This window comes from Lolium perenne, chromosome 7 (assembly GCF_019359855.2).
Source record: "Lolium perenne isolate Kyuss_39 chromosome 7, Kyuss_2.0, whole genome shotgun sequence".
NCBI lineage: Eukaryota > Viridiplantae > Streptophyta > Magnoliopsida > Poales > Poaceae > Lolium > Lolium perenne.
In genome coordinates this window covers 283,479,645-283,551,733 of record NC_067250.2, presented here as the reverse complement: position 1 = coordinate 283,551,733, position 72,089 = coordinate 283,479,645, and the positions used below count along the sequence as shown (strand labels likewise).

The 72,089-nt window shown below is 46.4% G+C and overlaps 3 protein-coding genes across 3 annotated transcripts; all 3 read right to left on the bottom strand.

The window, feature by feature from the left end:
• Positions 1-33,751: 33,751 nt before the first annotated feature.
• LOC127317515 (uncharacterized) lies at positions 33,752-37,370 on the bottom strand. The gene is made up of 3 exons (XM_051348072.2): positions 37,140-37,370; positions 36,794-37,054; positions 33,752-33,954 (listed from the first exon to the last, which is right to left on the bottom strand). The coding sequence occupies exons 1-3, from the start codon at positions 37,172-37,174 to the stop codon at positions 33,936-33,938; spliced, it is 315 nt and encodes a 104-aa protein (XP_051204032.1). The 5' UTR covers positions 37,175-37,370; the 3' UTR covers positions 33,752-33,935.
• Positions 37,371-60,559: 23,189 nt separating this feature from the next.
• LOC139833953 (alkane hydroxylase MAH1-like) lies at positions 60,560-62,863 on the bottom strand. Its single transcript, XM_071824334.1, has 2 exons — positions 62,383-62,863; positions 60,560-60,621 (listed from the first exon to the last, which is right to left on the bottom strand). Exons 1-2 carry the CDS (start codon positions 62,861-62,863, stop codon positions 60,560-60,562), a joined length of 543 nt encoding a protein of 180 aa, XP_071680435.1.
• Positions 62,864-63,894: 1,031 nt separating this feature from the next.
• LOC127317516 (noroxomaritidine synthase 1-like) lies at positions 63,895-65,423 on the bottom strand. The gene has a single exon (XM_051348073.1). It carries the CDS (start codon positions 65,421-65,423, stop codon positions 63,906-63,908), a length of 1,518 nt encoding a protein of 505 aa, XP_051204033.1. The 3' UTR covers positions 63,895-63,905.
• Between the last annotated feature and the right edge of the window lie 6,666 nt (positions 65,424-72,089).

Genomic DNA, 72,089 nt, shown 5'->3' with positions numbered 1-72,089 from the left:
CCGAATAAAAATATAGTTTCAAGAGAAGGAACCTGATAATTTGTCGATGAAGAAGGGGATGCCTTGGGCATCCCCAAGCTTAGACACTTGAGTCTTCTTGAAATATGCAGGGGTGAACCACCGGGGCATCCCCAAGCTTAGAGCTTTCACTCTCCTTGATCATAGTATATCATCCTCCTCTCTTGACCCTTGAAAACTTCCTTCACACCAAACTTCTCATAAACTTCATTAGAGGGGTTAGTACATAATCAAAAACTCACATGTTCAGAGGTGACACAATCATTCTTAACACTTCTGGACATTGCTCAAAGCTACTGGAAGGTAATGGAACAAAGAAATCCACCCAACACAGCGAAAGAAGCAATGCGAAATAAAAGGCAGAATCTGTCAAAACAGAACAGTCCGTAAAGACGAATTTTTAATAAATACTTCCGTTGCTCAGATCAGAAAACTCAAAACTAATGAAAGTTGCGTACATATCTGAGGAACACGCACGTAAATTGGCATATTTTTCTGATTTTTCTACAGAGAAAACAGCCCAGATTCGTGACAGATAGAAATCTGTTTCTGTGCAGAAATCCAAATCTAGTATGAACCTTCGATTAGAGGCTTCACTTGGCACAACAAAACACAAAACTAAGATAAGGAGAGGTTGCTACAGTAGTAAACAACTTCCAAGACACAAATATAAAACAAAGTACTGTAGCAAAATAACACATGGGTTATCTCCCAAGAAGTTCTTTTCTTTATAGCCATTAAGATGGGCTCAGCAGTTTTAATGATGTACTCGCAAGAAATAGTATTTGAAGCAAAAGAGAGCATTAAGAGGCAAATTCAAAACAACTTTAAGTCTAACATGCTTCCTATGCAAATGAATCTTGTAAATAAACAAGTTCATGAAGAGCAGAGTAACAAGCATAGGAAGATAAAACAAGTGTAGCTTCAGAAATTTCAGCACATAGAGAGGCATTTTAGTAACATGAAAATTTCTACAACCATATTTTCCTCTCTCATAATAACTTTCAGTAGCAACATGAGCAAACTCAACAATATAACTATCACATAAAGCATTCTTATCATGAGTCTCATGCATAAAATTATTACTACCCACATAAGCATAATCAATTTTATTAGTTATAGCGGGAGCAAATTCAACGAAGTAGCTATCATTATTATTCTCATCAAGTGTAGGAGGCATAGTATAATCACAACAAAATTTACTCTCCATAGTAGGTTGTACCAAAAGATCACTATTATTATAATCATCATAAATAGGAGGCAAAGTATCATCAAAGAAAATTTTCTCCTCAATGCTTGGGGGACTAAAAAGATCATGAAAACCAGCTTCCCCAAGCTTAGAACTTTCTATATTATTATCAACAATGGTGTTTAAAGCGTTCATACTAATATTACTACCAGCATGCAAATAAGATTCCATAGGTTTTTTAATTTTCGCATCAAACAATCCATGTTTTAAATCAGGAAATAGCATAAGAAGCTCATTCTTGTCCATTATGCCAAACTAGTGTAAACAAGAAATAAAAAGATGCAATTGCAGGATCTAAAGGAAATAGCTTTGAGTACTTACAACGGCGAAAATAGCTTAGTAGCCGAGATCCGGAGTGTGAGTACCTTTTACCTTTCCTCCCCGGCAACGGCGCCAGAAAATAGCTTGATGTCTACGCCCCCTCCTTTTCCTGTAGACAGTGTTGGGCCTCCAAGAGCAGAGGTTTGTAGAACAGCAGCAAGTTTTCCCTTAAGTGGATCACCCAAGGTTTATCGAACTCAGGGAGGAAGAGGTCAAAGATATCCCTCTCATGCAACCCTGCAACCACAAAGCAAGAAGTCTCTTGTGTCCCCAACACACCTAATAGGTGCACTAGTTCGGCGAAGAGATAGTGAAATACAGGTGGTATAAATATATATGAGCAGTGGCAACGGCACCAGAAAAGTGCTTTGCCCAGGACAGTAAACAAGCAGTAGTAACGCAGCAGTAGTAACACAGTAAAACAGTAAACAAGCAGCGATAGCGATGTTTAGGAACAAGGCCTAGGGATTACACTTTCACTAGTGGACACTCTCAATATTGATCGCATAATAAATAACTCTTTCTCATATGTGCTACATACACTCTTTTGTTGGATGATGAACACATTGCGTAGGATTACACGAACCCCCAATGCCGGAGTTAACAAGCTCCACAATTCAATGTTCATATTTAAATAACCTTAGAGCATAATAGATCATTGCAAAATAAACCAAGAACTAACATAGTGCACACACTGTCCACATTACACTATGAAGGAGGAATAGATCACATCAATACTATCATAATGATAATTAACTCCACAATCTACAAGAGATCATGATCATAGCCTATGACAAGAACCACATGGTGCATACACTAGTCACCTTTACACCATGCAGGAGGAATAGACTACTTTAATAACATCACATGAGTAGCACACAACTAGTAGCGATACAAAGCTCATCATATGGATCTCAATCATGTAAAGAAGCTCATGAGATCATTGTATTGAAGTACATAGGAGAGAGATTAACCACATAGCTACCGGTACAGCCCTGAGCCTCGATGGAGAACTACTCCCTCCTCATGGGAGCAGCAGCGGTGATGAAGGTGGCGGTGGAGATGGCAGCGGTGTCGATGGAGAAGCCTTCCGGGGGCACTTCCCCGTCCCGGCGGCGTGCCGGAACAGAGACTCCTGTCCCCCAGATCTTGGCTTCGCGATGGCGGCGGCTCTGGAAGGTTTCTGTGGGTTTCGTCGAACGTATCAGGGTTTTCGCGACGGAGGCTTTAAATAGGCGAAGAGGCAGCCTCGGAGGGGGCCTGGGGCCACCACACCATAGGGCGGCGCGGACCCCCCTCTGGCCGCGCCAGGGTGTCATTTGGTGGGCCTGTGGCCCCCCTCTGGCCTCTCTCGGGTGTTCTGGATGCTTCCGGGAAAAATAGGAACCTGGGCGTTGATTTCGTCCAATTCCGAGAATATTTCGTTACTAGGATTTCTGAAACCAAAAACAGCAGAAAACAGGAACTGGCACTTCGGCATCTTGTTAATAGGTTAGTTCCAGAAAATGCACGAATATGACATAACGTGTGCATAAAACATGTAGATATCATCAATAATGTGGCATGGAACATAAGAAATTATCGATACGTCGGAGACGTATCACTAGCCTTCAATTGTACTGAGTATGAGCTCTACTTGTGCATCCAACCACTAAAAACCAAAGTGCCAATTGAGTCCACCATACATACCTATATATGGTATTTCACTGCTACTCCAAAGTGAATTGCTTGTGTGCTACCTTTAAACCTTCAAAATTACCGCATGTTTTGTGTTTTGTTTTAGCTCATGAGGAAGTATTAAGTGCTTTATTGTAATTTCATGACTTCATACCACGAGTAGCATGCATAATGTGATGGTCCATAATATTGCAAAAAGAGCAAGGCGCTGGGTGCCCATCCCAAACAAAATATAAAATGAACAAGTAAACAAACACCGCTCCGCATATTACCGCATGTTTTGTGTTTTGTTTTAGCTCATGAGGAAGTATTAAGTGCTTTATTGTAATTTCATGACTTCATACCGCGACTAGCATGCATAATGTGCTAGTCCATAATATTGCAAAAAGAGCAAGGCGCTGGGTGCCCATCCCAAACAAAATATAAAATGAACAAATAAACAAACACTGCTCCGCATATTATGTACTGGAGAGATCCTAAATAATGGTGTGCATTGGAGAACTACATGAGAGCCGCTCTTGAGGTCACTATATGAAGGGATGATAAATCATTTAATGCCAGTCGTTGACATAGATATGCATACCTCTCAAAACATATATTTTCAACACTCCTATTGCATTTGAAATGAAAATCTCTAGCACATGAGCAATCTTAGCTGTCATTCTTAGTGTAACATGCTTGTCCCGGAATAAGATTAATTGTGGTATAACTGTGACGCTTGAATCTTTCGATATTTTTACTTCCAGTCTTCTCTTGAACTTCAGAGGTGTCCCAGCATTTATGTTTTGCTCCACAAATAGGGAAAGCGAGATACCACTTTATCATATCATATTATGAACATTGTAATCCTGCGGATACTTATGTTTCATGTTGCTTATTATTGTGTTGGTATCTTTTCATGACTTGCATAACTATTGAGTAGCCTTAGTTGCATGCTTCTTATTATGAATTGCCTAAGTATTTGATCATGTAATGAGAATATATACATCATATGAAGAAATAGATTCGTGAAAGTTTCTTTTATCGCACTCAGTTGTCACTGAATTGCTTGAGGACAAGCAATAAGCTAAGCTTGGGGGGAGTTGATATGTCCAAAATGTATGTACTTTCCCGAACACTTTTCCTGTTGTTTGCCCTCTAATTTGTGTGTTTTAAATACAACTAACACAGACTAACGCTGTTTTCAGCAGAATTGCTTTGGTGTCTCGTTTTTATGCAGAAATCAAACTTTCAGGAAAATTTCCGGAAAATATCGCAAAATCCATATTTCACCAGAAGACTCACGGAGCCAGAATACGAGACGGAGGGGGGCACGAGGGCCCCACACCAGCCTTAGGGGCGGGCTAGGCTTGGTCGCGCCTAGGGGTGGTCTGGCCGCCTGGACCACCAACTCGACCTCTCCTTCGCACTATATAAAGCCCCTGACCTAAAAACCGAGGGGGGTTCGACGTTTTTCCAGAAAGAGTTCCGCTGCTCCGCCGCCACCAGAAACCCCAGTTTGGGACTAGAAAATCCGTTCTGGCACCCTGTCGGGACAGGGATTTGGAGGAGATCGTCGCCATCGCCATCGCCATCACCGACGCCTCTCCATTAACCATCCATGATTCCTCCATCCATGTGTGAGTAATTCCCCGTTGGCATGGGATGGTAGGGATTGGATGAGATTGGTTATGTAATACCTATAAGATTGTTATGGGCATAGTGACTAGTATCCGTTGTTAGTATTTTTGATATTGTTGCAACTTGCTATGCTTAATGCTTGTCACTTTGGGCCCGAGTGCCATGATCTCAGATCAGAACATGTTATTGAATCATTATAATAATTATTGTTTTGATCATATCTGCATGTTGTATACACATATTGTTGTCCGGAACCCGAGGCCCCAAAGTGACAATAATTGGGATAACCAGAGGAGATGGCTATGATGTGAGGATCACGTGTGTTCACGGAGTGTTAATGCTTTGCTCCGGTACTCTATTAAAAAGAGTACCTTAATTACCAGTAGTTTCCCTTGAGGTCCCGCTGCAACGGGCTGGTATGACAAAAGATGTCGTGCAAGTTTCTCATTGCGAGCACGCACGACTCAATAGGAACACACTCCTATTTTTATATTATACTAGGATGTTTATATCATTATTACTTGCAATGATTATGTCTTGCTATTACATGGACTCTCTCATTCATGCAGCGTCCGTTCATCCATCCATGTCCCTACATTATTTTAATCCTACTTTCTACTACAACCATTGCTACTGCTATTTTCATTTTATTACTGATGTTACTTCACTACTATCACTGCTATAAAACAGCTACTACTGATAAACTGTTGCGAGCAAGTCTATTTCCAGGTGCAGGTGAATTGACAACTCATCTGTTAAAGCTTATAAATATTCTTTGGCTCCCCTTGTGTCGAATCAATAAATTTGAGTTTTACTTCCCTCGAAGACTGTTGCGATCCCCTATACTTGTGGGTCATCACACACACGGCTGATACAATTGTACTAGTCACGTGTGTCTGGGGTCGCACGCTGTGGATAATTTCTAACCACCAGTATGGCTGGAGTCCACTTAGTGCTCGTGTGTGCAGTTCTTCCCTACGCTGTTAGTGAAGGTATACTAGTCACAAGTCTTTTTTGGCGCGCTGTTAATAATAGCAGTCACGTGCTTAAATTTAGGCCCCTTCCTAGTAACTATTATCCTATAGACTTTTCCCTACTAGTGCAAATGCCGTAACAATTGTTCATGTATTATGTTGTTGCCATTGATGGTACTCATATCACAACAAAAGTGACATGAAGCCACTCTCTTGCTTACAGAGGGAGAAAGCGCTACACCAGCTAAAATATTCTTGTCGTTGTGGACTTCGAAATGAAGTTCACATATGTGCTTGATGGGTGGGAAGGATCGGCCTATGATGCTACCATTCTGTCTAACACCTTGGAGAGAGCTGATGGCCTGAAGGTCCCTGAGGGTAAGTTCTACCTTGATGATGCCGACTATGCTTGTCGCCCTAGTTTTCTCCCACCCTTTAGATCTACAAGGTACCACCTCCATGAGTTCTCTGCAAGTTCTACCGCAAGAATGCCAAGGAACTATTCAATCTTAGACACTCTAGCCTCAGGGTCACCGTTGAGAGGGCAATTGCAGCTCTGAAGAACAGATTTAAGATCCTTGACCAAAAGCCTTTCCACACCTTCTCCACCAAAGTTAAGCTAGTGCTAGCTTGTTGCATTCTCCATAACTAGAACTTAGGCTAAGGTGTTTATTCTTTCTTCCCGGACGAGAATGAGGTCCAGCCTGACGAGGTTGATGTTAGCCATGATGTTGCTGCCACCGATAACGCGACCTAGAAGAACACGAGGCATGATCGAGTGGGCGGACACTATGTGGTCTGACAGAGGCCATAACAGGATATGAAGAAGAAGAGAATAGTTGCCATCATGTGTGTTGTGACATGAACTACTTCCAGTTATGTGTCATGAACTATTTGTGCTCTCTGAACTACCATTCGTGATTAGCTAGGGCTTAATTTGTTGTGTTTAACTGCTATTTGGAAGTAGTAAGAACTGAAAGACGTTATAATAGTACTTCTTGTTAGTTTCATTCACTCTTATAGTCACTAGTAGAAAAAGGGGCAATAGGCCCGGTCCATTTGGGCCTTCAGACCCGGTTCCCGAACCGGGACCAATTAGGCGGGACTAAAGGGGGTACCCTTTAGTCCCGGTTCAAAGATCAATCGGGCCTAAAGGCCTCGACACGTGGTGCGGCCAGGGAGCTCGCGGTGGAAGGCCTTTGGTCCTGGTTCGTGGTATGAACCGGGCCTAGGTTTCTCTGCCGCGGCACAGATTTAGGCTGTACCAGCGTTTCTCTGCCGCGGCAGAGAAACAGGGCGTTTCTCTGCTGCGGCAGAGTTTCAGCAATGCATATATATCATTCAAGAAACCACAAAAAATCGTCATGAATATATATAGACATCGTCAACAGTACATGACATAGTCAACACAGTACACGTAATGCATGCATATTTACAATACAACATCTCCTCGACGAATATCCTCCGCCGTCACGATCTTCCGATAGTGCTCTCCACCTGGGGTAAGGACCTCGGTAATAAAGAATCCCGTGATTTCCTCTTGAATTGCTTTTATTTGATCCGCTGTTATGAGAGTGTCCCGCAGGCGTGTCATCTATATTTAAAAAAGGAGATCAATATATGAATGGAACTCAATACAATAGATGGTACTAATTAAGATTAATTGTGAAAATTTGTTATCGTACACGAGTGTGGTGTATTTGGGCATCCCCACCCTTGGGACAGACCATGTCACGCATGAAGGTGCAGACGTAGTATCCACATAAGTTATTCCCTTGTTCCTGCCTCATACACTTTACGAAAAAATAGTTCGATCAAACTAATAATCAAGCATCGTATTGAAAGTAAATATCATATATAAAGTTTCACGGACATAGCTATATATATAGTACTACTTACAGGGTAATCTTCAAATGTAAGCTCCGGTTTCCATTTACCCGGAACAGTGTTGATGAACCGTTTCCAAGCCCTGCCCGGCAAAAAATAATGAGTAAATGAGTAATTGATTAGTTGATGATATCTTCGAATTAGAGCAGATGAAGATGCCAATACGAAATTGATTGAAACTACCTCTGGAGGATGGCAGCCATGTCCGCCCATTCCACATATTCTTTACGTTTCGAGTCCATGACTTTTACGACTCCAAGGTGAAGATCAATGATTAGGAGAATAAAGTGGAAACTGCACAAGCATAGCTCAATGATTACGAGAATAAAGTGGAAGGTGCACAAGCATAATGTATGTTATATATAACACTCACTTGAAGTTGTAGGGAAAGAATATATCCTCTTTGTCTGCTTGCTTCTCTAAAAACATTACGATGTTGTCCTCTGTGTCCTTGGCGAAGTCTCGAACCGTAACTTCATGAACTGTGTTTGGGTCTATGAACCCCAGCGGTAGGAGCTTGCCTCTTTTGTATTCCAGCTTCTTCATTCTGCATAATTAAATGTATAGCGTACACAAAGAATATAATGAGGATAATTGTTAGTGCAAATGAATGAGCTACAAACTTAATTACACAAATAAATCACTTACAGCGGTAGCAACCGATGACAGCTTTGTCGAGGGCGTCTTGATTGAATAACTGAAACAGTTCTTCTAACTCAAGGTTTATCTCGTCTTTCCCGGAAGTAATGCTCATCTCTAAGATACACCGTGAGGTAGGCATCACCTCTTCGACAGGCTTTCAGTACCGGTCATGCAACCTTCGCATCCGAGTCCCTAGACGCGCGAGCTCGCCAAAGTTTGACGAGATCAGATCCGTATCTATACTTGTTTACCACTTGAGCCGTTGGATAGTAATCTTCGTACTCAACCGATGCTCCCCGAGCTCTAGCCGCCCGTTCGATCATCGATGCCGTCTCTGGATCATGATAGGGCTCCACGATGAAGTGGGGTACGGCCTGAATGTCCTGCTGTCCAAGCTGGGCGACTTTTTTTGCTTCTTTGCTCGCTCTAGAGGACTGTCCAAGAGAGCGGTCATAATCAGCTCTCAGCTAAGGTCTCTTCATTCTCGTCTCGGCATAGTGCTTCACTGTCTGCGGTGGAATAAACATCTTCTTCGGTGCAAGAAACGCCTTTTGCTCTTGATCTGCTTCATGTGGTAACAACTCTGGAGTCTGTGCCCTCATTGGAGTTGATGATCTCTTCGGAGCTGTAGGAGGTGCCGCGGACCGCTTCCTCTTTTGCTTAGGTGGAGGCGGCGGAGTCTCCTGACGAGGAGGAGGAGGCGGCGGAGTATTTTCACGCGGAGGAGACTGGTCATGGATAGGGGAATCATCATCGCGAGAGGAGAATCATCACGCGGAGGAGGCGCACGGGTGGCGGAGGAGGCGGAGGTGGCCTGCTTGTTGGCTTCTCACCTGGAAACACAATGTTCTCCTTCCGCCATTGCACGGTGGTTCTACGGGCTTCTCCCAGTTCTTTGATTTCCCCATCTTCACCTGCAGGGTGCTCAAGCACCAACCCCTCATACTCTCTCAACACTTCATCCACCATCACAACAGCAAAGTCGTCTTGGACCGGACGGCAATGGTAAGACCTTGTAGGTAAGAGGATGCTGACCGCCGCCTTGAAGGATAGGTTGAAAACTTTAACATGCAGCTCACAAGGACGGCTCTCAGTGAGATCATCCACGGGGGGGTAGCGAGGAGGCTCGACCACCTGGTCATCATCATCATCATTATCCACCTGCTGAGAGGAAGCCACGCTGCTTTTCCGGTGTGGTTGAGATTGCAGCGGGCGAGGGCATTGAGCAGTGCAGGATCTACAGCCTGCCCCCGAGCCATCTGAGATGTAAGTACTTGGGTTACCATGGTTAATTGGGCTTTCATGGTGCTCATACCCTCCTCTAAGTTAGCCAGGCGGTCTGTTTCCCTTGCCTTCCTCCTCTCATGGATTTTATCAGGAAATCTCTTCCTTTCCGCAGGAAAGCCATACTTCCACGGAACGGAGCCTTCTGTGCCTCGTGTTCGTCCGCCATGTTCTTTGTTCCCAAGGGCGCGTGTCAGCTCATCGTTCTCTCTTTCGGGCTGGAACAACCCCGCCTCCACGTCACTATGTGCTTGTTCCAGGGCATCAATGGGAACCTTCAGATGAGCTTTCTTATAGATGCACTTCCCTGTTTCTGGATCCAACGTTCCCCCAATCCCGTAGAACCACTCCTTGCACCGTTCGATCCAACCGTGTGTCCCTAATCTGATCCCTTTACTGGTTAGTTCCGCCTCAGCTGCCTGCCACTTAGGACGGTTAGCCCTGTATCCACCTGGACCCAGAATTTGGTGATATAGCTTCAACGCAGCATTTGCCTTATTTATTTCCGACCTTCTCTTAAATTCTTCTGACTCCGTGCTGTACTTCACGAATTCGTCCCAGTGATTTTTTACCTTCTCACTGTCCGGAGTCTTCTTTAACTTGATAAGGCGGCGCAATCTTTTCTTGTGGCTCTTGAATAGTTCGGCCATCTTCTTCTTGCCAAACTCGCGGAGGGCCTGCTCCATCTTGGCCTTTTCAGCGTCACCCCCCTCTTCGGGTACTATGTTGAAATGTGACATGAGCTTGTTCATAATGCTGTTTTTGGCTACATCATCGATATAAAGACCTTGAGCTTCTTCCTCTGCAGACAGCACTAGTCCCTTCGGCTTGTGCCATTCTCGAACGGTGATCGGGACGTGGTCCCTAACAAGCACTCTGCATTGAGCTATAAATGCCTTTGCACCTTTCTCTGGAGCAATCGGTTTACCATCCTTTTCGATGTGGGTGATATCGTGCCTAACACCGTCATCCAACTTTTTGGCCGGGCCTCGCTTCCTCGACTTTACAGAAGAAGTGCTCGATCCGGAGGGCTAAAAAAGAAATAGTTCATAGTCAGTACAATTTAATTAGTTAATGCATCTAGTCGATCAACAGCGGCTTAATTAATTTATATACCTCGGTGATAACTACAGTTCGGGAGCCATTATGATGATCTTGTTCCTCACCGGCGCCACTAGGATCTTCTTCCTCAATATTCTCCGCTCCCTCACCGGAGTCATTCAAATAAGTTGCGGTGACATCGTCACCGCCATCATCTGGAATAACGTCGTCGTCGCGATCATCCAGAGTACCGTTTGCTATGAGTTCCTCCATGAAATTTTCTTGAATTTCATCTCTGTCCATGCTTTCTACAACGACCTGCAAGCTATACATAGGAACCATCATATGATCAAATTAAGGATAATGCAGAAAACTGAAAATGGAGTTACATATGTAGTTCTTAACTAAGGATCGATAATATAGTGCTGAAAGCAGATCTCGCAGCTTACATGCATACATAGATCGGGTTCATGTTTATTTAACCCTAATACATATCAATCACTACTACAACCACTCAACCGCGCAGACCGGGTCCTAGAGGGCGCCGACCGGTCCCGAGCCGCGCCGGGTGTACCCCCAAAGCCACGGAACAACAACGGGAGCATAGCTAACATGAGATCCCCGCATAACGCTCCATCCGGTCCTATACATGTTGTCTAACGCGTACATGTAACGGCGAACGTGCTGGTCCTCCGCTTCAATGCGCTGAGCTACCTCCTCCGGCGGGGCCGGCTCCCTCTGAAACGACTGTGGCCCATAAGACCTCCACCAAAGAATATCCGGGTCGACAACGGGACCCGGATTCCGCACCAAGGTGCACGACCCGGAAGCTAAGACCTCCCAGTGCCACCCCGGTGGAGCCCAGTCCCGGACCTCCCCCATCTGCTCCATCTCCTCTAGAAGAGTCAGACCACGGCGCGGCGGCTGTCGCGGCATCGTAGCTACGAAAACAAATCATATATATATGTACCAACGTTAACATAATTTAAAAAATAACTTCACTACTTTTATGTTAGTCGGCGCCGGCACTACCATTTGGGGGGCGCCGGCACTACATACTCTATTTTGGGGGCGCCGGCAGGGGCGTCGGCACTACTGTATTTGGGGGGCGCCATCGCGAGCGTAGCGGTTACCGGCGCGGCGGCACTACATACTCTATTTTGGGGGCGCCGGCAGGGGCGTCGGCACTACCGTATTTGGGGGGCGCCATCGCGAGCGTAGCGGTTACCGGCGCGCCGGCACTACATACTCTATTTTGGGGGCGCCGGCAGGGGCGTCGGCACTACCGTATTTGGGGGGCGCCATCGCGAGCGTAGCGGTTACCGGCGCGGCGGCCCTCATAACTATTTTTGTAACAGTAACACTAACTAAATTTCTAACTATTTTAACTGAATTTTACTAACTTTTTTTCTAAATTTCTAACTATTTTAACTAAATTTCTAACTATTGTTTTAACTAAATTTCTAACTATTTTACTAACTAATTTTACTAACTTTTTTTCTAACTATTGTTTTAACTAATTTTCTAACTAATTTTACTAACTTTTTTTCTAACTAAATTTCTAACTAATTGTACTAACTTTTTTTCTAACTATTGTTTCTATATAATTAACCTAAAAAATTAACTAATCTAACAAATAAAAAAAAAAGAGAAGACGGCGGCGCTTACCGCGGTGGAGGTGGGCGTGGCCGGCAGCTGGCAGGTGGCGGGGGCGCGGCGGACGGCGAGGAGGCGGCCGCGGGCGGTGGGCGGGCACGGCGACGCGGTGGCGGACGGCGCGGCGGCGACGCGGTGGCGGGCGGGCGCGCGCTGGCTCGGCGGCGCGCGGTCGGCGGGCGCGGTGGCGGAGGCGGTGGCGCCCGGCAGCGGCGGAGACGGCGGCGGAGGCGGTGGCGCGAGGCGACGGCGACGGCGCGCGGGAGGGCGGCGGCGATGACGAAGAGGCGGCCGGCGGCGATTTCGGCAGCCTGGCGGCACAACTGCTTCGTCTCCGCGGGATTGATCTCTGCGGAGACGAAGTGTTTTCTTTTATACTGCCCGCCCCCCTTTGGACCCGGTTCGTGTTACAAACCGGGACCAAAGGCCCCCTTTGGACCCGGTTTGTAATACAAACCGGGACAAAAGGCCAATTTTTCTGCTTTTTCTCTGCCCGCGCAAAAAAAGGCCTTTTAGTCCCGGTTTGTAATACAAACCGGTCCAAAGGCCACTTTTTTTAAAAAATTTCATTCCCGCCTTATTTCAAATGAAAAAAAGCCACCGCACTGCCACACGTGTCCACCGCCGCCACCGCCATGCATGTACAGGCCACCGTCGCCACCGCCGTGTACTGGCCACCGTCGCCACCGCCGTGTACTGGCCACCGTCGCCACCGCCACCGCCTGGCCACCACCGTCACCGCCATGTACGGGCCACCGCCGTGTACTGCCCACCACCGCCACCGCCATGTACTGGCCACCACCGCCACCGCCACACGTGTCCCTTCCCCGTGCCACGTGTCGCCGCCGCTTCCACGTGCCTCGCCCGCCGCCACCGCCGTGCGGCGTGTAGATCCCGCTTCCACGTGCCACGCCCGCCGCTTCCCCGCGCCACCGTCGCCGCCGCTTCCACGTGCCACGCCCCGCCGCTTCCCCGCGCCACCTGTCGCCAAACTTGCCGCGTCGCTGTGCTATAAAGCGCCGCGTGCGCGCGGAACCACACGTCGCCGTCGCCTCCGTTCATTCGTCGCCGGGATGCTGCCGCGCCGTCGCGGCTCGTCCGGCTTCCGTGGCGTCCGAGCGCGTCCGAACGGTAGGTTCTACGCCGAGATGCACGCCGGTGGCTTCCGGCTCACCCTCGGCACGTACAACACCCCGGAGCTGGCGGCGCGCGCTTACGACGCGGCCGCATGGCGATTTCGGCGGCCACGGTGCGACATGAACTTCCCAGATGTCGAATCGCTAGAGGAGGCGGAGTTCCTCGCGCCGACGCCGTGCCTCGTCGACGACGAGGACCGTCGCCGCCACCGCCAGGTGCAGCGCCGGATCGCAATCGCCGAGCACGACGAGGAGTTGATGCGCCAGTGGAGGGCGCAGTTCCCCAACGACGTCGACAACACCACCGCGTTCTTCGCTGACCTCCGGGCACAACGCAGGTCCAACAGGCGCCACCATCGGGCCATCGCCGTGTTCGAGCTCGATAACCCGAATACAACTTGGGCCGACAACGACCCTCGGTGGGACGACATTTGGACCGAGACAACCTCCGACGACGAGTAGATCGACTAGACTAGTTGTTTATCTATTTTATTGTATTTTCAATAAAGTCGTTGTGGCGTACGCCGATGATGAGAAAAGTTTCCCGCCAGATTACATGTGGAATTAAAGTACAGAACTCAACTGAAAATTAATTAAGATACATGGCCAGATAGTACTCGTGCCTAGCCCTATAGTACTCGTGCCTAGCTCAACTGAAAATTAATTAAGATACATGGCCAGATTCGACTGTTCGAGTCATTCAGTCATACTCGTGCCTAGCCCTATAGTACTCGCCACTGTAGTCGTCGTAGTCGCCGTCATCATCGTCGCTGGCATCGGGGTCGCGGTAGTCAAACCTCGGCGGGAGAGCACGCGTGGGCTGGGACTGAGGGTAGCGCAGGCGGGGGCCACGGTGGGCCATGACGCCCTGGAGAGTCCGGTCGCGCCACCACAGCCGACGGCCGGCCTCGTTGAAGTTCGAAGGAGGCGGGCCGCCCTCCTCGTGCCTGGCGAGCGCCCTCTCAAGCCGATTGATGAAGAAGCTTTCCCAAGTCGGGCTGTAGTCGGGATGCCACTGGGGATTCCTCCGCTGCTCTGGCGTGAGCTCGAAGTAGTAGTGGTTCGTGATGGCCATCTCGCGCGCCACACCTAGAGGGACAGGAGGGACCGGTACCCTCCGACGCTCGGCAACCAGCCGGTAGGGACGCGGTAGCCCGGCGGGCAGGGGTAGTTCGACGCGCAAGCGCCTCCGCCTCCCGGGAGGGTTAGAGATACGATGGAAGCCATGTGACCTGGTGATGAGGTTTGCAAATATGAGTCTAGATGTGATATGTAAATGGAGGCCAAGCCAACATATATATAGTGAAAAAATGGCGGGAGGACGGAGGCGGGAAGCAGTGGAAAGCGCGGGAAGAAAAATAGGCGGGAACGCAGTGGCGCCAAAAACTGTCGGTGGGATAAGGACGTGTGGGTAACCTTTAGTCCCGGCTGGTGGGTACAACCGGGACTAAAGATCCTTTTTTGTGTCATCTAACAAAACTATCGGTGGGATAAGGACGTGTGGGTAACCTTTAGTCCCGGCTGGTGGGTACAACCGGGACTAAAGATGTCGGCAGGATAAGAACGCATGGGTGGACGCACTGCTCGATGAGATAAAGCATGTAGCGCACGACGCCCTGTCAAAGGAACAAGACAAAGTAGAAGAGGTGCCGTGCCTATAAAAGGAGCATCGATACGCCTTGCCAAGCAGATCAACAAGCCAAGCAGAGTTTCATTCCCATGGATGAAGGGAAGGGTTGGGAAATCTCCCGTGGCGCAGCTTCTCGAAGATGTCGTTGGTGCACACGCCCTACGACATCTTCAGAAGCTGCTCCTCGGAATTTTTACCTGCAAGCCCCTAAACGACTACATCTCATCTAACAGTGTTGGGGAAAGGGTTGGGAAATCACCCGTGGCGCAGCTTTCTCGAAGATGTCGTTGGTGCACACGCCCTACGGCATCTTCGTAAATCGCGCCTTGGAATTTTTTCCTGCAAGCCCCTGAACGACTACATCTCATCTAACAGTGTTGGGGAAAGGGTTGGGAAATCTCCCGTGGCGCATCTCCACTTTTAATATCTTACATACAGTTACATGATTACACAAAAATAAATGGGAAATTGATTGCCATGTTGAGATACTCATTTGTGCCATGAACATTCTTCAATTAACTTGATGATGGAGTATCTTCATCATTTAATTAATCTTCTTCGGCCGTAACCATGGAGCATCTTCATCATTTAACTTGATGCTTGGATCAATGTTCACTCTGAAGGGTGGAATTTCATCAAACTGATTATAATCTTCTGACATGTCTGTCTTGTCCTCCACTCCCACGATGTTTCTTTTTCCAGAAAGAACTATGTGGCGCTTTGGCTCATCGTTTGATGTATTTGTTTCCTTATGTTTCCTTTTTCTTGGTTTGGTAGACATATCCTTCACATAGAAAACCTGGGCTACATCCTTGGCTAGGACGAATGGTTCGTCTCTATACCCAAGATTGTTGAGATCCACTGTTGTCATTCCATACAACTTGTCTACACGAACCCCGCCTCTGTTTTGTTGACCCATTTGCACCTAAACAAAGGGACCTTAAAAGAAGGTCCATAGTCAAGTTCCCATATATCCTCTATGTAACCATAATATGTGTCATTTGGGCCTTCATTCATTATTGCATCAAACCGGACACCACTGTTTTGGTTGGTGCTCTTTTATCTTGGGCGATCGTGTAAAATGTATTCCCATTTATCTCGTACCCTTGGAAAGTCACTACGATCGAAGATGGTGTCTGGGCCGACAAGTACAACTGATCTTCAATATCTTTGTTATTCAGGAGATGTTTTTGCAACCAACCGCCGAAAGTCGACATGTGTTCACGTCTAATCCAATCGTTCGACCGCCCTGTGTTCTGGGAGCGTAGAAAGTTCTTGTGGTCACCGATATACGGAGCCACCAAGGTGGAACTTTGTAGAACTGTGTAGTGTGCTTGAGTCAAAGAAATCCCATCCCTACATATCATTGATTTCCTTCCTAGCGTGCCTTTTCCACTTAGTCTCCCTTCATGCCGCGATTCAGGAACACCAATCGGCTTCAGGTCAGGAATAAAGTCAACACAGAATTCAATGACCTCCTCTGTTCCATAGCCCTTGGAGATGCTTCCTTACGGCCTAGCACGGTTATGAACATATTTCTTCAAGACTCCCATGAACCTCTCGAAGGGGAACATATTGTGTAGAAACACAGGACCGAGAATGGAAATCTCATCGACTGTGTGAACGAGGAGATGTGTCATAATATTGAAGAAGGATGGTGGGAACACCAGCTCAAAACTAACGAGACATTGGACCACATCATTCTCGCAACCTCGGTAGAATTTCTGGATTTATTACCTTCGAGAAATTGCATTGAGGAATGCACATAGCTTCACAATGGGCAGTCGAACATTTTCCGGTAGAAGCCCCCTCAATGCAATCGGAAGCAACCGTGTCATTATCACGTGATGCTCATGAGACTTCAGGTTCGGAATGTTTTCTTCTCCATATTTATTATTCCCTTTATATTGGAGGAGAAGCCGGACGGGACCTTGATACCGCTAAGACATTCAAAAAATATTTCCTTCTCTCGCTTTTGTAAGAGCGTAGCTGGATAAATGACGTCCTTTAACTCTCTCATGCAGCTTTTTGGGGTCTTTCCAACGTTGCTGGTCCTCCCGTGCTTCGGTGTATCTTTTGTCTTCCCGTACACACCCGTAAAGCCTAGCAGGTTCACGCAAAGATTCTTCGTCACGTGCATCACATCGATTGAAGAGCGGACCTCTAAGACTTCCCAATAGGGTAGATCCCAAAATATAGATTTCTTCTTCCACATGGGCGCGTGTTCGGCATCGTCATTCGGAGCAGACCGTCCGCCAGACCCTTTCCAAATATTACATCTAGATCCTTGACCATACCAAATATATCAACACCATCACGATTGGGAGGCTTCCTCCGGTGATCAGCCTCACCGTTGTAATGCTTGCCTTTCTTTCTTACGGGATGGGTAATCCTAAGAAATCGACGATGCCCTGTACACGACCTTCCGACCTTTTTCCAAATAATCACCTTCGAGCTCATGTAAACAGTGTGTGCATGCATTGTATCCCTTGTTTGACTCGTCCCGAAATGTTACCAAGAGCAGGCCAGTCATTGATGGTTACGAAAAGAATCTCTCATAGGTCAAATTCCTCCTGCTTGGGCTCGTCCCACACACGTACACTGCTAGGGACCACAGCTGTAGAAGTTCTTGGACTAATGGCTTCAGTGTACACATCAATGTCGTTCCCGGGTTGCTTCGGGCCTTGTATGAGCACCGGCATCATAATGAACTTCCGCTTCATGCACAACCAAGGAGGAAGGTTATATATACAAAGAGTCACAAAGCCAGTGCTATGGCTGCAGCTCGCTCTCCAAAAGGATTCATGCCATCTCGTACTTAGACCAAACCGTAAGTTCCTTGCATCCTGTGCAAAGTTTGGGAACTCTCTATCGATTTTTCTCCATTGGGAGGCATCAGCAGTGGTGCCTCAACATCACGTCTTTCTTACGGTCTTCTTTGTGCCATCGCAACAACCTAGCATGCTCTTTATTTACGAACAAGCGTTTCAGCCGTGGTATTATAGGAGCATACCACATAACCTTGGCAGGAACCCTCTTCCCGGAGCGCTCGCCCTCAACATCACCAGGGTCATCTCGCCTGATCTTATACCGCAATGCAAGGCACACCGGACATGCATCCAAATTCTCGTACTCATCGCGGTAGAGGATGCGGTCATTAATGCATGCATGTATCTTTTGCACATCTAATCCTAGAGGGCAGACAATCTTCTTCGCTTCGTACGCATGGCGGGCAATTCGTTACCCCTTGGAAGCTTCCTCTTAATTATTGTCAAGAACTTTCCAAATCCCGAGTCGGTGATACCGTTCTTCTCGCCTTCCATTGCAACAATTCCAGTGGGCTGCCTAGCTTTTTATGGCCATCTTCGCAAGTTGGGTATAACAATTTGTTGTGATCTTCTATCATCTTGTCGAAGGCCAACCTTTCCTTTTCAGTTTCACATTCTCTCCTTGCATCAGCAATGGCCCGGCCAAGATCATCATCAAGCAGTGCTCATCTGGTGCCTCCTGATCTTGTACTTCATTGTCTTCATTGCCTTCTGCAGTATCATCGTATTCAGGGAAATTGGGATAACCGTCATCATCCTCTTCCTCTTCGTCATTGTCTTCCATCATAACCCCTCTTTCTCCGTGCTTGGTCCAACAATAGTAACTGGGCATGAAACCGGATCGCAGAAGGTGGCTGTGAATGAGACTCGAGTGAGCGTAATTTACGGTATTCTTGCAGTCCACACATGGACAATACATGAAGCCACCATGTTTGTTTGCCTCCGCCACGGTCATAAAATTATCCAGGCCCGCAGTTGAACTCGTCAAACCGTCGGTCAATGTACATCCATTGCCGATTCATCCGCATGATATAATTAAGCTGATCAAAACCATTACAGAACATCACGATGTATATATACACATGCATTTTATCAATTGCAGATGAAAAGGATAAAGTTGTTAACCTCGATGAAGAAGAAAAAAGCAAGTTAAGTGTGGCTTGATTTGTGTAAACTCAAGTGGCAAATCCTCTTAAGCATTTCATCGAACACCTCTTGTGCATGTGAAGAAGAGAGGAAAGCAATACACCCCTCTTGTGAAGATAGTGAAAAAATGGCCAAGTGTGGCTCACACTTGGGCAGGGGCAAGGTTATATAGCCAGAGGCGGGGCCTTTGGACCCGGTTTTTATTACAAACCGGGACTAAAGGGTTCCCCACGACTGACACGGCCTGCGGCGCCCTGCGGTGGACCCTTTAGTCCCGGTTTGTATTACAAACCGGGTCCAAAGGCCACTACAGGACAGGCGCCAGCGGGTGGGGTCGTCCTGGGCAGAAACGAACCGGGACCAATGCCCCCATTGGATCCGGTTTGGTTCAGCACTGGGACATTTGCTTGGGACCAAAGGCCTCTTCTCCACTAGTGAGTACCTCTTAGTTTGAACTGATGAGGGGTAATGTCACCACTTGAGAGAAGTGGTAACTAGAACTATATCCCATAGATTACCAATCAGCCAAACTGGGTAGTTGACAAGCACTTGCAGCTTATTTGGCAACCAAAACAAGGCGGAAACTGGCTCAAAAAATTTGTTAGTAACCAAAAAGACTGCTATTCAGCTATATGGACTTGGCCTAGTTAAAAATGACTTTGGAGAAAAGATCTTGCATGATGCAGGAAAGTGTTGCGTCCAACCAATCAGGCCCTTAGATCACCCCGCTCTAGATCCTTTTACATGGGTACATATAGAATTATAGATATAGATGAGCTCATCCGAGGGGACGGATTCTCTCCTCGATGACCATGCCAGGTCTAGCCAGTGGCTTCTGCAGAATGTGCATCCGGGGGCGTAACAAGTTCTGCTCACTGCCCAATAGCTGACTCCGTTTCGGCGCCCACCAACATAGTTTCCGCTGGAGGCTGTTGCTATGCCCCTGACCGCCCTGGAGAGTGTGAAGGCGTGAGCATCTCCTCTGCCTTCGGCTGCATTTTCAACGATAGATGCATCTTAGGAAGTTGGCCCCTCCCGTCAAGCGGCGTAGATGAACGTAAATTCTAAAACCAGCCTAGGTCAATGCCTGCAGCTGCAAGCCCACTTTGGTCGGCATGCTGATGACTGCGGTCGGCCATACAGTTCCCTTCTTCAAGCTTGGGAAAGCTTCCATAGCAACACAACCCGCACCTCAGATTCCATTCGTCGGGGTATATACTATTCTATGGGCGTGGCTGAAACAGGGATGGCTCTTTTCCCAGTGACTACTATTCCCTCATACTTTGATATTTCCAATTTTCCTTTCATCGATTTCCCTATTTTGTGCACAAACACCTATTATTATGTACCAAAACTCCAAAATATATGGTGTTGTCAATTTGTGTCTGAATGGAACCGTGTAGCTTCATGGTCATTCGACTGTGGGTGGAATAGTATATAGTATATATATTGCATTTGCACACTGAAAATTGTTGCACTATTTATTGTAGAATTAATTGCACTGATATTTTGAAATGATCATCTATCTAGGATTGTGCAGTCAATTAAACTACCTAAGTAAATTTATAACTAGAAAAATGTGGCTGAGTTTGATTGCTCTAGCCAAATGAGAAGATGAATGGCACATTCTCCAAATGAAGGGAAAATTAGGGCGCCTTTGGTTACGTGAGCTGGGTATTTTCATCACTGCGCCAGTGAGAATATATTCACATCTTGTTCCAGACGGGCCACGATGCAAATTTGGCATGTTGTTTGGTTGCTTAGTTTCTGGCCCAGCAAAAACGTGAGGCTCAGTTTATTTGGTTTCATCCGAGCCTAGCTTTAGCCTCACCACTTGTCCACATGGTGATCTTACCTTTCACCTCCTCACTTATCACAAAGCCTCACGCCGATGTCACGAAGCCTGATACCACGCCGGTGCGCGGAAATACCACCATACCACTCTCACCGACGGTGGCCAAGGCGGGTTTACGCTACCTAGCTAGGCGCAAGACTGGGCTGAATATGATAGACCGAAGCTTTCGGTGTAGCACAACAATAACGCCGCCACCACTGGCTACACCTACACGATTACCGCCATGGATTACTGCCTATCACATACCATAACCGTCACCACCATGGCACCACCGGTCACGCCCATCACATGCATCACCACGTCGGTTCACACCCGTCAGACGCATTACCACGTCGCCAACGACGTCGCCGAACACCACCATGACACCACTGGTCACGCCGGTCACACACATCACCACGTCACCGAACACGAGGACAAACACCACCATGACACCGCCGTTCACGCCCGTCACAGACATCACCATGTCGCCGACAACGAATCTGAATATCACCATGACACCGCCGGTCATGCCGGTCACAAGCATCACCACGTCGCTGACCACGAAGATGAACATCACCATGCCGCCACCATCATGGATTATCACCTCTCACTTCTCACCTATCATCACCACGTCGCCGTCCATGAAGATGGCAAGCGAGAACTTGAGCAAGAGTATTCCAATCTATACTCACACATACATACACATTATAGTATATTAGCGTGTCATTTATCTATTCGTGTATGTACATCGAAACAAAAATCTATCAACATGAAAGTCATACGGAATGGTGAGGTGAACCTACTACTCAAAGGAAATTTCAAACGGTCGAGCGTGTGCGATGAATTTGGCAAAATTCGCTTAAAACTTCATACACGAAATTGACAATTTAAGACTGACGAATCACGAAACCGATTGTAGGAATTGATTCATACCATCGATACACATCTTTTTCATGTACAACTTATTTTGATTCGAACTATGTTAGTGTTGATTTGAAGAGAGGGTGTGTGGAGTAATGTAAGAGAGAGTGAGTGTAAGCAAAAGCACGTGCACATGTTGCTTTAAAAGATTCCCTTTTGCATGGAATGCCTACGGAAAATGGTCGAACCGCTCCAGGCCCTGGCCTAAGCGTGATTTAAAAACCGTGTCATACAACAACGCAAGTGCATGTAACCAAATGAGCCGAAAATTGCTGGACCACAACTCCTTCTGACTACGGATTGAGTCCGAAACTTTACATCTCAAATCGCGCACACATAAATTGATTAACCTTGTGCACGTGAATCAAGACTAGATACAATCTTCTTGCAAATTTAGGATTTCAAGTTCTACAGAACAAGCTTGCTTATATTCCATTGAGGTGAGATAGATCAGAAAGATGGGTGCTACATTTATTAGAGCATCTCTAGCAGAGCTCGTAAGAACGCGAACTGAAAAAGTGGAGTTCAGTTTATCGAACTCATGTTTACGGGTCGTAAAATGGCTGGCGTAGAACAGAGTCCGTAAATATTTACGGGCTCTGTTCTGCACTAGCGACTTCCGAACCCGTAGAGACAGTATTTATCAAATACTTTGCATATGATCAAAGAAATGACACAATCAAATGCAAACAATTCATGCATAGTTCGTAGTGCATACATCAAATGACACAATCATAACAAATAGTTTATAGTTCACCATCTCCTCTCACTGCCGGCATCAAACCGAGGTTGGCCTGTCGTGACCATCATCGCCACCACCTCCATCAGTCACCGAGCCACCACCAGTTGCCTCTTGACGAGCTAGTCTTCGTCTCTCCATGATCTCCGCCGAGGCCTCCTTCCACCACTCCAGTTGTTGCTCATTCATGTCCTTGGTGTTCATCATCATGATCTCTCTCTCTTCGGCCAAGAGTTGCTTCATTGCTTTGGCCTTCTTCACGTTGATCCTCATCTTTTCCAACTTGGCCTTGTTCCTTGCTTCCTAGCTCTTGGTTGGCTTCAACCTTGGCAAGACTCACCTCTTTCTTCCTCTCAATGATGACAAGCTTGGTCTCTAAAGTCTTGGCTGCAATCACCTCCTTGGACTTCATCATTTGATCAAACTTGTCCCTCAACAATGCGGACTCCCCCTCGAGCTTGAGCCTCTCCTTGGCCTTCTTGTTTCCCTCCGGCTTGTCAACATTCTGGCCCTCCTTCTCGTCCTCGGTGTCATCGAGAGCAACCATTGCAGCTTTCTTGGGTGCTACTTCTTCGTCCCTCAATTGCCACTTGGGGAGGTGTTGAAGCACATCAAAGCAATGATGCATGAAGTTCTTGCCCTTGCTGCCGGCCATGTCTCTGTACCTCGCATCGACAATGCGGTCCTACATTTGCAAACCAAACGACAAATCGTCAATATATTGTCACCAAACAACAAATCGTCAATACAATTGTACAAACATATTCACTCACATATTTGTCCACAGTTGCGCTGCTAGGAAGATTTGACACCACTTGGTCCATTGCTGCTGCCCACCAGCTGCAGGCCGGTTTGATCGCGTACCAACGTCCTTGGAGGGATCGATACGTGCGATCGATAGGATGGCGGACGCGCGGCATCAGTTTATGGAATTTTTCCTCGATGCGTTTCTAGTACCGCTTCCCTATTTGATTGGTGCCGGAGACTGCATCCATCCCCACGGCGGCCCAAGCTCGGCACAAGGTGGCATCTTCAATTTCAGTGTAGTTTTTGGCCCGTCTCTTCTTCCTCTTTCCATCAGCCTCCACCTCGACCACACCCTCGTCCCCTTCATCTTCTTCCCCTTTGTCCCCTTCTTCTCCTTCATCCGCGTCGTTCTCAGCTCCGCCCATCGCAGTGTCGAACGGAGGGATAAGGTTAATATTCACCTCCTCCAACATCTCCATGTACGAGGTGTCCTCGTTCCTAACAGTACGCGGCCTCAATAGCTACTCGCAATGAAAAACGGAGGAAGATTTGATGTGTACCTTCTTGACCCGTCGTCGAGCACGTCCTGGGCGATGTTCGAGGAGGCTTCCGGTGGCGGTGGCGTAGACAGGGAGGGGAGCGGAGGCGAGGCGACACGGCTCGTCGTCACCTTCACTTTCGTCTTTTGGGCGCCGAATTCTTTGGCCTCACGCGGGGTGCCTTTGCCTTTGTTGCGACCGTCGAGACATCAGCGGTCGCCGCCGCGGCACCGGCTTGCGGGACCAGATGCTTTCTCATGTGCCGCCGCTTCACCACGCTCGTCGGCGAGACCGTGGTAGCTACGTCCGTGGGGGTCGCGGGGGTCGCAGGGGTCGCCGGGGTGGTTGGTGGAGCGGCGGAAGCTTCGGCGACCGCGGGAGAGGGTGGAGGCGCCTGCGAGCTATCAACGGCGGTCGGCGGCATCGATTCGAGACTCATGGTGGAGAAATCGGACGACGGAGGCGCAGAGGAAGGTGAGGGCGCGCATATCGGCGACGGCGGCGGTTGGGAGGAGCTGAAACTTCCCTCGCGCGCAAACTAGGGATTGTGTTCGGGCTGCGTTTGGTTCGCTCCGTCGGCCCCTAGAAATACAAGCCGAGTTTGGTTTTCGGGCTCGGTCCGAAAACTTTTTTTCAATTTCGCCTCATTTACGGTCACTGATCGGCACCATTTTTCAGCCCGAACCCGTAAACTAGCGGTTATTTTTCGGTTTTAGACCCAGGCTGGCTAGAGATGCTCTTAGTAAGGTCACCCGTTCCATATAAACCTATGCGCCACCTCTTTGCGAAAGATGAAAGAACAAAAAGGCCTAGCTAACTAAATGAAAGCCAACTTACAAGAGTGTGGATTTTGTACACCCAAACATGGGTGCACGCCTAACTCGTAGGCATGTCCCCACTGTCGTTGCCCCGGGAATCCTGCATGTCGGGTGTGCGTCTGCCTCGCTTTTGGCCTGGTCTCACGGAAAAGCACATGCTGAAAAATGGATGGAAAATTGTTCTCTTTCATCTTCTTTATCCGGATCTCAAAGCGAATCAATGGTAGCTGAAACATCCACACTCATGCTTGGGCTTGAGTGTGGATTTTGTACACCCAAACATGGGTGTGGATGTCTTCTCTGCCGTCCCTTTGAAGCTCGAGATCCGTGCAAAGTAGAAATAGGTTGAACATTTTCCTGGCCGTGGACAATTTTTCAGTCGCATCAATCCTCCTTTTTCCCCGGCTTTTCACCATGTGACCCGCTGCAGCGGCTGACGATCTGTTCATGTCGGGAACAACATAGCCTAGGATAGTGCCGTTGTCCAAGAAAAGTAGTGCCGCATCAGTCCTCCATTCCCCCTCTCTTTCTATTCATCGTCGTGTTCTTGCCGGCGGCGGAGTTCTTCATGCTATTTCCCCCTCCGGACATCTTCCCCAGGCGCGCGCGGCTCCACCGGTCAGCTCCACGCCCGCCGCCTGGAGGCCTGGCCTAGAGCCGTCTCCACCGCACCGCGGAAGCGCAGGTAATCCAGAATATGGCCGACTTGGCGGAGACGCGGTCGATCATGGCTGAGCCCGTTTGTGCGGTGGCCGCCGCCTCTTTGGAGTGGAGGTGGTGGCAGCGGAGGCTGTAGAGCTCGCGCTCGACGGTGTCGATGCGGGGCCCCGTGGCCTCCATGGATGCGCAGATGTGCGTGGACTGGCGCATCACGGCGTCGTGCTGCGGGATGACGCCGAGCGTCATGCTTGCGGCATCCACGGCGGCCGAAGCCACGGTGAGAGCGCTGCTGAACGCGTGCCGGTGAGATGCGCATGCGCGCCAACACCGTCCGGAGATCGCTGCGGCCAGCGCCGTGCGCATGCGTGAGAGGGCCGTGCCCGGCTTGCTGTTCTTGCAGCGATGTTGCATCTGCGCGGAGGAAACGGCAGCAAGGCCGTCCTTGACATGACGTCGAGGCGAAGAGCTCTAACCAACACAGCTCCGGACGGGCGAGCTCGACGTGAAGTTCCCCCCGGCAGACGTTGTTGCTTCTGCAGACACGGGGACCTGTTTCTCGCCTCTTGTCCATGCTCCGCGTGGTGGTGCTCATCAACGGCTTGAACCACATCACAGTCGAACGACATCGCGAGTGTCCGAAACATCATGCAGCGACGAGTCTGCACTCGGCTCGTTTGATTCTGCTTTGGCCGTCATGAAGCTCACCGTTGTGTCGCTTTCGAGCTCACCGCGCCTACTGAACTGCATGAAGCTACTCGTTCTTTTTTTTGTGGTTAGGTGCCAATTAGGATAAGGTTTGGCACCATGCTCAGACAGCATTTTGCTTACAATTTGTTTACATGTACACCGTGTCACCGTCACATCTTTACTATTAAATTGCAATAGGTGACTGCCTGGTGCCACAAACGGGCCAAAAAAAATTCCTTAAGCCCAACTTCTCCTTAAAATTCTAGGCCCAATCTATATCTATACCTAATAATAAAGTATGAAGTGTTTCCTAAGTACCCGTGAAAGCGCGTCCGTCCCTTGGTTTGGTTCGGATCGAGCTCCAATCCTTCCTACGTCTAGAAAAACATTAATAGGATCTGATTGGGTCCGACTGGGGTATGTAAAAAAAGCGCTTCGTAGGTTTTCCTTTTTGATTGAGAATCTCCAGGTTCATATGTAACCCCGATTAGCCAAAAAAAGGACTGACGGGCAGCACAATACCATGCAGCTTGGCCCAGCCTAGCCAAGACCCTCCCAGTACCGTGGATCAACCGGACAGGTTGCATCGCTGAGCCTCTAGACCCTATTCTGCTCGGATACTCCCTCCGTATCACACGGTACAACGACTCGATCCAGTTGCCATCACCTATGAACATACGGGCAGGCTACGGTGTTCCAGATAATCAATACGACGCGAGTTTCCTATGCCTCCACGATCGGGAGAATCACCGTGGCGATCGCCACAGGACGTTAGGACTGCACCCACGTCGAGCTCTGCCGAGAGAAAATCCCGCCCACAGGGAAGAATTCAGAGTTGATCGCCATGATCGTGGTGGGCGTCGTTACGAACTTGATCGTGGACCGTATTCATGCCGACGTTGCCGACATGGCCCTGGTGACTGGTGGCCGCTACCTGCGACAACACCGGACCAAGACCGGAGGCGGCAAACCACCGACGTGGGAACAGCCGGAGGCGCGTTCTGCAGTTCCGCACCGCCTCGCTTCGTCAGCCGATGGTCTTCTAACCGCTCGTCGTGGTCAGACCGGCGGCCCGGCGCGGCCGCCTCGTAACCCTAGGCTTACAGCTAACCGACAGTGGGCTTCCTCGATATGCGCCGCCGGGTCTGGGTGCTACAAGCGCGCCGCGGAAGCTCGCCGACGCCATTTCTAACTGCGGCGTGCCTCAGCAGGCGGGGGACCACGGGTGAGATCTAGGCTCACGGTGGCAGTAGCCAGCGGGCGGGCGCAGCGAGAGGTGCGAGCTGCACGGCTCCGACGGCGGCCTGGGCTTCCCGTCGACAACTACGTACGCAACCGTATATGTTCGAGGTGTTCCAAGTCTTAACCGACTCAAGTTCTTTATCCTCTCTTAAGACTGAAGGTGAGGTTGCTACTGGCCCTTTCCTGATTGGATTTCTTCGATGTGCAATTAGCATTATGTGAAGTCAATAAAGTGTTTCTTTACAAGATTGTTGGTGATTATCTCGGTGAGAAGTGAATGTGAATGCTCATGCGTGCAATGCTTCAATCTGACAGCAATACTGACAGGGCAAGAGGATGAGCTGAACTGCTGAAGCACTCTCTGTGGCCCCTGCAGCATTTGTTGCTCAGGTTTCATTGCATCTTTGCCTTTCAAGATGCCACTAGGTTTACCTGCAAAAATGGATCTAATCTACCACCGGCACTCATGGATTATCTACTGAGACTATTGCATGGATCGGATTCATCAAGATTGCAGCGTCTGGATGAAGTTATATATACGTAGCACATACCACCATGACACAGATTAAAAGCCATTCATATCTGAAGCGTTGGGTGCACTTTTACAACGTACTAGATGGATATCTTTGTTTCCAGCTTAAATGGTCTCATACAATTAGACGCAATGGCTGATCTTCTAACTTCAAGAGCAAATTATTTTGTACAATGAGAAATTATTAGCCTAAGGAGGCGTCCTCTTCTGCAGAAAGAGAAAGGGCACCATTGCACCAAATTGATTATTTCTTTATGAAATCTACCAAGGGGATAATGCACATAAACAGGGCTGCTCGCAAAAGGAAAGTCTCTAATTGCTCTGAGTTTGGACCTAACAATGCTGAATTCTGTTAGAACACTGCTGCATCCGGTTATCCATCAGTATAGTGTTGGCAATAGAGGATTGCTTTCAATGTTGGTTTGAGCAGGATAACATTTGTATTTAAAGCCCACAAAGTAGTGGGTAAAATCCCATATAATGTGTATTTGTTATACCAAAAGCACATTTGTGCATCTTCGTGATACATATTTTTGCTCTCCCGATGCAACGCACGGGCACTTTTCCTATAAAAAATAATCTCAGTTAAGGTTCCCAGCTGTGTAATTACGTGAGAAATATCTCGACTGTGATGAATTGATTTGTAACCCAGGCAGGAAAAAATGATTTGTGAGCTTCGTCCAGCTTCTTGCGAAGATCCGTGTTGCTTGAAGCGAGATACATGTCCCGAGATATGCATATCTCGGGGCACGCCGTCATGGCCACCCACCACCCAGCCACCCAGGTCTCGCCGCCGTCCTCCGTCGGGTGCTGGCGCACTGTCTAGCTGTCCGGCAAGGTCGTAGGTACCTTGTTGGTGGATGGAAATACTAGGTAGGGATATGGTGAGCGACAAAAGATGATTTGGGGAAGAAAGAGACTAGACCAAATTGCTGACGCGACCTCACAGCCATAGATAAATAGATTCGAGAGGTAAAAGACTGAAGGAAGAACCAGCGGGGACCATGCATGAGAGGAGTAAACAACATTGCTTTTGAGGCTTGGTCGCAGCTGAGGACGAGCAGGCAGTGCGCTTAGCCGACGTGCATTGGTGGTCGCGGTCACGGCGGTCACCCCGCGCTCGCTCATCCGCGCCACGGACGTGCCGCTGTTGCCGATGTCCAACCCAACGTACACTGTGCCCTTCAGATTCACGACGAATGCCGCCTCGACGGTGTAGGCGAGCGCTCCGTCGTCGTGTGTTCAGAGGGCCATCTCGCGGCGGCCGCCGATGCTGTCCGACGGCATGGTCCACAGGCTCTTCGACAGCGGTGCCGGCTCCACGTACCCCCGCCGGAGATCGAGGCTGGCACCGTCACCGAGGCAGCGGCTCGTAGCCCGCACGCATGAGCACAGCTCGAGGCTGCGAGGCTCTGGCCATGCGGAGTCACCGGACAACACCGGTTGGAGAGAAAAAAGAAGCCAGGTGGGGGTGAAGGAGACGATGGTGGAGAGGAAAAGATGGGATCCCATGGAGAAGAAAGAAGAGCTGTTGGACTCAGTAAAGAATCGTGCACGCCTAACTCGTAGGCATGTCCCCACTGTCGTTGCCCCGGGAATCCTGCATGTCGGGTGTGCGTCTGCCTCACTTTTTGGCCTGATCTCACGGAAAAGCACATGCTGAAAAATGGATGGAAAATTGTTCTCTTTCATCTTCTTTATCCGGATCTCAAAGCGAATCAATGGTAGCTGAAACATCCACACTCATGCTTGGGTGTACAAATGTATTTCCTAACTTACAAGCCCAATAGGCATAAGTGAAAGGACCATCTCCTTCTTCTCCCTGCCGTGTGCCTCTAGAGCGCCGCCACCTACCTTGATGGCGCAGCCCGAGCTGTCCCTCGTCACCTCAATTACCTACCCTCGGTTCCCCGAGAGCCCGAGACGGCTGCTCCGCTGCTCATCTATCACCCCTCAGCTAGGCCGGTGCATTAATGAATTGATAACGAGTAGGCTCACCGAGATCCATGGCGGAGAGGGACGCCTTGATCTTGCGGTTGGAGCATGGTCATCCCGATGGCGAGCGACGTCAAGGAGAGGAGCGATGGACGTGCGGCTTGCTTCCCTCGTCCCAACGAACCTGTCCCTTTTTGTTCTTTTTGTGACACACGACGAGCTCTAGCTTTGGTGGGCTGGTCAGATCGACAACCTGCGGTAGAAAGTTTGGCCGATCGACGGGCACGAACTAGATAGGAGGAAGATGGAGGCCTGGAAGGCTAAAAAGGAAAAAAAAAGAAGGGGCAAAACAAAATGTAGAGACCATGCCCACTATTTTTTTGGATTTTCTTTTAAAATCATTTGGTTTGCCTCAATTTCATCTCAAATCACTTAGGTTTCGGAGAACTGAGCCGGTAAATTTTTCAATTTCTTATATTACAAACTTAGGTACCTTGAGCTAGTGCCAAGGAACCGAAGATCCGCATAGCTATTAGCCACCGTTGGGGTCCTGTTGCCCCCCCCCCCCCCCCCACCCTCAATTTTTTTTAAACGGGAGCAAAAACTTTACCCCAATCTATTAATTAAGGAAAAGTTTTACAAGTTTTACAAGATTGTAGACGATGAAAGTACACGAGTAACTCTCCCGGCATTAAATCACCCAAACGTGTTGCGCCCGCTAAAACCCATAGCTTAGTCTCTTTCCTAATTCTCTCAAAAACAACATGTACGGGGGCATGCTTGTTGCGGAAGACCCTCGCATTCTGCTCGCCCCAAAATTCCCAAGCTATGAGCAACGTGACCAACGCCATGGCCTTGCGGTTAGGAAGGTTTCCCGCCACCATCGAATTTCACCATTCCTTTATGTTGACCCGGCCCAAAGCATAGTTTTGATGTCGGGAGCCCCAAGCCAACTCTTGATGAGGCTCCAAAGACCAGTGGTGAAACGGCAATGAACAAGAAGTGATTTATGGATTCAACGCATTGCTTGCAAAGAGGGCAAAGATACCAATTGGCCTAACCACGCTTTGCCAACCGGTCGGTCGTCCAAATCCAATTTTACATGGCAAGCCATGCAAAAAGCTTTTCCTTAGGTGACGCCCAAGCCTTCCACACCGTGGTGTACATGGGAGACTTGATCAATCCAAGGAGATGCTCCCCTCCTGACCGCCGTGGAGAGTGTGAAGGCATGAGCAACTTCTCTGCCTACATCAGCCTTGTCGGCGATTGCTGCACCCTAGGAAAGTTGGCGCCTCCTGTTAAGAAGCGTAGATGAACTAAAAGGAGCCCACATTGATGTATGCAACTGCAAGTCCACTTTGGTGGGCATGCTGATTTCTGCGGTTGGCCATACACTTCCCTCCTTCGAACTTGAGAAAGCTTCTGAAACATGACAACCCACACCCGAAAACTCGGAAGCCAGCCCGAGCTCCGGTGATCCGCATATCCTAAGTGCATCGCACCGTTGCCTTTTTAGATGACGTCACGGCATGCGTCTTTTGTACGGTGCAGCCTATGTATGCAAATACACGGTGGTTTTGTTGCCAACCACTTTTCATCCTAGGAAACGTTCTGATGCTCCCCCGATAGTGTGCTGGCATGCCGTGTTCATGTTCTGGCAACCGGCATAATCCTGGACCGTGTCCTGTTTCTAGATGGTTTGGAACGTACAGGAAATGCGCGTCTTCCTGTTCCACCAGGTGCCTCTCTATTTATCGGATCCAATGACTATATGACCTAATCCCCTGCCCCTCCCCAACACAGGTCAAGAACAGAGCAATGGCCCGATCTGGATGCCCAAGCTCCGGCGCCGCCTCCCACAGCCGGCGCAGGGTCGTGGACCGCACCCCTCCTCTTTTTGTTATAACTGCATCTCCAGCGGCGCGACGCATTTCGGACGCCCAAATTATCGCGGGCATCCATTTGCATCGCCTGGCGGACGCGGAAATGTTCGTGCGTCCGTTTGCGTCTGGGGTTGGCTCCAGCGGGGCGACGCATTTTCGGTGCCGGAATTCAAAAAAGATGAACTAGCATCAACTTTGCACGAAATTACAGCCACAAATTGAGGGCTGAAACAAGTTCATCACACTTTGCAGCTGGTACGGCGCATAGTGGAGTCCAAAAGGGGCACAACAAGACCTGAACAACAATAAAAAAAAAGTCCAAAAGGAGGCCAAGGTGTTGGGCGCATGGCGCCGGCGATCAGGCGTCTCGCGCGCCGATTTCGGCGCGCCTCTTCATGAACCATGCCCTGGTGTCATCATCGACGCCACTCAAGTCGGCAAGCATGATCCTTGTGTCTTCTGCACGCAATTTGGCCACGGCGTCTGCCTTTTGGCCTCGATGTCCACCCTTTGAACATCGAGGACCTCCTTCGCGAGGTTCTAGTAGATGGCAGCTGCGGCCTCTTTTTCCAGACGCCTCTTCTCGTCCCTAGCAGCCATGGCGGCACGGTTGTCGGCCATTATCTTCTCCATGCCCCGGTCGACTTCACCGGCGGCAGGCCGGAGGCGAACCGCGACGCCGCGTGGCCGTGCAAGGGAGCGGGAGTTCCAGGGCGCAGTTGGGAACTTACCGAGCTCACCGACGAGTCCGGAGGCGCGACGCCGGCCATTCCCTCTTTCTTGACGAGCATGTAGCCCTCCGCTAAGCTTGGATGGAGGGCTACTTGCGCGACGCCGTCTTTGATCTGCATCTGCCAGACCTGCTGGTTGGCGGTCGCGGCAGTCTTGATCTTCTGGTTCTTGCGCCAGCCGCGACGCTTCGCGGCCTCGATGATTTTCTCCTCCGGGGAGAGCACCTTCTTTGCCGCCTTCGGCTTTGCCTCCCGGCCGCTGCTGCAACCTCCACTGCAGCCTCCATTGTGGCCATGGTCCTGGCTACGGGGGAGTGTGGGGCGGCGGCGGGTGCGAGGAATTGCTCCGCATCCATGGCGGTGGCTGCAGCGGCGAGGACGTCCATCGCTTCTGGACTGCTCGCGCCGGTCTAGTTTGCAATTTCGCGCGGGGAATGGCCAGTGGCGGGAATAATATCAGCCTCCTGCCACTGACGAGCGGGTCCTACGTCTTTTTCGGCGGACACTCTGCGCGACCGCCGAGCGTCCGCGGAGACGCAAACCTGGCGCATATTTGGGCCAGGTTTGCGTCTCTGCGGACGGTCCGGTCACTTTGCGTCGCCCCGTTGGAGCAGGTCCCAGACGCATTTCCGATCAAAAAAAATCTGCCAGAACTGCATATCATGCAGGCCCCCACAAGTGCCATCTATGCGGAAAGAAATTGTTGCAAATTTTATGAAACACAAGTGTGGAATCGTCTGCTTAATTCCCCCGGATCCTCATCTGCCCCAGAACTTATTGGGTTTGGGTAGATGAAAAATCATATCAGCACCTCTGTAGCGCACTTGCCCCCACAATGATATGAATCCCCATTGTTACACACATTCGGTGCCATGACATGTGTGGCATGTAAGCATGAAAATTGTTCACAATCAACTGTCATAGCCCCTGCAACTATCTGGATTTTCACAGACAGAGGCAAACAATTTGAGCAACAAGAGATGCCAGCATCTTTTTGTTATAAGTTCTACCTGACATCCAAGGCAGTGCAAGCCTAGGATAAAAAACCCAACTCCTTTGCAAGATGTAATACCAACGAGGCATATATGAATTAAGATCGACCTCCCACATACACATCATTACAATACATATGTTCTTACATAAAACAGGACAATGCCACGCGGGGCAGCGAAATACTGTCAATATTACATACCAGGATCTATGTAGCAAGCCACATCCTTGCAACACACAACCTAATGGTTTACCAGGAGCACCTCCATCTGCGAGGCGCGCCATCGGATTAGCCCACACACACTAAGTACTTACATGCTTTCCAAAACAACAGGCCTTCATGCTGCCACTCGTATGGTGGTTAACAGCTACCCCAGCTAACCTACTCCTAGGTTAACACGCACCGGCCCGTTATCCAGATAGTCCTAATAGTCAACTACTAAATAAGAGAATAAGAAACCCACACCAAGCAATTGGTGCAGCATCTACCAGTTGTTGTGAACCAGGTAACCAGGGACCTCCCCAGAATTGGCCCTGGAAGCATTGATCTGGTATAGCATCTTCCTCCTTAGTTGGGACACTTGTCTCTGCATAAAGTTGAATTTTTTGGGTAACACAATCAGGCAAGCATTCATACAGTAGGTGGTACACTGGTAAGAAATACAGTACATCAGGTCAACACTTTTCAAATCTATACCTACTAATAAAGGAAGTAAGGTTTCTCCCCATAATTTTCGTCCGTTTTTTAATTACCCTCAAAGTTTGCTAAAATTACACCCCACTGCCACCGCTAAGTTAGATAACACTTTGTTTCTTGTCTTCTCCGTACGATGGCTCAAGGGGAAGGGGATGCCTGGCCCAAGTCACGGCGGCCCGGTGGCCGACGAGGCGGCCGCCTCGCAGAGGAGGAGGAGGGCTATGAGCGGGAGGAGCTTCCCGGCCCCGGCGATGAAGAACTCGCGACTTTCCTGCGCCTTTCTCCACCTCCTCGCCGCCTCCGCCTCCCGCCCCTAATCCGCAGATGCAGCCGTCCCCAACGATCCAATCGGAAAATCGTTGAAGTCAACCTTAGCAATATGGCCTGGGCGATCGATATTCTGTATGCTCGGATCTCTCAGCGGGCCGCTGGTCTTCGGTACCTTCGTCGAGCACAAGCAACCGAGCCTGGGGATGACCATGTCCCAGCTGCCGTGAGACGCAGCGCGGAACTCCTGGGAACGATTCGGTGGTCTTCGTGTTAGATGCTGGATGAGATAATCGTCTCCGCTCCACACTGTTTCCTTGATTTTCATGAGTCATGAGTCATGACACTGTTGCTTTCTGCTAACGGGAAGGGAGGTACGGGCATCTGCCCTCCACAATGTGGTCTCCGGCCGTACTGATTCTGAATCCATGAGCTGCTGCTCCACAATTCCAACTAGAGTTGTTGCTCGTTGAATCTCCTTGCCGGTGCCTCTCCGATGCATCGTTAACACAACTTCCTCAATTCCCTTCACAGCGGCATCAAGATCCAACAGTGACAGTGGGGAAAAAGCTCAAACATATGACAATCGGGTGCTTGGAGAAAGTGCCATAACGTTTCATTTTCCAGTAGAGAGGAGTGTGGATATCTGAAGACGCGGGCAACAACAAATCCATGCTATTACAGATTGTGATTATGTGGAAGATTTCCTCGAATTGGAAGAGCAGGGAGATATGTGGATAGGCCTGGAAGATCAATTTTACAAACTAAAAGCCAAATTAAATTATTTTGGGAGTTAATAAATGACAAAGAGAAAAGTTTACTTGTGGGAAATATTAGTCAACTGACAGGCAATACAACAGGTAGAGAGAAGTTACCGCCCAACAAAATATGCTAATGATACAACGCGAAGCCACACTTCATTTGTGCTGAAACCGAGATACCTAAAATGGATGCTTGTAGTTCATGGAGAGAGATCCGGTGGAGAAAAAGTACAGAAAGAGATGAAGTCGAGAAGCTACTCAGGACGATACACTTCCATGTGCTCATTTTTGTCAGTTTACTTATTTGTTCAGCGGTAGTTTTCTCGTGTAAAACAATCTAATACTCCCTCTATTCTATTAAAAGTATCTGAGATTTGTCAAAATTTAGATGTATTTACCTACTATATTGTCTACATACATTCAATTTAGATAAATTTAAGATAATTTTCTTAGAACGGAGGGACATGCAATTTTTTCAACCAGGCAAAAAAAAATATATGGTTACTTGTGGATGCCTGCACTGTTCTTTTTTCGGGAGTAGACGTATGATTTGCGGTGTGCAACTTTCAGCGACTAAAATATTACCCGTGTAATTTGTTTAAATTTTTTATGCCGTTGCAACGCACGGGTACTTGTCCTAGTCATCAATAAAGCCGCTTACGTGGCTTAGCCCGTCCTGTAGGTTTGGGACGTTCTCCCCATTGAATTCAGTTGCATATAGGAAAACATATACACCGGTGTTCTCGCTGGAAAAACAAATTAAATAAGCATTTTGTACCTATCGTTAGTCACTGGATTTTTGCATAGCAATACACATGGACACATTGGATGCATTTTTTCAAGGTTTTTTCCCACAACTTACTGGCTGCATCGAGGGTGCATCGAACTGTGGTAACGGACCACCCACTCAGACTCCACAACATTCCACCTGTAACCATGCCGCTCACCGCAACGCCTCAGGCTGCTCATAGTGGGGAGTAACTTAGACTAGTAACATATGTCATGTTACTAGTCTAAGTTACTACCTTCATAGTGGGTAGTAATTTATATGTGGTATCATGCATTGTGTCATTTATTATGTTGTAGACTCATTTTGCCTTGGGGTGTGTGATGTTATGGTAACATAGCTAGTTACCACCTCACTCTCTTTCTTCATTTATTCGCATGCCATGTCACCAAAATGCCTTGAGATGTGTGATGTTACTAGCTATGTTACTCCCACTATGAGCAGTCTCAGCCCAGTCAGCAAGCACTTAGTCGAGTCACCGTGTTTTGACACGAATGATGCATCGGTTGCGCCCTGGTAGAGAGGGTTCAGCACATTTATTACTTTGTCAAGCAAGTTGAACCCGTAGAGCGACCATGAATCCATCAGACGGACCGTCGCCATTATCTGTAAGTTCCGTCGAAAGCAATAAGCCCCCTTCCACCCCCATTATCCGGCTCATTATCAGATGGAATTCAGCCACCGCATCATTTTTGAAAAATTCCTGCAAACCCAGAGGATCCTATTCCTAACACCACCAAGGCAATTACCTGAAAGCTGACTACCTACCAAAATCTATCTGTGCCAAATGCGCTCCCAGAAACTAACCATATGAACACCCAAGTTTGTCCCAATGAGCAGACGAAACGCAATTAGAGGTTCTACAAGCAGGAACAAAATTAAACGTCTATCCCGCACGAAGAAGGTTCTCGTACCTCCTCTTCCACCCAGAGACGAGGGCGCATCCACTCGCCTCACTTGCACCGGCGAGGGACGCACAAGCTGTTTGGTCCGCAGCATCCCCAGCATGCCCATTCGCTCCGACCACAGAATTACCAGACCCGTGGCTGCTGCTGCTGTCCTCCCTGACGGCCATCGCCGTATGGGCGGCAAGGCAGCTTGGTTGCGACGAGCATCCCACGATGGCCTCGACCTCACCAACGCAGCCCCCACCTTGCGCGAGCAATGTTTGCAGGCTAGGAAAAAAACACCCAGCATGAATTAGATTTTGCCCAAGAAATGGGAAAGCAAAGGGGATCAACCTATCCGTGTGGCTGGTACCTCGGCTCCAGATCTCCAAAGAAGACGGCTTCCATACCGCGCCCAGCAGCTTCAAGCAGAAATGAGTAATGCCCGGGATCCTCTTCCCTCGCTCCAGATTGAGCGCCTCCACATGCAGTTTCACCTGGCCATGGCCGAGGGCTGGAGAAGCGAGCGGCGGCGGCTGGAAGGAGGAGATGCTAGGTTATGTTTTCACTTGCCACCCCGACCCGTCTACTAGTCACCACATAACGAGCAGCGGGGTACATGATGGGCCTGGTCCTGTTCGTGTTCCACCGACCTGGACGACCGTCCATAAACTTGCTCCCGCATTTAATTCCGATGCCCAACATCTACACCTACATCCGTCTCTACATACCTCGTACTCGGTCAGGTGGCCATACAGAATTTAATGATCATCTCTTCACTCCGCGCCTCGCAATACGTATTCCCATATCAGGATCACAGCAGCCCGGGCACTATTTGTCCGCCCTCACCCACACCTCACTTTTCCTTCATCGGCATATGCTCTGTTCTATGGGTATGACTGAAACAACGATGGCTCTTTTCCCGGTGACTGCTATTCCCTCGTACTTTGATCTATATTTTTTCCAATTTCCTTTCATCGCCTTCCCTTTTTTGTGCACAAACACCTATTTTATGTATCAAAACTCCAAAAATATATGGTTGTGTCAGTTTGTCTGTGAATGGCACCGTGCACCTAGATGGTCTTTCGGTTGTGGGTAGAATAGTATTTTTTTTCCGAAATAGGGTATGCCCCGGTCTCTGCATTGGTTGATGCACACAGTCTTTAATTAAGCAACGGAATATTCAAAGTTTACAACTCAAGGATCAACGAGGGTCGATACAAAAATCAACCATCGAAACAATAAAAGACTACAAAGTACACTAAGCATCTTGTAATCTCTTAACATGCCGCCAAGTAGCCTGGTAGAAAATATCCTGGGCAACCATTCGAAGGCGATTGCATCCAGAAACCATGCACTCCCGCTGATCCTCCGGGAGCAAGAAACACCAAAGCTTGATCCAGTGGACCATAGTATGGATATCCTGCAAAAAATTAGTAGAGTCCTTTCTGTTAAAAACAATATCATTTATGCAATTCCATATTGATCAATATAAAGCCGAAACACCAATACGAATTCTAGCTTTATCGTTTTTGTCAACTCCATTAAGCCAATTTCCAAACATATTTGTCACATTGGATGGAGGTGGAATATTATAAGCAGCGAAAATAACCCTCCAAATAAGCCTAGCAAAAGGACAGGAAATAAACAGATGTTCTATTGATTCTTCAGCGTCACAGAAAGAGCACTTCGTATTTCCGTTCCAACTCCTCTTTACTAAATTATCACGGATTAATAGGACTTTCTTACTAAGGAACCACATAAATATTTTTATATTGCATTTGCATACTGGAAGTTGTTGCACTATTTATTATAGGATGAATTCAACTGATTTGTTTTAGATGATCATGTGTCTAGGGTTATGCAGTCAATTCAACTTCCTAGACAAATGCATAACTAGAAAAATGTGGCTGAGCTTGTGATATGGATATCCGGGCCTGGTACTCTAGGACAGCCATTGATATGATATTTGGGTCTAAGGTTGTACCAGTAGTTTATTATAATCTTGTTATTAGGAGATAATAATGTAGCCAGGTCATGCTGTGGGCCATCTAGGGTTTTAATAGAGTCTGTTTGACTTGGGCCTGTCCAAGTCGAACTAGGTTAGGCCCAATAGGGGGGCCGGTCGGCCAGCTCTCCCTCTCATATAAGGAGATGACACGGCTAGGGTTTAGGGGAGAACAAGTTTAGTCTAAAAGATTATGATAAAGGAGCGACCCACTGGATCCTCCTTGGTTGATGCCCGATCTTTCACAGCGAGAACCTGGGGTAGAGAATCCTCCCAACAACGCGATGAACGCAGCCTGGAGAAGAGGGAAAGAATCCAGCAAGCAACGGATCGATGAACGATACGCCTCAAACCAAGAGCTAGACAATCCTTAATGAACACAAGAACCTTCGCAGCGGATATAATAGATAACGGCAGCGCCGTACCCCCGGAGGGATGATACACGTGATCACACGCAATAGGGAAACCCTAATCTTTTAGACTAAACTTGTTCTCCCCTAAACCCTAGCCGTGCCATCTCCTTATATGAGAGGGAGAGCTGGCCGGCCGGCCCCCTATTGGGCCTAACCTAGTTCGACTTGGACAGGCCCAAGTCAAACAGACTCTATTAAAACCCTAGATGGCCCACAGCATGACCTGGCTACATTATTATCTCCTAATAACAAGATTATAATAAACTACTGGTACAACCTTAGACCCAAATATCATATCAATGGCTGTCCTAGAGTACCAGGCCCGGATATCCATATCATCTCTCCCCTTCTTCAAGAAGGGTTGTCCCCAACGCGTGAGGGTCTTCTGGAAAAAGGTGATGTGATATGAACATGACACGTCCTCGCCGTCCTCAAGTCTTGCTTGCCTTCCACACCACATTCTCCCTCGCGGCCTTCTCGACTTGATACAACACTTGGCGTCTCCTTTCTTCTCCACATGAGCTTGGCCTTCGGCGCCAATTCCTTCTTCTTGCGAGGTTTTGATGGACCCTTGTGTCGCTACACATGACCATGCACAAGATATGTAATTCCTGGGCCACATAGATGTCTCACACGTCCATCCTTGCCTCGATGCATCCGCGGTGTCGCGGAAAACTGGACTGCAGTACTCCTAGCACGGTAGTGCCGCTGCCCACTGTCTCCACTGACACGCTCTGCCATAGCCGGTTTGTCGCCCGGTTGACCGGATCCGGTTGTAACCGGGTCTGGGACCGGTTCCTGACCGGGACGTCGCACCGTCTCACAGAACATGCTCCGGTTGGCATCAGCGTCTAAGCCGGTCTGAACCGGGCTCACCCGGCGCCTGGTCCGGTTGGACCGGGTCTGTGACCGGGCTGAAACACCATCAGCACTGGCTTCGCTAACCTTCTCGCCTCCCACTCCTCCCACGCGCATCTGCGCCATATGTACTGGAACATCATCAGCACAAACATCATCAGTCTGTATACTAGCATCAACACAAACTGGAACTGTAGCACATGCTGCAACATCCACATCAACAAGTGTAGCTTCATCCGGCTTGTCACCAACAAGAATTGGCTTGTCATCTACAGGCATGGCTGAAACATCACCAACATCAATGCTCGGAACATCATGCACCTTATGCTGCACTTTAGGCTTGTGCAACTTCTCCTTACGCACCACTAGCTCCACATCGGACTTGATATGATCATTACCCAAAGGCTTCAAAGTCCGCTGTTTTCCACCATGCATAAAAGAATATGTATTTGCTCGCCCAGCATGTGTCACATTGCGATCATACTGCCAAGGACGCCCAAGTAGCAATCCGCACACCTCCAATGGCAACACATCGCAATCGATCTCATCAACATAATCATCAACTGTAAATGGCACACGCACCTTATGAGTAATCTTCAGCATACCACAACTATTCAACCACTCAAGACGTTTAGGTTCAGGAAGACGCCATGTAGACAACCCCAATGCTGCCACCATCGCCTTGCTAATGCCATTAGTACAGCTACCACCATCAACCATCAACTTGCAAGCTTTGCCCTTTATAATGCACTGAGTCTGAAACAAACTCCACCGCTGAACCTTGTCAATTGTCTTGCAAGCATCACTTTGTACCTTCTTGAGTTGCATATTCAGCCCGCTCAATGGTACATACTCCTCAACAGTCATAGTAGCGCTCTTGGTATCAGAGCCAGGTTTCCTCTCCTCTGAAGATTTCACCTCGACCTTAGTGACTGTTGGTAGTGGAACAATCTCCGGAATAGGAACTATGCACTTGTCCACTTTCTCTATTGCATGTACAACTCGGGATGACTGCTCACTCTCTTCCATGTATGGTAACACAAAACCACTACGAAGAAAAGTTTTGTAATCCTCCCAAGTTTCAGCAAATTCACCTCTGTCCACCGCATCCTCCCAGTCACGTTCCAATGCCTCGTCCACACGTCGTATATCAAGATAAAAGGCATAAGAACTATTGAACTTCCTTTTGTATGTGCGGCATCGAGCAAAACCCAACTCCATGTTCCTCTCCCAATCTTCATATTCCTGAACTGTCGCAAGACGGTGTAGATACCAACGAAGACTGGATGGCGGATGATACGTCTCCGACGTATCGATAATTTCTTATGTTCCATGCCACATTATTGATGTTATCTACATGTTTTATGCACACTTTATGTCATATTCGTGCATTTTCTGGAACTAACCTATTGACAAGATGCCGAAGTGCCAGTTGCTGTTTTCTGCTGTTTTTGGTTTCAGAAATCCTAGTAACGAAATATTCTCGGAATTGGACGAAATCAACGCCCAGGGTCCTATTTTGCCACGAAGCTTCCAGAAGACCGAAGAGGAGACGAAGTGGGGCCACGAGGTGGCGACACCATAGGGCGGCGCGGCCCAAGCCCTGGCCGCGCCGACCTAGGGTGTGGGCCCCTCGTGCCCCTTCCTGACCTGCCCTTCCGCCTACTTAAAGCCTCCGTCGCGAAACCCCCAGTACCGAGAGCCACGATACGGAAAACCTTACTGAGACGCCGCCGCCGCCAATCCCATCTCGGGGGATTCAGGAGATCGCCTCCGGCACCCTGCCGGAGAGGGGAATCATCTCCCGGAGGACTCTTCACCGCCATGGTCGCCTCCGGAGTGATGAGTGAGTAGTCTACCCCTGGACTATGGGTCCATAGCAGTAGCTAGATGGTTGTCTTCTCCCCATTGTGCTTCATTGTCGGATCTTGTGAGCTACCTAACATGATCAAGATCATCTATCTGTAATTCTATATGTTGCGTTTGTTGGGATCCGATGAATAGAGAATACTTGTTATGTTGATTATCAAAGTTATGTCTATGTGTTGTTTATGATCTTGCATGCTCTCCGTTACTAGTAGATGCTCTGGCCAAGTAGATGCTTGTAACTCCAAGAGGGAGTATTTATGCTCGATAGTGGGTTCATGTCTCCGTGAATCTGGGGGAGTGACAGAAACCTCTAAGATTATGGATGTGCTGTTGCCACTAGGGATAAAACATTAGTGCTATGTTCAAGGATGTAGTTACTGATTACATTACGCGCAATACTTAATGCAATTTTCTGTTGTTAGCAACTTAATACTGGAGGGGGTTCGGATGATAACCTGAAGGTGGACTTTTTAGGCATAGATGCATGCTGGATAGCGGTCTATGTACTTTGTCGTAATGCCCAATTAAATCTCACTATACTCATCATAATATGTATGTGCATGGTCATGCCCTCTTTATTTGTCAATTGCCCAACTGTAATTTATTCACCCAACATGCTATTTATCTTATGGGAGAGACACCTCTAGTGAACTGTGGACCCCGGTCCAATTCTCTATACTGAAATACAATCTACTGCAATACTTGTTCTACTGTTTTCTGCAAACAATCATCTTCCACACAATACGGTTAATCCTTTGTTACAGCAAGCCGGTGAGATTGACAACCTCACTGTTTCGTTGGGGCAAAGTACTTTGGTTGTGTTGTGCAGGTTCCACGTTGGCGCCGAAATCTCTGGTGTTGCGCCGCACTACATCCCGCCGCCATCAACCTTCAACGTGCTTCTTGACTCCTACTGGTTCGATTAAACCTTGGTTTCTTACTGAGGGAAACTTGCCGCTGTGCGCATCACACCTTCCTCTTGGGGTTCCCAACGGACGTGTCAACCACACGCATCAAGCAAATTTCTGGCGCCGTTGCCGGGGAACGAAGAAAAGCTACACCACAAAGATTTCTAACTCCCACGTCAACTACACGCCAGCAATAAATTTCTGGCGCCGTTGCCGGGGAGATCAAGACACGCTGCAAGGGGAGTCTCCACTTCCCAATCTCTTTACTTTGTTTTTGTCTTGCTTAGTTTTATTTACTACTTTGATTGCTGCACTAAATAAAAATACAAAAAAATTAGTTGCTAGTTTTACTTTATTTGCTATCTTGTTTGCTATATCAAAAACACACAAAAAATTAGTTACTTGCATTTACTTTATCTAGTTTGCTTTATTTACTGTTGGTAAAATGGGTACCCCTGAAAGTACTAAGTTGTGTGACTTCACAACCACAAATAATAATGATTTCTTATGCACACCAATTGCTCCACCTGCTACTACAGCAGAATTCTTTGAAATTAAACCTGCTTTACTGAATCTTGTTATGCGAGAGCAATTTTCTGGTGTTAGTTCTGATGATACTGCTGCCCATCTTAATAATTTTGTTGAATTGTGTGAGATGCAAAAATATAAAGATGTAGATGGTGACATTATAAAATTGAAATTGTTCCCTTTCTCATTAAGAGGAAGAGCTAAATATTGGTTGCTATCTCTGCCTAAGAATAGTATTGATTCATGGACTAAATGCAAGGATGCTTTTATTGGTAGATATTATCCCCCTGCTAAAATTATATCTTTGAGGAGTAGCATAATGAATTTTAAACAATTAGATACTGAACATGTTGCACAAGCATGGGAAAGAATGAAATCTCTGGTTAAAAATTGCCCAACCCATGGACTGACTACTTGGATGATCATCCAAACCTTCTATGCAGGACTAAATTTTTCTTCGCGAAATTTATTGGATTCAGCTGCTGGAGGTACCTTTATGTCCATCACTCTTGGTGAAGCAACAAAGCTTCTTGATAATATGATGATCAACTACTCTGAATGGCACACGGAAAGAGCTCCACAAGGTAAGAAGGTAAATTCTGTCGAAGAAACCTCTTCCTTGAGTGATAAGATTGATGCTATTATGTCTATGCTTGTGAATGATAGGACTAATGTTAATTCTAATAATGTTCCGTTAGCGTCATTGGTTGCTCAAAAAGAATATGTTGATGTGAATTTCATTAAAAATAACAATTACAATGATTCTAGGCCATATCCTGCTAATGGTAACTCTTATGGTAGATATGTTTCACCTAATGAAGAAAAGATGCTAGAAATTGAAAGATCCACCAAGAGCTTTATGCAATCACAATATGAGCAAAATAAATTTTTTACTAAAACTATGAATGAGCAATCTACCTTGTTGAAGAATATAGGAAATCAACTTGAAAATCTGAATATGGAAATCTCTGGGTTGCAAACTAAACTTGCGAATGCTGAAAACCAAATCTCATATATGTCTGCGTCACAATCTTCTTTAATTAATAAAATGGCTGCTAAACCTGAGGATATTGAAAATAAAATTGTTACTACAGCAAATGCCATCCAAGTTAGAATTAATGAGAATATAAGATTAATGGCTGAACTGCGTGCTAGGTGGGATAGAGAAGAAAATGAAAAACTAGCTAAAGAGAAGAATGTAGCTAAAGTTTGGACTATTACCACCACTAGTAATGCTAATGCTACACATGTTGCTGCACCTCCTACTATTAATAATAAAAGAATTGGTGTTAGCAGTGTTTCCACTTCTAATGCAAAGCGCGAGAAACTGCCTGAAACTGATAAAACTGCTGAAATTTTTTCCAACATTGGGGATGATGATCCCATTGCTTTAGATTATAATGGTTTGAATTTTGATGATTGCCACATCTCTGAAGTTATAAAGTTCTTGCAAAAACTTGCTAAAAGTCCTAATGCTAGTGCTATAAATTTGGCTTTCACGCAACATATTACAAATGCTCTCATAAAAGCTAGAGAAGAGAAACTAGAGCGCGAAGCCTCTATTTCAAGAAAGCTAGAGGATGGTTGGGAGCCCATCATTAAGATGAAGGTTAAAGATTTTGGTTGTAATGCTTTATGTGATCTTGGTGCAAGTATTTCTGTTATGCCTAAGAAAATCTATAATATGCTTGACTTGCCACCGCTGGAAAATTGTTATTTGGATGTTAATCTTGCTGATCATTCTACAAAGAAACCTTTGGGGAAAGTTGATAATGTTCGCATTACCGTTAACAATAACCTTGTCCCCGTTGATTTTGTTGTCTTGGATATTGAATGCAATGCATCTTGTCCCATTATATTGGGAAGACCTTTTCTTCGAACTGTTGGTGCAACTATTGATATGAAGGAAGGTAATATAAAATATCAATTTCCTCTCAAGAAAGGTATGGAACACTTCCCTAGAAAGAGAATGAAGTTACCTTTTGATTCTATTATTAGAACAAATTATGATGTTGACACTTCGTCTCTTGATAATACTTGATACACACTTTCTGCGCCTAGCTGAAAGGCTTTAAAGAAAAGCGCTTATGGGAGACAACCCATGTTTTTACCTACAGTACTTTGTTCTTATTTTGTGTCTTGGAAGTTGTTTACTACTGTAGCAACCTCTCCTTATCTTAGTTTAGTGTTTTGTTGTGCCAAGTAAAGTCGTTGATAGAAAAGTTCATACTAGATTTGGATTACTGCGCAGAAACAGATTTCTTTGCTGTCACGAATCTGGGCTGTTTTCTCTGTAGGTAACTCAGAAAATTATGCCAATTTACGTGAGTGATCCTCAGATATGTACGCATCTTTCATTCAATTTGAGCATTTTCATTTGAGCAAGTCTGGTGCCTTGATAAAATTCGTCAATACGAACTGTTCTGTTTTGACAGATTCTGCCTTTTATTTCGCATTGCCTCTTTTGCTATGTTGGATGAATTTCTTTGATCCATTAATGTCCAGTAGCTTTATGCAATGTCCAGAAGTGCTAAGAATGATTGTGTCACCTCTGAACATGTTAATTTTTATTGTCGCTAACCCTCTAATGAGTTGTTCTAAGTTTGGTGTGGAGGAAGTTTTCAAGGATCAAGAGAGGAGTATGATGCAACATGATCAAGGAGAGTGAAAGCTCTAAGCTTGGGGATGCCCCGGTGGTTCACCCCTGCATATTCTAAGGAGACTCAAGCGTCTAAGCTTGGGGATGCCCAAGGCATCCCCTTCTTCATCGACAACATTATCAGGTTCCTCCCCTGAAACTATATTTTTATTCCATCACATCTTATGTGCTTTGCTTGGAGCGTCGGTTTATTTTTGTTTTTGTTTTGTTTGAATAAAATGGATCCTAGCATTCACTTTATGGGAGAGAGACACGCTCCGCTGTAGCATATGTACAAGTATGTCCTTAGGCTCTACTCATAGTATTCATGGCGAAGTTTCTTCTTCGTTAAATTGTTATATAGTTGGAATTGGAAAATGATACATGTAGTAATTGCTATAAATGTCTTGGGTAATGTGATACTTGGCAATTGTTGTGCTCATGTTTAAGCTCTTGCATCATATGCTTTGCACCCATTAATGAAGAAATACATAGAGCATGCTAAAATTTGGTTTGCATATTTGGTCTCTCTAAGGTCTAGATAATATCTAGTATTGAGTTTGAACAACAAGGAAGACGGTGTAGAGTCTTATAATGTTTTCAATATGTCTTTTATGTGAGTTTTGCTGCACCGGTTCATCCTTGTGTTTGTTTCAAATAAGCCTTGCTAGCCTAAACCTTGTATCGAGAGGGAATACCTCTCATGCATCCAAAATACTTGAGCCAACCACTATGACATTTGTGTCCACCATACCTACCTACTACATGGTATTTTCCGCCATTCCAAAGTAAATTGCTTGAGTGCTACCTTTAAAATTCCATCATTCACCTTTGCAATATATAGCTCATGGGACAAATAGCTTAAAAACTATTGTGGTATTGAATATGTACTTATGCACTTTATCTCTTATTAAGTTGCTTGTTGTGCGATAACCATGTTCACTGGGGACGCCATCAACTACTCTTTGTTGAATTTCATGTGAGTTGCTATGCATGTTCGTCTTGTCTGAAGTAAGAGAGATCTACCACCTTATAGTTAAGCATGCATATTGTTAGAGAAGAACATTGGGCCGCTAACTAAAGCCATGATCCATGGTGGAAGTTTCAGTTTTGGACATATATCCTCAATCTCATATGAGAAAATTATTAATTGTTGTTACATGCTTATGCATAAAAGAGGAGTCCATTATCTATTGTCTATGTTGTCCCGGTATGGATGTCTAAGTTGAGAATAATCAATAGCGAGAAATCCAATGCGAGCTTTCTCCTTAGACCTTTGTACAGGCGGCATAGAGGTACCCCTTTGTGACACTTGGTTAAAACATGTGCATTGTGATGATCCGGTAGTCCAAGCTAATTAGGACAAGGTGCGGGCACTATTAGTATACTATGCATGAGGCTTGCAACTTGTAAGATACAATTTACATGATACATATGCTTTATTACTACCGTTGACAAAATTGTTTCATGTTTTCAAAATCAAAGCTCTAGCACAAATATAGCAATCGATGCTTTTCCTCTATGGAGGACCATTATTTTACTTTCAATGTTGAGTCAGTTCACCTATTTCTCTCCACCTCAAGAAGCAAACACTTGTGTGAACTGTGCATTGATTCCTACATACTTGCATATTGCACTTATTATATTACTCTATGTTGACAATGTCCATGAGATATACATGTTACAAGTTGAAAGCAACCGCTGAAACTTAATCTTCCTTTGTGTTGCTTCAATGCCTTTACTTTGATTTATTGCTTTATGAGTTAACTCTTATGCAAGACTTATTGATGCTTGTCTTGAAAGTACTATTCATGAAAAGTCTTTGCTATATGATTCACTTGTTTACTCATGTCATATACATTGTTTTGATCGCTGCATTCACTACATATGCTTTACAAATAGTATGATCAAGGTTATGATGGCATGTCACTCCAGAAATTATCTGTGTTATCGTTTTACCTGCTCGGGACGAGCAGAACTAAGCTTGGGGATGCTGATACGTCTCCGACGTATCGATAATTTCTTATGTTCCATGCCACATTATTGATGTTATCTACATGTTTTATGCACACTTTATGTCATATTCGTGCATTTTCTGGAACTAACCTATTAACAAGATGCCGAAGTGCCAGTTGCTGTTTTCTACTGTTTTTGGTTTCAGAAATCCTAGTAACGAAATATTCTCGGAATTGGACGAAATCAACGCCCAGGGTCCTATTTTGCCACGAAGCTTCCAGAAGACCGAAGAGGAGACGAAGTGGGGCCACGAGGTGGCGACACCATAGGGCGGCGCGGCCCAAGCCCTGGCCGCGCCGACCTAGGGTGTGGGCCCCTCGTGCCCCTTCCTGACCTGCCCTTCCGCCTACTTAAAGCCTCCGTCGCGAAACCCCCAGTACCGAGAGCCACGATACGGAAAACCTTACTGAGACGCCGCCGCCGCCGCCAATCCCATCTCGGGGGATTCAGGAGATCGCCTCCGGCACCCTGCCGGAGAGGGGAATCATCTCCCGGAGGACTCTTCACCGCCATGGTCGCCTCCGGAGTGATGAGTGAGTAGTCTACCCCTGGACTATGGGTCCATAGCAGTAGCTAGATGGTTGTCTTCTCCCCATTGTGCTTCATTGTCGGATCTTGTGAGCTGCCTAACATGATCAAGATCATCTATCTGTAATTCTATATGTTGCGTTTGTTGGGATCCGATGAATAGAGAATACTTGTTATGTTGATTATCAAAGTTATGTCTCTGTGTTGTTTATGATCTTGCATGCTCTCCGTTACTAGTAGATGCTCTGGCCAAGTAGATGCTTGTAACTCCAAGAGGGAGTATTTATGCTCGATAGTGGGTTCATGTCTCCGTGAATCTGGGGGAGTGACAGAAACCTCTAAGATTATGGATGTGCTGTTGCCACTAGGGATAAAACATTGGTGCTATGTTCAAGGATGTAGTTACTGATTACATTACGCGCAATACTTAATGCAATTGTCTGTTGTTAGCAACTTAATACTGGAGGGGGTTCGGATGATAACCTGAAGGTGGACTTTTTAGGCATAGATGCATGCTGGATAGCGGTCTATGTACTTTGTCGTAATGCCCAATTAAATCTCACTATACTCATCATAATATGCATGTGCATGGTCATGCCCTCTTTATTTGTCAATTGCCCAACTGTAATTTGTTGACCCAACATGCTATTTATCTTATGGGAGAGACACCTCTAGTGAACTGTGGACCCCGGTCCAATTCTCTATACTGAAATACAATCTACTGCAATACTTGTTCTACTGTTTTCTGCAAACAATCATCTTCCACACAATACGGTTAATCCTTTGTTACAGCAAGCCGGTGAGATTGACAACCTCACTGTTTCGTTGGGGCAAAGTACTTTGGTTGTGTTGTGCAGGTTCCACGTTGGCGCCGGAATCTCTGGTGTTGCGCCGCACTACATCCCGCCGCCATCAACCTTCAACGTGCTTCTTGACTCCTACTGGTTCGATTAAACCTTGGTTTCTTACTGAGGGAAACTTGCCGCTGTGCGCATCACACCTTCCTCTTGGGGTTCCCAACGGACGTGTCAACCACACGCATCAGCGGACGCTGTTCTCCCTTCAAACAATCCAGATAGTCATTGAAAATTTTACTAGATTTCGTCGGAAGAGTACACCTCATGCCCAGAACATCGCCTGGAAATGAAATAGCATCATCAGTAGCAACAGCAAATTTCGCCGGAGATGAAACAGGAGCAACAGGAGAAACCGCCGGAGGAAAAACCGCAGCAGTCGGAGCCAACCCAGCCCAGGACCCGGTTAGACCGGCCTCCAGACCGGCCAGCCCGGTCCACGGCCCGGTTGACCGGTCGGCAACCGAAACGGATTAATCGTACCGGAGCCAAACCGGGTTTTTGCGAACTTCCCGGTTTCCGCCCGGTTGACCGGATTCCACGCCAGGCTGCCCGGTCACTGGCCCAGTTGACCGGATTTCAGACCGGGTTTTTCCTGGTCGCGAAATTTCGTCTTCTTCCCGATTCTGGTCGCAATTTTTCGCGATTTTGACCTCCGAAACAGCCGTGGATGACCTCCAAACTACACCAAACAACACCAAAGTTCCTCCAACCAACCTCCTTCGACCGAGAGTCAAACTCCTCCGATCTTAGAGCCAATCTTCTCCGATGTAAACCGATCAAAGAGATCGATCAATAAAACCTCGCCGTGAGCAACCCAGAAAGCTGATACCACATGATAAAGGAGCGACCCACTGGATCCTCCTTGGTTGATGCCCGATCTTTCACAGCGAGAACCTGGGGTAGAGAATCCTCCCAACAACGCAATGAACGCAGCCTGGAGAAGAGGGAACGAATCCAGCATGCAACGGATCGATGAACGATACGCCTCAAACCAAGAGCTAGACAATCCTTGATGAACACAAGAACCTTCGCAGCGGATATAATAGATAACGGCAGCGCCGTACCCCCGGAGGGATGATACACGTGATCACACGCAATAGGGAAACCCTAATCTTTTAGACTAAACTTGTTCTCCCCTAAACCCTAGCCGTGCCATCTCCTTATATGAGAGGGAGAGCTGGCCGGCCGGCCCCCCTATTGGGCCTAACCTAGTTCGACTTGGACAGGCCCAAGTCAAACAGACTCTATTAAAACCCTAGATAGCCCACAGCATGACCTGGCTACATTATTATCTCCTAATAACAAGATTATAATAAACTACTTGTACAACCTTAGACCCAAATATCATATCAATGGCTGTCCTAGAGTACCAGGCCCGGATATCCATATCATCTCTCCCCTTCTTCAAGAAGTGTTGTCCCCAACGCGTGAGGGTCTTCTGGAAAAAGGTGACGTGATATGAACATGACACGTCCTCGCCGTCCTCAAGTCTTGCTTGCCTTCCACACCACATCCTCCCTCGCGGCCTTCTCGACTTGATACAGCACTTGGCGTCTCCTTTCTTCTCCACATGAGCTTGGCCTTCGGCGCCAATTCCTTCTTCTTGCGAGGTTTTGATGGACCCTTGTGTCGCTGCACATGACCATGCACAAGATATGTAATTCCTGGGCCACATAGATGTCTCACACGTCCATCCTTGCCTCGATGCATCTGCGGTGTCGCGGAAAACTGGACTGCAGTACTCCTAGCACGGTAGTGCCGCTGCTCACTGTCTCCACTAACACGCTCTGCCATAGCCGGTTTGCCGCCCGGTTGACCGGATCCGGTTGTAACCGGGTCTGGGACCGGTTCCTGACCGGGACGTCGCACCGTCTCACAGAACATGCTCCGGTTGGCATCAGCGTCTAAGCCGGTCTGAACCGGGCTCACCCGGCGCCTGGTCCGGTTGGACCGGGTCTGTGACCGGGCTGAAACACCATCAGCACTGGCTTCGCTAACCTTCTCGCCTCCCACTCCTCCCACACGCATCTGCGCCATATGTACTGGAACATCATCAGCACAAACATCATCAGTCTGTATACTAGCATCAACACAAACTGGAACTGTAGCACATGCTGCAACATCCACATCAACAAGTGTAGCTTCATCCGGCTTGTCACCAACAAGAACTGGCTTGTCATCTACAGGCACGGCTGAAACATCACCAACATCAATGCTCGGAACATCATGCACCTTATGCTGCACTTTAGGCTTGTGCAACTTCTCCTTACGCACCACTAGCTCCACATCGGACTTGATATGATCATTACCCAAAGGCTTCAAAGTCCGCTGTTTTCCACCATGCATAAAAGAATATGTATTTGCTCGCCCAGCATGTGTCACATTGCGATTATACTGACAAGGACGCCCAAGTAGCAATCCGCACACCTCCAATGGCAACACATCGCAATCGATCTCATCAACATAATCATCAACTGTAAATGGCACACACACCTTATGAGTAGTCTTCAGCATACCACAACTATTCAACCACTCAAGACGTTTAGGTTCAGGAAGACGCCATGTAGACAACCCCATGCTGCCACCATCGCCTTGCTAATGCCATTAGTACAGCTACCACCATCAACCATCAACTTGCAAGCTTTGCCCTTTATAATGCACTGAGTCTGAAACAAACTCCACCGCTGAACCTTGTCAATTGTCTTGCAAGCATCACTTTGTACCTTCTTGAGTTGCATATTCAGCCCGCTCAATGGTACATCATCCTCAACAGTCACAGTAGCGCTCTTGGTATCAGAGCCAGGTTTCCTCTCCTCTGAAGATTTCACCTCGACCTTAGTGACTGTTGGTAGTGGAACAATCTCCGGAATAGGAACTATGCACTTGTCCACTTTCTCTATTGCATGTACAACTCGGGATGACTGCTCACTCTCTTCCATGTATGGTAACACAAAACCACTACGAAGAAAAGTTTTGTAATCCTCCCAAGTTTCAGCAAATTCACCTCTGTCCACCGCATCCTCCCAGTCACGTTCCAATGCCTCGTCCACACGCCGTATAGCAAGATAAAAGGCATAAGAACTATTGAACTTCCTTTTGTATGTGCGCGGCATCGAGCAAAACCCAACTCCATGTTCCTCTCCCAATCTTCATATTCCTGAACTATCGCAAGACGGTGTAGATACCAACGAAGACTGGATGGCGGACGCTGTTCTCCCTTCAAACAATCCAGATAGTCATTGAAAATTTTACTAGATTTCGTCGGAAGAGTACACCTCATGCCCAGAACATCGCCTGGAAACGAAGTAGCATCATCAGTAGCAACAGCAAATTTCGCCGGAGATGAAACAGGAGCAACAGGAGAAACCGCCGGAGGAAAAACCGCAGCAGTCGGAGCCAACCCAGCCCAGGACCCGGTTAGACCGGCCTCCAGACCGGCCAGCCCGGTCCACGGCCCGGTTGACCGGTCGGCAACCGGAACGGATTTATCGTACCGGAGCCAAACCGGGTTTTTGCGAACTTCCCGGTTTCCGCCCGGTTGACCGGATTCCACGCCAGGCTGCCCGGTCACTGGCCCGGTTGACCAGATTTCAGACCGGGTTTTTCCTGGTCGCGAAATTTCGTCTTCTTCCCGATTCTGGTCGCGATTTTTCGCGATTTTGACCTCCGAAACAGCCATGGATGACCTCCAAACTACACCAAACAACACCAAAGTTCCTCCAACCAACCTCCTTCGACCGAGAGTCAAACTCCTCCGATCTTAGAGCCAATCTTCTCCGATGTAAACCGATCAAAGAGATCGATCAACAAAACCTCGCCGTGAGCAACCCAGAAAGCTGATACCACATGATAAAGGAGCGACCCACTGGATCCTCCTTGGTTGATGCCCGATCTTTCACAGCGAGAACCTGGGGTAGAGAATCCTCGCAACAACGCGATGAACGCAGCCTGGAGAAGAGGGAACGAATCCAGCAAGCAACGGATCGATGAACGATACGCCTCAAACCAAGAGCTAGACAATCCTTGATGAACACAAGAACCTTCGCAGCGGATATAATAGATAACAGCAGCGCCGTATCCCCGGAGGGATGATACACGTGATCACACGCAATAGGGAAACCCTAATCTTTTAGACTAAACTTGTTCTCCCCTAAACCCTAGCCGTGCCATCTCCTTATATGAGAGGGAGAGCTGGCCAGCCGGCCCCCCTATTGGGCCTAACCTAGTTCGACTTGGACAGGCCCAAGTCAAACAGACTCTATTAAAACCCTAGATGGCCCACATCATGACCTGGCTACATTATTATCTCCTAATAACAAGATTATAATAAACTACTGGTACAACCTTAGACCCAAATATCATATCAATGGCTGTCCTAGAGTACCAGGCCCGGATATCCATATCAGCTTGATTTCTCTGGCGAAACGACAAGATAAGTGGCATATTCTCTAATTGAAGGGAAATTTAATATTTGATAGAGCTTGGTTGCTTTGGCGAAACCCCGACTCGTGTTGACTAAGGGTTGAGTCTAAAACTTTACATTTCAAAACGCAAGCACATCAATTGATTCCCTAGCTTCTCCACGTGAATCAAGACTAGACACAATGTTCTTGCAAATTTAGGATTTCCAATTATACGGAACAAGCAGGCATGCCGATATTCCATAGAGTTGAGATAGATCAGAAAGACTGGTGCTACACTTATTAGTAAGTTCATTCACATACATGTTGTTTCTGCCTTTGGGTGTATATGCACCCTTTATTTTAAATGTAATTTAAACATATTTAAAATATTAAATAAATATAAAAAATATTAATGAGCCCGTGCTTTCCCAAAAATATTTGTGCACACATCTTAAGGCTTAACTCAATAGTTGGCGAGGGGACAACGGAACAAAGTAGTATCCATTGGGCCCAAGTCCAAGTCCACGATCTCATACTTTGAGTCTTCATCAGCAAATCAATAACTGCTCTGCTCTTCATCGTTTCTACCGGACAGCCTCATGCGTCTAGAGCGGCCGCCGGCCGGTGATTCTGCTGATCGATTTCCAACGTCTTCGTTGTGAACTGGCTCCGAGCCAGAGATCTTTTCCTACGTCTAGCATACCATGGCGTCATAGCCACGGCACCGACACCCTGGCCTATTCCATTGCCGGCGTCATAACCCACATCCAGCACAATGCAATAAAAGTGAAGGGCGTGCTTCCCAGGCTCCTCGCCGTCCCGTGAACTGGTCCTCGCATGCCACCGCGAGAGCTCATCTTTGATGGTCCTAGTCCCATCGTGCCGGCGAGATATAGTTGTAGTTTCATGTTTACCAGAAATAGTAGACTTCACCTTCATCTCCTATGGCGAAGACCGCGACTTTGTTTGCGCACAACTAGGTGATCTTAATCTCTACGTGTTGGGTTGTGGGTGGGCTCGGACGAACCCAGATGGACATAGGGACCCTTCCATTAGTGAAAACGGGTGGATTAGCACCTCTAATCACAACCACTAATTTGCTTTAAATTTCGTGCAAGAAAACTTCGGGAAAGCATAAGAGCACTCCCATGTTGAATATAAATACACTGCCTAGTCTCTTTCCATCAGTTCAGACTTTTTATTCAATTGGCTAGTGCAGCAATTTTTCATGGTATCAGAGCCAAGAGATCTCAAGTTCAAGATCCTGCTCGCGCAGTAAAAACAAAAGAAAAAACATTATGAGGCCTACACCGAAGCCACACTACGGATTAAAATAGCTTAGACGTGATCCAATTGAACCAAAAGTCTGAACTCATGGAAAGATATTAGGCAGTGTATTTATATTCAACATCCGCAATATTAATTTATGTGTATCTTGACATGTTACATGTTTACAAAATTGTTTCACAGACTTGTTTTGTGCCCTACGTAAAAACCATTTGTGTTTTTACACAGGGCTAAAAACACGGTTTTATGTAAAACTTTGAGTACATACATAGAACATGTCCCTCTTCATAAAAAAATTGATTTTCTTTAATATTTTAAAATATAATTAGTATGTATCCCGGAATCAGTTTTGAGGTTCCGATTCATTCGTTCGATATAAACCTTGTGTCACCTTTTTTGGAAAAAAGAAACGAATAAAAGACCTAGCTAACTAGGCATCCGTGAAGGACCATCTGCTTTGTCCCCCTACTATGAATGCCTCTAGAATGGCGCCACCTGCTCTGATGGTGCTGCCCGAGCTCTCCCTCATCGCCTCGACTACCTACTCTCGTGGCTCCAAGATGGATGTGCCCCGCTGCTCCTCCATCATCCACAGCTAGGCCACTATACACTTATTAGTAAGTACATTCGTTCGATATAAACCTCTTCGCCACCTCTTTTTGAAAGAAAAAAAATACTCTATCTAAAATATATCTCATCTGATGTATTTTGCTTAAAAATGGGCTACGGAGTCACATGCATTTAACAATTGTGATGCCATATATGGATCATTTTAATTTTTATCACATATCGCACAACTGCAAGGTCGGCTCTTCTTTATCAACATGCACAAATAAATAATAAAGGGAAAATATACGTGAAAGCGCCGCATGCATGGCTAAGCCGTGCGGTAGAAAAATTCTACATGCGCTCCCTATAGGAAAAAAGACATGCACCCATGCAAGAATCTGTTACCTCATGGGTAAAATCATCGCATTAATTGCCAAATTCAGAAATTGAAAAGCATGTATCTTCTAAACCGTTATTCCGATTAGTGACCCGTTTGTACCGTTAAGTTTGTCTCGACGAGAGCTTCAAAACAAGATCCCTTGTTGCTATGTTTGGAAGGTTTTTTGTTCGCCACACCAATTGCCAAATTAATATCAAGCAATTACCACAATAATTGTTCATGGTTATGAAAATAACTTTTTACATGTTTTCTAGACATTGCATTAATATGCACACGAATTGTGTGGTGTGGCTATGCTTTTCTACGTCACACGAGTTGCCAGGTTATAGTAATATATTTTCCAGATTAGTAAGGAATAATTTCTACAATAATTTTACATGGTTATTGGGTAATTTTGTAACCCATTTTTTACTATTGCAATGATATGCAGAGCTAATGAATGAGTATTCAAGTGTCTCTAAAACCTAAGAGATGGTACCATTTCACTTAAATTAGGTATGATAGAGCTTTACACTAATGTAGAATGACATACATGAATCTACGAACCAAATTAATACAATCTGGTAGCTACATAGTGAATAATCTGGCAGCTTAGTGTTACTAATCGGGAAATTACTGACGGATTTTTTTTCCTCTCAAAACATACCAACATGGGATCTTGTTTCGAAGATCTCATTACGACTAACCCCACGGTGAAAACAGATTTTCAAACGAGCGGTTTGAGAGATAAAGATTTTTAAAAAATTTACATTGAGAGGAATCTATATGATGTAATCCCACACGTCACTGCATGCATGCAAAATAATTAGGAGGAGAATCCGCCGCACAGCTGAAGCATCCGTGCGGCGCCGCTGTGTAGTCTTGTCCAATAATAAATGGTTAAAAGTAGTATGCTCTTATATATTTGTGTTTGTATTCCGGAAGGAATTTGGTGTGGGAATTGTAATAAGACTTACAAATCACGAATTTAAGCAATGGTTTTTGTTCTATACACACCCTGAGAACCAGGCTGACCCTTAGGCATGGTAGTTACACTTCTCGCTTATTCAACTTCCCCTTAATTTCGCTTACGAGAAAAACACGCACACGCAGCCGCCGCCTCAACCCTAGCCGCCTCCAGTATATTCTCCTCCATAGATCGGTTCTCCCTCCTCCGGTCGGCTTCGCCGGCGTCTGGAGGAGTGGGGAACCCGATCTATGCGTGAAGTTTCCAATAAAAGTATTATTTTTATTAGATTATGTTAGAATTTTGGTAGCCGTCTTCTTGTTGGTTTTTCCTCAATGAAGATGGCATCGTCTGCCACCAGTATGTACTATTTGTTACTATGAATATATGTGGTATTGTGTGGTGACCTTGCATACCACTGCATGTTGTAGTATGCTAGTCGTTGATATAACATTCACGGAGTACCAATCCGCAAATATTACATCCCTCAGAGTAGTACAACAGAACATAGCAGGTCCATAACTCGTTCATTTATTATTACAAGCATAATATACATATCATCTCGGAGCTCCTCTTGGGTCCTAAGAGGGATACCCCTGGGTTCGAGGCGAACCCAACTTAACTTATAATACAGGAGTCTTACTAAGTTATACACTTATTTCCTCGAGCAGTTAAGTACTAAGAGTTTGTACTGCTCGGTTACTACTACTACTTGACTGATCTAGACTTGATCTCCTCCGGAACCCTCCCCGGTTCCGTAGACTATAAGGTAGTCTACACCTTCGACACCTCCAGAGAGGTCTGGTTCTTCATAGCCGATGATGTCGGCTCCTTCAGGGTTGTCGCTGTCCTCCTCCAGATGGTTCAGACAATCTAAGCAGGGGATTTAAGAGTGGTATGAGTACGAGCGTACTCAACAAGTTCATTATAGAAAAGAGGTGTTTAATGCACTAGCTACGATATTAGACCAGAAAGTCTAATACCAATGCAGGTTTTGATAAACATTTCTTCAAGAGGTTGCTTTTATTCCAAAAAAACTATGTCCGTCAGCCTTCACCGGTTTACTAGAACTTCATGGAGCTCCTTTCCGGCCGCGTTCGCAGTTCCATATCCCGGAACAGGGAGTGACAGGTCACGATTCATTGCACTCTGCAGAGGTGTGTTGCTTTACCCATAAGAGATCTTAACCTTGGTGCCAACCGGGCAGCTTTCCCGTCCACACTTCCTTCGGTGTGAGGCCCGGTATAAGGTCTAGTCAATCATGTTCCTCCGCTACCTCGAACACCCACCCTTTGTTGCAATCTCCGACCCTGGGTCCTCGCCGGTCCTCTTACACCAATTAAGGATGGACCCCGACCACGACGACAATGCAAAGCTCTATCATACATTCCTTCGCCGGCAGTTGCAACCCATCATAGACCACATTACCGTGGGGACTTCTACGGGTTCCCCACCCTGCATCTTGTCTCTCGAGATCAAGTGCACACAGTAATGCGCATCCGTTGATGAACGAGAGGTGGAAACACTTTTGACTACTCTGTCCCACTCTGGATCTTATGGTTAACACGGGTATTACGGCAAAAGAATCACTGGACGACATTTGTTGTTTAATCCTAGATGGATATAAACCCTTGCAATGGAACCTCCACCATATCAACACAATCCATGGTTCCATTGCCAACCACTTGTCATATTCATAGTTATGAAAGTAGTGGTTTTACCTTTTTATGCAATAGTGATAAACATAGTACTTTGCAAGTAATTTGGTAAAAATACTCGAATGACATGAGCAAGCGATGAACTTGCCTAAACACTACAAAGTGTGCAGTTGGATGGTGTGGACTGACCCTTGTCCTCTGTTGCTGAAAAATAGCATCATTGTCCGATAAGGGCAATGGTTAAAGAAGCATTGATGCATGATTCCAGTTTTAGGGTTTGTTCCCCCCTTCCGATGTCGTTATTATTTCATGTGAGAGGTTAATACTAAGAATAACTTAGGGATACTCTCTTTAAGGCAAAATACAACCTTGAAATGTTGTCAAGGTGTTTTTTAGAGTCCAAAAGAATTTATGGACTTATTTTCATTATTGAAAATAAAATGTGTGATTTAAATGATTATTTAAATCATCAAACTTGAACTTATTCTTGTTTAACTTCAAAAATTCTATTTCATATTTTATTATGATAGAGTTTTTTATACTGAGTGGTTTTCATATTTTTAATTATTTTTTTAGAGCTATAATGATTTTATAAAATTTGGTCAAAGTTTGTGTTTTTAAATGAGTTTGGAAATGACCAAATTACCCCTGGGCCCACCTGTCGGTGTAACCCAGTGGGGTTAGGTCGAACCGACCCACCTGGTCCGGCTCGACCAGCCTCACTTCTCTCTATCTCTCGCGCGCGTCCGAAACCCTAACCCTTACCCTCTCTCTGGCGACCTGCGTCGCCTTCGCCGTCGCCGCTCGATTCCGGCGAGCTCCGCCGGACTTGGCCCCCGCCATGGCGCGCAATCGACGCGGCGCTTGACGGCGCATCGATCTATCCGTGTCGATTTGATGCGGGCGACCAGGTGCGCTCATCCTCGACCCTCTCTGGTGCTAGGGTTACGGGATCCGCGCGATCCCGCTGCTCCCAGAGCTCCTGGCGTGATGACGCCGCCGTGGTGCGGTTGGTGCTGTGGCGCCGCCATGGCTTGGCTTGGCCTGGCACCGCCGCGCCCTGGCGTGTGCCGCCGTGGCCGCCATGGCAGTGTCTGCCATCTGCTCGCTCCGGGTACGTGCTCTACTCCCCTCTCTCCCTCTTGTGCATGTTCTACTTCCTCCTCCTCTAGCTCTGGCCATGGCTTGTATCTCTATGTAGAGATGCTAGCCATGCCGGCTCTACTGCTGCGCCTTGCTTGCCTGCTCATGAGCTGCTGTGCTCTGCTGCTGCGCCATGCTTGCCTGCTCATGAGCTGCTATGTTATGCTCCTATGCTGTTATGCTACTGCTGTGTATTTGCTGGCCTTGGCCAATGCTTCTGTGCAATATTTCTTATGCTCAGTGCCTGCCTATGCTTGCCATTCTTGCTTGATTCTAGCTCTGTGCCTCTGTTTATGTTATTATGCTTGCCAGACACTCAAGTGTGTTCATTTATATTGCCCTAGCCTGATGACAGTGTATCATTCTTGCAATTTTGCAAGTGCCAGAGCCATTGTGTGCTATTACTTGTGCTCAAATTCATGAGTATGCTCAATTGAGCATTGCTGTTGGTTTATCAGTGTTATTCAGTGATGAGTCTATGTGCTTTGCTTGTGTATCTTGATCCAGTGGCTCATCAAGCCTTTGATGTGCTTCTGGATACAATCATAAAGTAATTTATTCAGTTATCTGTTTATTCAGTAAAGACATGGTTGGATTTCTTCAGTATCTGATTATTTCCTGTTGCTGTACTTGGCGGTGGCAACCTGTAGCAAGAGCTAGTGGTGCTCTGATGATCAATTGATCAATAATTGCTTGTGAGAAATTGTGTGCTCCTCTCTGTGACTAACTGGTGTTCTTCCTTGGCCTGTGTGGCACTCAAGCCTGTGCTGGTGCATGCTCTTGCTTACCCCAGCACCTGCTGTTGCTTGCAGTGATCATCTGGATCATTTGCAAGGGTCTGGTGCACTGTTTAATTATGCATCTCATTTATCTGTGTAGTTTAACTTGATTGAATAGATAAATAAGGTGAACTGCTGAGCAATAATGATCTCATGGATGGACTTGATGTAGCTAGAGGGATGCCAATCACTGATTGGGTACCCTAGCTCATCCTGAACCTTATTGGGTTATGATGCAGTGGCTTAGTGAGTGTTCCTATGGGTTTGAGGTAGCCCTGACAGCCTTTGTGCTGTCCCAGGGTGGCTCCCCTTTCTTTGGCTGTTGCTGTGACTCTCTCATGCTATCTGGTTGATCCATGACTGGATTACCAGTAGCTTTTGATGTTGAAAACAAGATAGACATTTAGATGTCTATATTCTGATGGTGTAACTAGCTGTGTGGTGCTAGGTGAGTATGGATGGCTAGTTAGGGATTAAATCCATGTTGGATTTCTCTGGTAGTGTCACCATGCTGACACACCAATGTTCCCTTGGGTGATTTCCTTCTGGCTAATCTTCAGTTTGCTTGCACCAAATGGCTTAGTAGCCAGATGATGATACAAACAGGGTTTCATACCCACTTTGCTTCTGTGATGCAAGTGTATGCTTATTTATGAGCAAGACTTGGTTTTGCTCAGGATGATTTGGTTTATACCTCACTCCAGCTCCTAGATTCTTTGTTGATGTAGAGGATTGCTTCTTTGTTGAGCTTATGCTTGCCCTGCTCCTCCTTGCAAGCCTATAGTGCTTGATCTGCTGTTGTGATGGTTTTGGGCAGGTTGAACAGCAGTATTGTTCTTCCTGTTCTTGTGTTTTTGATTTCTAGTGACTTACCAGTGAAGCCTGTCGATGGTTTGCTGGTTCTGGCGGTGGAAAAGGTTTTATACCACCCTTGCTTTGCTCTCCTGGTCGACAACAAGCCCTGGCAACACTTGGTGACTCACTGCTGGTGTGTGTGTGTTGTGCTGCATGCACACTGCCTGGTGAGCAGGTTGGCTGTGTGTGTGTACTAAGTGCTTGGTACCTGGGCTGTGAGTAGATCAGCTCGACAGAGCTGATCATATCTTCTCCATTCACCATTTCTTTTCTAACCTGCCAGGTGGCAATGCCACTTGGCATAACTAGTGATTTGCTATGTTGTGTGCAGTAATCAAGATGATGATCAACATGAAGATCAAGTGAAGATCAAGCTCAAGCATCTGTGGAGATTAGCTTGTAGTTTTAGGATAGAATTTGACATTGTACTTATCTTTCTTTTTCTTTCTTCATTTCTGCCAATTCTTGTAATGTGTTGTAATGTTCTTATATTTCAATTATGAATATTGTAAAGACAATGTATATTGTGTGTTTATCAATAAAGCTCAAAGTTTTGTCTAATGAGCTTTACTTATTATTTGTATTGTTCACATTGTTTATTTCTTAAGTACTTATAATTGTTTAATGAATTATCTCAAGTTTGAATTATGAGATATCTATTTGATGTTTGAATTTGAAATTCAAATTCAACTTTGGTTTGAATTCAATCATGCAACTTAAATCTGAATTCAATCATGCAACTTAAGTTTGTGATGCAATATCTCTTCTCTCTTCTCAAAACCTAACTTAGTTGAATAAGAAACAAGTTTGTCGCACTCTCGAAACCCTAACCCTGTAAGGTGTCGAGAGAGAAACTTGTCCCCCTTTGATGCAGTTTTGTTTTAAAAGCGCGAAATTTCCCCAGAATTTACGATGCAATGCACATCCCTTTCTAAAATCTACCCCTCGATCGTCTCTAAACCTGGGACATTACATATTGATTGTAAAAAAAGCTTCACCTTAAGCCCATCCTTCATCTGTAAAAGGCATGACAACTTGGTATCGGTTGCCCGGCAATCCAACATTTTCACAACAAAGTTCGACACAACAACAGCTACGATGATCTTGATCTGTATGATTGTGATGTCCTTGCCGAGGCACAGACTTGGCCCTGAGTTAAACGCCATGAACTTGTGAGAGGGCACGAATCGTAGCTTGCGACCGTCCTCCGAGAGCCACCTCTCTAGCCTGTACTCCTGGCAATCCATCCCCCACACAGCCTCCATTCTGCCCACGGAGTAGAGGGAAACGAGGACGATGTCTCGGGCACACACCTTGTGGCCACTCGGCATCACATCAGCAGCGACCACAGACTCGCGTTCGATAGGGACCGGCGGGTACAACCTAGGTGTCTCCAACAAGGCAGCTTGCAGATAGACCAAGGATTTGACATCCTCTGTCTCTAATATCATCATGGAGACTGCTATCAATGTCTGATTTGCGAGACATGATGGGTGCCAGTTCGTCGTGTATGCTCGCCACCACGTGCGGGTTATTGACGAGGTTGTAGAAGATCCACGGCAAGGTAGTGTCGATGGTGTCCCTCCCGGAGATCGTGTTACTAGGTGATGAGCTTCGGGTGGAGCAAGTAACCCTGGTAGATCAATCTTCAACTATCGGCTTTTACTATGCAATGCAAGTGATTTTTTTGTCCCACAGACTATATATGTGTTAGTTTCTGAAGGTGTAGTCTAACCATTTGTTCCATTTTATTTATTTATGAAGTTCATTGTAGTGATTTTGTTCTCTGGATCTAAGCTGGTAGAGAAGACAAATGGATCATTTATCTAAGGTTGTGCAGTCGATTCAACTACCTAAACAAATGTACTAGACAAATAATGTGGCTGAGCTTAATTGCTCTAGCGAACGAGAAGATGAGTGGTTGCTCCGACGAAACCCCGACTTCTGTTGATTACAGGTTGAATCTAAACTTTACATCTCAAACCGCACATCAATTGATTTCCCTTGTCCGTGTGAATCATGACTAGACACAATCTTCTTGTAAATTTAGGATTTCCAATTCTACGGAACAATGTGGCATGGCGATATTCCATAGAGCTGGGATAAGTCGAAAATATGAGTGCTACAGTTATTAGTAAGTTCATTCGTTCGAGATAAACCTCTCCGCCACCTCTTTTCGAATAAAAATTCCGAACCAAATCTCATCTGATGTGTTTTTGCTTAAAAAAACACATCTCACATATGGATCCTTTTATCACATCTCACACAACAATCTTAAGATGTGCTTGATTGCAACGTGGGAATCATATGTATCAACATGTAGAAATAAGTACAGTAATAATAAAGGGTTAAAAGTAGTATTCTCGTATATATTTATGTTTGTATTCCGGGGGGAATTAGGTGTGGAAATCGTAATAAGGCTTACACATCAACTATTAAGCAATGATTTTTGTTCTATCCACATCCTGAAAACCTGGCTGCCCTTAGGCATGTTAATTACATTTCTCGCTTATTCAGCTTCAGCTTAAGCCCACTCTTCATCTGTAGAAGGCATGACAACTTGGTATCGATGGCCCGATCATCCAACATTTTCACATCAAAGTTCCACACAACAGCAGCTACGATGGTCTTGATCTGTATGATTGCGATGTCCTTGCCGAGGCATAGCCTTGGCCCTGAGTTAAACGCCATAAACTTGTGAGAGGGCACGAATCGCAGCTTGCGACCGTCCTGCGAGAGCCACCTCTCTGGCCTGTACTCTTGGCAATCCTCCCCCCAGACAGCCTCCATTCTTCCCACGGAGTAGAGGGAAATGAGGACGATGTCCCGGGCACACACCTCGTGGCCAGTCGGCATCACATCAGCAGCGACCACAGACTTGCGCTCGATAGGGACCGGTGGGTACAACCTAAGTGACTCCAACAAGGTAGCTTGCAGGTAGACTAAGGCTTTCACCTCCTCTGGCTCTAATATCATCATGGCGGCGCTAGCATTAGCAATGGCTGCTTTCCGGGACATGATGGGTGCCAGCTCGTCACGGATTCTTGACACAACGTGAGGGTTTTTGGCGAGGTTGTAGAAGATCCACGGCAAGGTAGTGCCGATGGTGTCCCTCCCGGCGATCATGTAGGTGATGCGTGTTGCTTGGAGTAAATCACCGCTGTAGTCCGGGTCATTGATGTAGCTTGAGAGGACGTCCACTGGTTCTTGGCCAACAATAATATGGCCATTCTTCCTCCTCTCCATGATCATGTCCGTGGTGAAACAGCGAAGCACCGCTTGCGCAGCGGCGAGCTTCCTCTCCGGACCGATGTTTAGGCGCCTCATCACCTTCCAGCAAAACGCCGGCACAATGTGCCGGACGAGTCCCACCTCCATGACCGTGTCCATCGCGTTCGCGACGTGCACGGGTGGCATATCGAGTGATAGGCGAGCAGGATCCACGCCGAAGATGATGGTGGCATACAGGTCGAACACGAGCCTAGTCATCAGGTCAGCCATGTCGACGGGAGCACTGGTTCCCGCCATGTGGGTCATAAAGGGCAGGAGGCCTTTCTCCACCTTGTCGCGGCAGCACCTGGTCATCAACCCAACCAGCCGTGGGCTGCTCAACACGCCCTGGTAGTTGGCCCGCTGCCGGCGACACGACTCGCCGTCGACGGTGAATATGGAGCCCCTCATCACGTCGAAGATTTCAGCGAACTCGTCGCCTTTGGGATAGTTTGCGTGGTTTGAGGTGAAGATGTGTTGGATATTCGCCGGCTCGCAGGTCATGAAGAATCGAATGTTCACTATGGCAAACTTTAGGCTGTGCCCTGAGGGCGCTAGGAGGTCAAAGGCGATGTAGTCATGCAGTCTATGGAGGTTGTAGACCAGGGATGGGAGAATACCGGCTACTGGCCAGTCCACCGCCGGCAATGGATTCTTACTTGACTTGATGCAGTAGGAACATACCACAACTACAAGTAGCACAAACATGGAGATGAGTAGTTCTAGCAAGAAGGAGAATGCCATTGTTGTGGAAACGAATAGCCTAGTGCATCGATGGACATGTAGAGAGATGTATGCCCATGTCTTAATTTATAGAAAAATCTAAAAAAAAAAGAAATATAATTATGTTGTTCAAACGAAGAGAAGTCTTTCTTCCCCTATCTGCCTCCTGTTCAGTTGCCATACAACATAGCTTGTGCATGTCCAGTCATGCATAAAGCATACCTTAGGATGTTCAGTCATGCAAACAACATACCTTTGTGTTATGATATGCATGAACATATGTGTCATAGAAGATAACTGATAGGTTTCGCGCCTACATATATGCATGTGTACCGTGAGTTGCTACAGAATAAGACACACTAAATTTTGCATGTGTCAAAATAAATCTACGCACACGTGACGGGAGGAAGGTGTGCCTCTATGTCAGCTTGTAAATCAAATCATTTGCTCTCTTTTTTTTTTACCGGTAAAGAAAATTGTGCTTGTTGTATCTTATATATACTGCCCGCGTTGTTAGGTCATGCTTTTTTTTCGATAAAGAGAATATATTAATATCAAGAAGATATCAATTACACCCAGCCTTTGCAATAACGCACCACCCTAATGGCACTACGGATGCACACAGTTAGGTCATGATGACAGAAGTGTTGACTGTCTAACTTTGCAGTGTTCAATCGACCCTCATGCTCTTTTAGGTTTTCCTTTTATTTGTCTAGATTTTAAGTTGTGGAAACGACGAGTGCGCTATTTGGTGACATGAACATGGGTCGATCTAGAGGGCATGTGTGATTTAAAAAAACTCCAATCCTCTTTATTCAATATCAAAATTTGTTATTTTAGAAGGTGGTGTTTTGGTTTCTAGGTGTATATGAACCAGTTATGAAAAATGCTTTAAAATACATTTCAAAATGTCAAATATTCTGCTGATTAAATGTTCGCACACAAAGTTTAGGGGGAAAAGAACATTTTTTGTGACTGTTGTAAAAATGACCAAAAAAGTGATATTTATATTAGAGCATCGAAAAATGCATTTTTTACAAAAAGTACAAAAAAAAATATTTTCCCCCAACTTTGTGTGCAAACATAAACTTTATGTATGTACACATGAAATCTTTTTCAATTTGTTTGGCATTTTAAAATGTGATTTTAGGTAATGGTTTCATACATACTTAGGAGCCAAAGTGGATTTTTTCTTATCTCTGATAATTTTGGTGTAACAATGCTTTTGTACCGAGAGCTGTCATCAGGACCAAGAGGAGTACCTTCACGTAAGGATAACGACTCAGATGAAGAGAGTGGTGTAGGGGCGGGTTTGCACCCAAGCATGCCGACCTTGGTGATCAAATCATTGGCATACTTCTCCTGAGTAAGCAAAAGAGCATCATGTGTGCGTTTGACCTCAATGCCAAGAAAGAAGTGTAGGGGTCCCAAATCCTTAATAGCAAAGTGAGCATTTAGATCTTTAAGAAGGAAAGGGACTGCATGATCAAAGGAGCTCGTGACAATAATAGCATCAACATATATGAGAACAAAAATGGTAACACTAGCCCGAGTGTAAAGAAACAAAGAAGTGTCAGCCTTTGAAGGTGTAAAACCAAAATCTTGTAATTTGGTACTCAGACGAAAATACCAGGCTCGAGGGGCTTGCTTCAAACCATAAAGAGCTTTGTCAAGACGACATATATAATTATGAGCATTAGGATGTCCAAAATCAGGAGGTTGCTTCATGTATACTTCCTCTTCCAGAACACCATGAAGGAACGCGTTCTTGACATCTAGCTGCCGGAGACACCAATATCGAGACACAACAATAGACAGAACAATCCTGGTAGTAGCTATTTTAACAACATGACTAAAAGTATCTTCATAGTCAATACTGTACTATTGTTTGAATCCCTTTGCAACCAAGCGAGCCTTGTAGCGATCAATGGTACCATCAGCTCGTCGTTTGACATGATAAACCCACTTGCAGTCAGTCAAATTTTTATTTGCACTGGGAGGAACAAGTGTACATGTTTTGTTTATCATAAGGGCATCATATTCATCTTGCATAGCAGCACACCAATTAGAATCAGCAAGAGCATCAACAGATTTCGAGGTTCACCTATAGAGACAAGCATACCATAGCGCACAGTACCGTCAGTATATTTCTTGGGCTGTCGTATACCACTCTAAAGGCGAGTACGTGGTCCAGGAGGCGGAGAGAATGGTGCAGCAGGAGGCACCACAGCATTGATGGGCGCAGCCGATACGGAGGGAGCAGCGCCATGTGCGTGTGCAGGCGGGGAGACAGCGCCACGCGGCTGCTCCGGAGTGGCGCCCGCAGTCTCCTGGGCAGACGCTGTCTGTGCATGCGGGGGCACGGGGCCGCCGCGGGTCGAAGCGCGCGGAGTGGCGGGCGCGGAAGACGAGGACGGCACGGAAGGCGAGGGCGGGGAGGGAGAATCCTCCTCGCTGTCAGCACCGGCAGGAGAAGAAGCTTCTCCAGAATCTGTCTCGGATTGTGCGCCGATTTCGTTATTTTCTGCAGTTTCTTCAGCAGATGTTTGGGGAGCATCAGGAGCATAATTTTGCATGGAATTTTCAGCAGTATCTGTAGGATCCTGTAGAGCAACAGACAAAGGAACATCAACATACACAATAGGAGCCAAGTGGTCATCAATATTTTGGGCACTCTCATTAGGTGTGGATGTAGGAAGGAGTATTTCTCTTTTGAGAAGAGCGTCGGCGTTTGGATGCAATGTGGCAAAAGGGAAAACGTTTTCATCGAAGACAACATCACGAGAGATATAAACGCAGCCAGTAGATACATCCAAACATTTAACGTCTTTGTGGAGAGGACTGTAACCAAGAAAGACACATCGCGTGGAACGGAAAGCTAGCTTGCGAGTGTTATAAGAACGAAGGTTAGGCCAACAAGCACAACCAAAAGTAAGAAGAGCATCATAATTAGGCGTAACACGCATGTGACGTTCAGCCGGGGACTCCATGTTTATGACTTTAGTGGGTAGTAAATTCATGAGAAACGTGGCTGTGAGAAAGGCTTCATCCCAATATTTCAATGGCATGGATGCATTGGCAAGCAAAACAAGACCAACTTCAACTATATGACGATGTTTGCGTTCAGCAGAACCATTTTGTTGATGAGCATGAGGACATGAGACATGATGGGAGATACCAACTTTTTGAAAGAAGGCATTAAGTTTCTCATATTCACCCCCCCAATCAGTTTGCATGTTGACAATTTTACGATCAAACTTGCGCTCAACATATTGCTGAAAATTGAGAAAGACTTTTTTTTGAAACCTTTGACTGCAGGGGAGACCCCCACATCATCCTTTATTAAAACCCAAAAAGCAAATTGTACAGAAGATTATTTACAAGGAGGGAAAAAGAAGAAAGACAGAAAAGGACTAACTAAGGCAGAGAGGAGATCCAGGCTGATAAGGAATCAACATTGGAAGGCTTCACCCTATGCTTAAGAAGGGAAACTTCATAACAGAAACTAGCGTTCCAGCCTCTAAAGGATGGCTTAAACCCTTTGAAGATCGAATCATTTCTCTGTTTCCAAATGCACCAGCAAGCTAAAATGACTACTTCAAAGAAACAAGGGCCCTTGAATCCCTTCTTTGCAGCAATCATTACTTATGTAGTCTCTCCAGGTTTCCAAGGGATCTGTAAGTAATTCCAAACTCTGGAGCTGAACATGCAATTGAAAAATAAGTGCCTCCAATCCTCATAGTGTCTTGCAGGGCAAAGCACACAAGTTTGATCAGAGGTGACATTCTAGTGTCGCCGAATAAGCATATCCTTTGTATTAATCCTGTCATGCAGGATAAGCCCTGCAAAAAATTATGCTTAGAAGTGCATCTGCTTTTCCAGATCCATGCAGAGGGAGGGTGATTATGAATATCCTGGAAGTGCTTATTGTATACAAGGCTTGGTTTGAAACTAGAACCAGAGGCAGAGCCAAGAGTACAAATCCACTCATCATGTAAATCAGCATTGAGATGAATATCAAGGGCAAGATTCTGCAATTGAGTAAGTTCCTCATGTGCTTGGACTGAAAGTGGCAAATTAAAATTAGCAGCAATATTCTCACTCTGGAAGAAATCCTTGACAGATTGCAGCTTATCCTTCGCAAAGGAGAACAGTCTAGGGAACTGCCGATCCCAAGTCGTTTCTTTCCAATTATCAGACCACAAGAGAATAGATGAACCATTATTAACTTCACATCTTGTTATAGCTCTATATTGATCAGAAAGCTTCATTACATCCTTCCACCAAAAAGATCCCACAAGACCAACAGCATGAGGTGGAGTGTCATAATAATATGCATCTTTGATCAAGAAGACCCAAGGAGTGTCAAAATTATTGTAAAACTTGTGCAGGTGCTTCAGCAGAAGAGCGGTATTTTGTACCCTTAAATTAATAATGACCAAACATCCTTTCTTCTTTGGTTTACAAATCAACTCCCAAGCATCCAAAGAATTTATTTTGTCCTTATCCTTTCTCCTCCAAAGACAATGCCTTCTAGCTCTATCAACCACCTCAACCACCCCAACAGGGATTCTGAGGGAAAGCATGAAGAAAATTGGCAAGGATGAAAGAACAGAATTTACTAGCACTAGTCTATTTCCATAAGAAAGAAAAGAAGAAACATCAGAGAGTCTTCTTTCAATTCTATCAATGAGGGGGGACATGTCTCTGATGGTAGGTTTTGTAGTACCCATAGGCAAACCCAAATAAGTGAAGGGCATACATCCCAACAGGCAACCAAGACTATCAGCCAAGATGCTAGCTTCCTCACAAGGAACATTAATGGGGATCAGAGAGGATTTGCTATAGTTGATCTTCAGACCAGTGAAAGTAGCATATTGATTCAGGATTTGCTTGAAGTTTTCCAGTTGCTCCACCTCAGCAGGCAGCACAATAATAGTGTCATCAGCATATTGAATTATAGGAAAATCACCACTGATAGGGATAGGGGCCACCAGGATTCCATTCAAATATGCAAAGTTGACCAGGGACGACTAAAGAAGGTCTGCACCTTGCACAAATAACAGAGGAGAGAGGGGATCCCCCTGCCTGACCCCTCTTTTGCATTGGAAACTCTTCCCAGTCACACCATTAAGAAGCACAGCAGAAGAGCCAAAGGAGAGAATTTCCTTGACCCAAGAAAGGAAAAGCTATGGGTACCCTTTGGCCCTCATCACAACAATGATAGCATCATGGTCAATAGTGTCAAAGGCTTTAGCAAAATCTATCTCTACAACCACAATTTTCCTCTTTGACAGCTGGCATTGATGAAGGAACTCAAAGGACCAAGCAAGACAGTCTTGTATTGTCCTCTTCTGAATGAAGCCATATTGGTTTTCATGAATGGTTGTAGTAATCACAGATTGCATTCTGTTGGTAGCAAGCTTTGCCAGGAACTTGAGACAAGTGTTTGTCAATGAAATAGGCCTGAAGTCATTCACTGTCTCAGGATTAATTTTCTTTGGAACCAAAGTGATAAAGGAACCATTAATGCTCTGCAATTTTGCTTCACCAGAGTAAAATTCATGACAAAGCTTGACAAAATCATCCTTAACAATACTCCAACATTTTTTCAGAAATAAACCATTAAAGCCATCAGGTCCAGGAGCTCTATCAGGCTTCATATACTTGACAATATTATCAATTTCCTCTTCAGAAAAGGGAGCAACCAAAGAATCCAACCCAGGAACAGGAGCAAGCAAGGTGGAAAGATCAAAAGCAGAAGAAGTTGGAATAGCAATGCCCATTCTCTCCTTGAAAGAATGGAAAAAAGTAGCTGCCTTTTCCTTATGCTCACTGTGGAGGAATCCATCATCATCCCTAATATCTGCAATAATGTTATTCCTATATCTCTCAGTTGCCTTTGCATGGAAGAATTTGGTATTTTCACCACCCAATTTGAACCATCTTATGGTGCATCTCATCTTCCAGTAATCAGACTATTTTTGCAGCAAATGCTTCAGATGGACTTTAACAATGTTTCTGAAATTAAATTCTAGGCTACTGAGAGCTCTGACCTCCTCCAACTGATCCAGAATGAGAATAGCACAATTGCAATTTGCAATAAGGAGTTTGAGATGAGACAAACCTTTCCCCCACTTTTTCAAATCATATCTCAGGTTTTTGAATTTTGCTGCTAACACCCCAGCGGCAGAACTAGCTCTAACAGGAATTTTCCAAACCCTATCCACTAATTCAAGAAAACCAGGCTGTTGAATCCAATGATTTTCAAATCTGAATATGTGTGCCGTAGGAATTGCTGTGGAAATGGAGATGACACAAGGCACATGATCTGAGGTGTTGTTTGCCAGGGGTTGAACCATAGTGTTAGGGAAATTGAGAAAGACTTGATAAACATCAGAGCGCTTTTTAAGCAAATAAATCCAGGCGAACTTTCTAAAATCATCGATAAAGCTTACATAGTATTCATGTTTCCCAATAGAGAGAGGTGCAGGACCCCATACATCAGAAAAAAATTGTTCCAAAGGAACAGAAGATCTACTGGTAGACATGGGATATGGTAACTGATGGCTCTTGGCTAACTGGCAAGAGTCACAAACATACGGTGTAGTCTCTGGGGTGTAAGCTAGCTTATTTCTCCTAAGTACTTGCTCAACCACAAACGAGGAAGGGTGACCTAATAAATGA

Excerpts from the sequence above, each read along its gene's own strand:
- LOC139833953 (XM_071824334.1), bottom strand. The coding sequence starts at position 62,863 with ATGATGATATTAGAGACAGAGGATGTCAAATCCTTGGTCTATCTGCAA. Across the intron at positions 60,622-62,382 it reads GCTTTTTTTACAATCAATAT|TGCACCAGACCCTTGCAAAT; the intron begins GTAATGTCCCAG and ends ATAATTAAACAG.
- LOC127317515 (XM_051348072.2), bottom strand. The coding sequence starts at position 37,174 with ATGGAAGCCGTCTTCTTTGGAGATCTGGAGCCGAG. Across the intron at positions 37,055-37,139 it reads TTTGGAGATCTGGAGCCGAG|CCTGCAAACATTGCTCGCGC; the intron begins GTACCAGCCACA and ends TTTTTTTCCTAG.
- LOC127317516 (XM_051348073.1), bottom strand. The coding sequence starts at position 65,423 with ATGGCATTCTCCTTCTTGCTAGAACTACTCATCTCCATGTTTGTGCTA.